We start from the raw sequence: 72,089 nt of genomic DNA on the forward strand, positions 1-72,089 counted from the left end.
CTCGAAGGGCCAAATGATGTCCTCCTGCACCTATTTCCTTTGTTTCTATATATATATATGTGTGTGTGTGTGTGTGTGTTTGTGTGTAGATATATAAACCTACTGCCTGGAGTGTGTTTTAATAGGTACTGGAAAAACTCTTTGATTCATTAGGCAAATTGTCCACCTTTTAGGTAAAGGAAAGGGGAGGGAAATTATTAATGAATTGATTACAAGGTTCGTATTTATCTTGATGAACTTAAAATCATAAACCAATTATAAATGAATATTTATTAGGTGGGCTATGAAACAAAATGTGACAACTTAGTTCACTATGTTTACATATTCTGTTGTGCTGCTGCAAGTAAGAATTTCATTGTTCTATCTGGGACATGTGACAATAAAACACTCTTGACCAGTTATTAGAACATAACTTAGAACTTAGCATGGAAAAGCTTGGCCAAAGAGGTTGTCTTAAAGAGGTGAGTGAAATTGAGTGGTGGAAAGGTTCTGGGAAGGAATTCTATAGAAATAAAGAACTGCAGATGCTTGTTCATACCAAAGATAGACACAAAGTGCTGGAGTAACAGCGGGTGCGGCAGCATCTCTGGAGAAAAGGGATGGGTGATGTTTTGGGTCGGGACCCAAGTAGGGGGTGAGGGAGATGGGGATGAAAGTAGGGGGTGAGGGAGATGGGGACATGAAAAGCTGGAGGCAAGAAAAGTCCAGGACTAATCAGGGCCGGCCACAACTGACCTCAGGCAGGGTGGTGTCTGGTAGGTCCATTGTTGGCTAGGGAAGGTGTGATCTCAAGAGAAACAAAATGGAGAACAGTGGATAAACACAAAATGCTGGAGTAACTCAATGTGGGTCAGGCAGCATTTCTGGAAAAAAGGAATAGGTGACATTTCAGGTCGAGACCCTTCGTCAGACGAAGAGACAAGGAAGAGGGAAACTAGAGGTATGAAAAGGTACAGAACAAATCAGAGTCGGCATCGATGACTCGGGGAAGGTGGAGCCCACAATGGTCCATTGTTGGCTGGTGAAGAGATGATAACAAAGGGATGAGAACTGAAACTAGCAGCAAGACTAGGGTGGTGGAGGAACAGAGAGAGAGAGAATGCAAGAGATACTTGAAATTAGACAAATCAATATTCTACCGCTGGGTAGTAAGCTGCCCAAGCGAAACATGAGGTGCCGTTCCTCCAATTTGCATGTGGCCTCACTCTGACAATGGAGGCGGCCCTGGGCAGAAAGGTCAGTGTGGGAATGGGAGGGGGAGTTAAAATGTTTGGCAACCGGGAGATCAGGTGGGCAAATCCGGACTGAGTGAAGGAGTTCAGGGAATCTGCAGAACTGTGGAACTGGTACAAACCTGTACGTCTTTGGAGTGTGGGAGGAAAATGGAGCTCCTGGCGAAAACCCACGCAGGTCACGGGGAGAACGTACAAACTCCGTACAGACAGCACTCATAGTCAGGATCAAACCCAGGTCTCTGGCGCTGTAACGCAGCAACTCCACCAATGCGCCACTATGCCTACCTAAAGTGATTCTGCTCCACAACCTGCAAATATGAGGAAGGGGGCAACAAGGAGGGGGGAGAGGTTCACATGCAAACCTGTAGAATAGAATGCAAACCTACAATTTGAAGGCAGAGCTGACAAAGATGGAACAATTGAAATCAGGAATCCACAGTGGCCAAAGTTGGAGTGTAGCAGGACATAAACGGGCGAAGATTATGAAGATTGGTAGAATCATGGAAAGTTCTGAAGGCAAGGATGAGAATTTTAAACTGAGGATATCAATCTATCTCTCTGAGCTAGATAGAGCTCTTAAGGATAGCAGAGTCGGGGGGTATGGGGAGAAGGCAGGAACGGGGTACTGATTGAGAATGATCAGCCATGATCACATTGAATGGCGGTGCTGGCTCGAAGGGCCGAATTGCCTCCTCCTGCACCTGTTGTCTATTGTCTATTGTCAATGAGCGCTGGGGCAATTGGTCAATGTGCAATGGTGCAAAAGAGGACCCAGGCAGTGAATCTTTAAATGTCCCCGGGTGGGAGACATTGTCGTGTCGGGGGTTACGGGGAGAAGGCCGGAGAAAGGGGTTAGGAGGGAGAGATAGATCAGCCATGATTGAATGGTGGAGTAAACTCGATGGGCTGAATGGCCTAATTTTAGTTTAGTTCAGTCTCATTTGCTTTCAGTTTAGCTTAGAGGCACAGCGTGGAAACAGGCCCTTTGGCCTTCCGAGTCTGATATGCCGACCAGCAATCCCCGCACACTTACACTATCCTACACACACTTGGGACAATTTACAATTTTACCCAGCCTACAAACCTGTACATAGAAACATAGAAAATAGGTGCAGGAGTAGGCCATTCGGCCCTTCGAGCCTGCACCGCCATTCAATATGATCATGGCTGATCATCCAGCTCAGTATCCCGTACCTGCCTTCTCTCCATACCCCCTGATCCCTTTAGCAAATAGGGCCACATCTAACTCCTTCTTAAATATAGCCAATGAACTGGCCTCAACTACCTTCTGTGGCAGAGAATTCCACAGACTCACCACTCTCTGTGTGAAGAAATGTTTTCTCATCTCGGTCCTAAAAGACTTCCCCCTTATCCTTAAGCTGTGACCCCTGGTTCTGGACTTCCCCAACATCGGGAACAATCTTCCCGCATCTAGCCTCTCCAACCCCTTAAGAATTTTATATGTTTCTATAAGATCCCCCCTCAGTCTTCTAAATTCCAGCGAGTACAAGCCCAGTCTATCCAGTCTTTCCTCATATGAAAGTCCCGCCATCCCAGGGATCAATCTGGTGAACCTTCTCTGTACTCCCTCTAAGGCAAGAACGTCTTTCCTCAGGTTAGGAGACCAAAACTGCACACAATACTCCAGGTGCGGTCTCACCAAGGCCCTGTACAACTGCAGCAGAACCTCCCTGCTCCTATACTCAAATCCTCTTGCTATGAATGCCAACATACCATTCGCTTTCTTCACTGCCTGCTGCACCTGCATGCTTGCTTTCAATGACTGGTGCACCATGACACCCAGGTCACGTTGCATCTCCCCTTCTCCCAATCGGTCATCATTCAGGTAATACTCTGCTTTCCTGTTCTTGCCGCCAAAGTGGATAACCTCCCATCTTTGGAGCGTGGGAGGAAACTGGAGCTCCCGGAGAAAACCCACGCAGGTCACGGGGAGAATGTGTGAACTCCGTACAGACAGCACTCGTAGTCAGGATTAAACCCGGGTCTCTAGCACTGTGAGGCAGCAACTCTACTGCTACGCCACTTTGCCTACCTAAAGTGATTCTGCTCTACAGCCTATAAACGTATGACATAAAGGGTTTAGGTAGCAGATGAACAGATAGACGCAGTTGCAGGGAATATTTTAATAATACAGGAGTAAAAGTAAATGCTTTTTAGAATGAATTTTCTGACAATAGACAATAGACAATAGGTGCAGGATTAGGCCATTCGGCCCTTCAAGCCAGCACCACCATTCAATGTGATCATGGCTGATCATTCTCAATCAGTACCCAATTCCTGCCTTCTCCCCATATCCCCTGACTCCGCTATCCTTAAGAGCTCTATCCAGCTCTCTCTTGAATGCATTCAGAGAATTGGCCTCCACTGCCTTCTGAGGCAGAGAATTCCACAGATTTACACCTCTCTGACTGAAAACATTTTTCCTCATCTCCGTTCTAAATGGCCTACCCCTTTTTCTTAAACTGTGGGCCCTGGTTCTGGACTCCCCCAACATTGGGAACATGTTTCCTGCCTCTAACGTGTCCAACCCCTTAATAATCTTATATGTTTCGATAAGATCCCCTCTCATCCTTCTAAATTCCAGTGTATACAAGCCTAGCCGATCCAGTCTTTCAACATATGACAGTCCCGCCATTCTGGGAATTAACCTAGTAAACCTACGCTGCACGCCCTCAATAGCAAGAATATCCTTCCTCAAATTTGGAGACCTTAAGCTTAGGATGGATTAAATGCAATACCACAAGTTTTGTAAATAGTGTGATTCCACGATAGACAGTTGCCATGGAGAGGAGTGGAGTTTTTCCTTTCCTACATAAATCTGAAGGAAGTATTCAATCATCTATCAAGGGAAATGGGGGGAGGGCAGGAACGGGGTACTGATTGTGGATGATCAGCCATGATCACAGTGAATGGTGGTGCTGGCTCGAAGGGCCGAATGGCCTACTCCTGCACCTATTGTCGAATGTCTATTGTCTATAGTAGCATGGATGTGATCAGTTCTTTCAGAGGGGTGTTGGTGCTATAGTGTCTTATGTGTAACTCGACAAAAAAATAACCTGCAGTAAATGAAAGGCATCTATCCTAAAGTGGAAACAATGTTAATCTGTTGGCAGCCAGAATTCAAGCTTTAGGGTGAATGAAATGTGTCGTTAGATTAGAGAACTATTAATGCCGTAACAGTGTTGGGCAGCATGGTGGCGCAGCGGTAGAGTTGCTGCCTTACAGCGCCAAAGACCCGGGTACAATCCTGACCACGGGTGCTGTCTGTACGCAGTTTGTACATTCTCCCAGTGACCTGCGTGGGTTTTCTCCGGGTGCTCCGGGTTCCTCCCATATTCCAAAGATGTACAGGTTTGTAAGTTAATGGGCCTCATGAAAGATTGTAAATTGTCCCTAGTGTGTCTAGGATAGTATTAGTGTGCGGGGATCGCTGGCCAGCATGGACTCGGTGGGCCGAAGGGCCTGTTTCCGCGCTGCATCTCTAAACTAAACTAAATTTCCCTCTACAGATGATTATGATATTTTACCTCAATTTTAATAAATATAGAAACATAGAAAATAGATGCAGGAGTAGGCCATTCGGCCCTTTGAGCCAGCACTGCCATTCAATATGATCATGGCTGATCATCCAAAATCAGTACCCCGTTCCTGCCTTCTCCCCATATCCCTTGATTCCCTTCGCCCGAAGAGCTAAATCTATAATCTAACTAGACCAAGTGGGCCCAAACCTCTCCTGCAATGGTGCAGCACCCTCTCCTCCCCTCCCCCTCCCTCCTCCTCCTCTCCCCTCCCTCCTCCTCCTCCCCTCCTCCCTCCCCCTCCCCTCCCTCCCCCTCCCTCCTCCCCTCCTCTCCCCTCCCTCCTCCCCTCCCCTCCCCTCCCCCTCCCCTCCTCCTTCCCCTCCCCTTCTCCATCTCCCTCAACCCCCTTTACCCTCCCTCACACCTCTCCCTCCTTCCCTCCCTCCCTCTCCTTCCCTATGAGATAGATTTAAACTTTAAAATGTGAATAACTTAAAAAATATAACACCAATTTCAATGAAACTTCTTCCATTAGCACCAAAGGGACGACGGTGAGTAAGATGGGCCTAAAATTGTCGCGCTATCGTGTACCGTTTTGGCTGTAGTTCAGGAACAAACAAACAAACAAACGAGAGTTTTAGTATACAGGTATAACATTGCATGCTTTCTAACCAGTTTCTCATACTTATGAAATAGAAGAATATATATCATTACAGCGCAAAATACATAGTTTGCATATTATGCTTCCCACACATACCGGGTGTTCACAAGGTTGCAACTTCATTTGGATGTTCTACTTTGTCGTGGATATGCAGAGAATCTGGAGGTAGCGTTACTGAGCTAACAGTCTTTACAGCGAAATTATTGTCAGGTGTAGATTTATTCAAATGTAATCTAGGTTTGTTGCAAACGGATGAAATATCATCAACATTCCCTCCAACTCCTACTGAATCTTCAGAAAACCGCTAACATTTCAGATTCTTCACCGAACACTAATATTACGCGTTTTCTGTTACATATTTTTTAAGTAAAAGTAATAAATGCTGGAATACCTCGACGTATTTATTCACTAGTTATTTATCAGGACAAAGTGTTGTTGACCTAAAACATTAACTCTGCTTCTCGTTCCATAGCTGCAGGTCAGATTAGTCATTCACATCAGAGTGCAATGAAATTCCTAATTCACAGAAAGCTCGCCGATAACACCATTAAAATAATGAGTACTATAAATATAAATAAACATTGACTCCATCTACACGTCACATTGCTTCGGGAAAGCAACCAACATCATGAAGGACAATATTTATTCACAAAGTGCCGGAGTAACTCAGCAGGTTGGGCAGCATCTCGGGAGAGAAGGAATGGGTGACGTTTCGGGTCGAACTTTACGTCGAAGATAGACACGAAATGCTGGAGCAACTCAACGGGTCAGATAGTATCTCTGGGGAAAAGGAATGGGTGACGTTTCGGGTTGAGAGCCTTCTGCAGAATAAGACCCTCTCAGTTTGAAGGGTCTTGACCTGAATCATCACCTTTTCTCCAGAGATGCTGCCTGACCTGCTGAGTTACTCTAGCATTTTGTGTCTATCTTCAACATAATGAAGGACCTGTTTCACTACAGTCATTCATTCTTCTCCCAGCTCTTGTTGAGCAGAAGATACAAACGCTTCTTCCCCTCTGTTATCAGGCTACTGAGTAGTCCACCCATAAGCTAGGGTGTAGTCCCGATCTTCCAACCTACCTTAATGTGGACCTTGCACTTTATCTCTGGAATTCTAATGCTACAATCCTGCTTAACTATATTCTACACTCTAGTATATTTTCTCATTGCACTGCCTGCTGAACTTGTGTATGGCTTGACTATACATGTATGATTTGATTTAAATGGATATCACACGAGCAAAAGACTTTCACTGTATCTTGGTACATGCGACAATATTAAACCCAATACCTAATATAATAAGAAGAGAGACACAAAATGCTGGAGCAACTCAGCGGGACAGGCAGCTTCTCTGGAGAGAAGGAATGGGTGATGTTTCCGGTCGAGACCCTTCTTCAGACTCAAATCTAAGAAACTGATCTGCTAAACTATTTTATTTCATTTTTCCAGTACCTTTAAAGTGCTGATTGATAGGTTCTTGATTAGTAAGAGCGTCAGAGGTTATGTGGAAAAGGCAGGAGAATGGGGTTGAGAGGGAAAAATAGATCAGCCACGATTGAAGGGCAGAGCGGACGCGATGGGCAGAATGGCCTAAATCTGCTCCAATGTCTTATAGTACTGCATCCCTAGTTTGATTTTCATTAAATATTTTTGTTTCAGAAAGATGGACTATTCAGTTTAAATTTGTGGCTGCCTAACGCAATGAAATGCAAGTAAAACTGCAAGCAATCGAATAAATGGAATACAATATAGTGTGTTGTGACGGAACACAACACAACTAGACCAAGTGGACTCGTTGGGCCCAAACCTCTCCTGCATTGATGCAGCACCCTCTCCTCCAACCGTCCCCCCTCCCCTCTCCTCCGTCTCCCTCCCCCCCTCCCATCCCCCTCCCCCCCTCCTTCCCTCCCCCACCCCCTCCCTCCACTCCCCCTTCACCCCTTCCCCTCCCCCCCACTCCATCCCCCTCAACCGTCCTTATCATCCCTCCTCCCCCCCTCCCTAGGAGATAGATTTAAACTTTAAAATGTCAATAACTTTTAAAATATAGCACCGATTTCAATGAAACCTCTTCCATTAGCACCAGAGGGACGACGGTGAGTAAGGTGGGCCTAAAATTGTTGCGCTATCATGTACCGTTTTGGCTGTAGTTCAGGAACGAACAAACAAACAAACAAGAGTTTTAGTATATAGATGAGCGGCACAGGTAAGGTGAATAGGCACATTCTTTATCCTAGAGAAGGGAAGTAAAAAACTTCCTAAAATTATTCAGGGTGTCTCTGAGGATCCTTCATTGCTTCTACTCTGGGGCTGTAGAGAGCATCCTGTCCGGTAACATTACAGTCTGGTTTGGGAACAGCACTGCCCAGGACAGGATGGCCCTGCAGAGAGTAGTGTGTTTGGCAGAACGCACCATGGGAACTACACTCATCCCCCTGCAGGACCTATACATCAGGAGGTGCAGATCCAGAGCAAGCAAGATCATGAGGGACCCCTGCCACCCCAGCAACGGACTGTTCCAGCTGCTACGGTCAGGCAAACGCCTCCGCTGTCACACTGTGAAAACGGAGAGGATGAGATGGAGTTTCTTCCCACAGGCCATCAGGACTGTTAACTTTTATAACTCCAGGGACTAAATTTTGTCTTCTCTGTATTAACTTTAATTTATATGCTGTAACTGTAATTATTAATTTTTTTTTGTGCACAATCCGCAGGCATTGCCACTTTCATTTCACTGCACATCGTGTATGTGCATGTGACAAATAAACTTGACTTGACTTGACTTGAAAGGGAAGGGCAAATTTGAGGGCAGTGTGTTTATGGAACAAAATGCCAGAGGGTGGTACAGGGGGGTACAATTACACTTAAAAGACACTTCACAAGTTCACAAGTTATAGGAGTAGAATTAGGCCATTCGTCCCATCGAGTCCACTCTGCAATTCAATCATGCCTGATCTCTGTCTCCTAATCCCATTCTCCTGCTTTCTCCCCATAACCCTTGACACCCGTTCTAATCAAGAACTTGCCTATCTCTGCCATAAAAATTATCCACTGACTTGGCCTCCACAGCCCTCTGTGGCAATGAGTTCCACAGATTAACTACCCTCTGACTAAAGAAGTCCCTCCTCACCTCCTTTCTAAAAGAGCGCCCTTTAATTCTGAGGCTATGACCTCTGGTCCTAGACTCTCCCACCAGTGGAAACATCCTCTCCACATCCGCTCTAACTACACCTTTCATTATTCTGTAAGTTTCAATGAGGTTCCCCCCTCAACCTTCTAAACTCCAGCGAGTACAGGCCCAGTGCTGTCAAACGCTTGTCATATACAAACCCACTTATTCCTGGATTTATTCTTGTAAACCTTGTAAACCACTTGGGCAGGTGCATGGAGAGGAATGGTTTGGAGAGATATGGGCCAGGCAAGTGGAACTGGCTTGGTTCAGCAACTTGGCTGATGTGGACAAGTTGTGCCAAAGGGCCTGTTTCCCTGCTCCAAAACTCTACGATTCTTTTTTTTAAATATTTATTTTTATTGAAGGAAAGATACAATACGAAAAACGTGATGCATTACATTCCCCTCCATTTTGTTCTTTATATATAACAACAAAAATAACCCTCACCCACCCTCCCTGGACACCACTTTGCAGCTGATGTGTTCACAATAAATCATATCACAAATACAAATGCACAATTTGACAGCAAAACCTCTACATTCTTCCAAGGCGCAGGCCCATACATATCTACAACATGTCAGATGGTTCAGGATTCTCTCATTCATTATGCACCAGCCATCCTGTGAGGTAATCGGCAATTGTGTAAACAAAAATAAGTAAATAAATAAAAGTATAACGATTCTAAAGGTATTACTGGCATATCGCAAAGAACTTTGTTCAGGAATGTTTAACTCGGTTTACATTTTACTTGTGCGACGTGCACCAAAAATTTCAAAGAGGATTACAAATTCCGTGAAGACGCCGTGAAGAATGGGTGGTTTACTGCCGCCTTTCATCCCTATCCGTCTCTACTCCCGGCACTTTCATCCGCAATGTGGGAATTCCAGCTTTGGACCTGACCTGTGCTGAGCACCTGACCCTGTGGGTGAAGAGTGTAGTCCACAGCTAGCTGCAAAAAAATCCCACTTTCATTCACAACTGCACTTAACATGGTGGCCCACATGTGTCTCATTCTTCTCATTTCACCATCAAATTGTGAAAGTAATATGGGATGAAAGGAATGTTACATCGCACTGTGTTTGAGAATCTACCTCTTTGGTGACCCTCACACTATCCTTGATCGGATTTTTCTGGCTTTACTTTGCTCTGAACGTTATTCCCTTATCATGTACCCATACACACTTGGGAGTCTCTTGCTCTGGACCGTCCAACCTGGCGTAGCAAGCTCACCACAGGAGCCCGTGCAGCAGAGAACAGACGCACTGCAGAGGCCCAGAGGAAACGCACCGCGCGCAAGGCCCGGGCTACCTCCACTTCCACTGCAGCACCCATCCACTTGTGTCCTACGTGTGGGCGTGCCTTCCGGGCCCGGATTGGCCTCACCAGTCACTTCCGGACCCACTGAAAGTGAAGTCATGGTCATCTTCGAACCCGACTTCACGGACAACAACATCTATACACTGTAAATAGAAACATAGAAAGTAGGTGCAGGAGGAGGCCATTCGGCCCTTCGAGCCGCACCGCTATTCAATATGATCATGGCTGATCATCCAACTCAGTATCCCGTACCTGCCTTCTCTCCACACCCCCTGATCCCTTTAGCCACAAGGGCCACATCTAACTCCCTCTTAAATATAGTCAATGAACTGGCCTCAACTACCTTCTGTGGCAGAGAATTCCACAGATTCACCACTCTCTGTGTGAAAAAAAACTTTCTAATCTCGGTCCTAAAAGACTTCCCCCTTATCCTTAAACTGTGACCCCTTGTTCTGGACTTCCCCAACATCGGGAACAATCTTCCTGCATCTAGCCTGTCCAACCCCTTAAGAATTTTGTAAGTTTCCATAAGATCCCCCCTCAATCTTCTAAATTCCAGCGAGTACAAGCCGAGTCTATCCAGTCTTTCTTCATATGAAAGTCCTGCCATCCCAGGAATCAATCTGGTGAACCTTCTCTGTACTCCCTCTATGGCAAGAACGTCTTTCCTCAGGTTAGGAGACCAAAACTGTACGCAATACTCCAGGTGTGGTCTAACCAATGCCCTGTACAACTGCAGCAGAACCTCCCTGCTCCTATACCCAAATCCCTTCGCTATGAATGCCAACATACCATTCGCTTTCTTCACTGCCTGCTGCATCTGCATGCCAACTTTCAATGACTGGTGCACCACGACACCCAGGTCTCGTTGCTTCTCCCCTTCTCCTAATCGGCCACCATTCAGATAATAGTCTGCTTTCCTGTTCTTGCCACCAAAGTGGATAACCTCACATTTATCCACATTATACTGCATCTGCCATGCATTTGCCCACTCACCTAACCTATCCAAGTCGCGTTGCAGCCTCCTAGCATCCTCCTCACAGCTAACACTGCCCCCCAGCTTCGAGTCATCCGCAAACTTGGAGATGTTGCATTCAATTCCCTCGTCCAAATCATTAATATATATTGTAAATAGCTGGGGTCCCAGCACTGAGCCTTGCTGTACCCCACTAGTCACTGCCTGCCATTCTGAAAAGGACCCGTTTATTCCTACTCTTTGCAAGAATGGCTCGATTGTAATCATGTATTGTCTTTCCGCTGACTGGAAAGCACCTAACAAAAGCTTTTCACTGTACCTCGGTACATGTGACAATAAACTCAACTGTAAGGATTTTCATTTTCACTCCTTCTCCAGATAATCTGCCATTACAGTGATATTCTACATGTGAATGTTAATTCTACTTAGTTATTAACTAACATGCTGAACTCATTCGGTGACACTTAGTTCTCGGTCCTCCAAAATATCCCAAATGGAATTTAAACTGGAGGTGGCGGAGTTTAGAGTTACAGCGCAGAAACAGGCCCTTCGGCCCACCAAGTCCGCACTAACGAGCGATCGCCCCGTACTCTAACACTATCCTACACACACACTCGGGACAATTTACAAATTTACCAAAGCCAATTAACCTACAAACCTGTACGTCTTTGGAGTGTGGGAGGAAATCGGAGAACACGGAGAAAGCCCACGCAAGTCACGGGGAGAACGTACAAACTCAGTACAGACAGCACCCGTGGTCAGAATCGAACACGGAGCTCTGGCGCGGTGAGGCAGCAACTCTACCGCTGTGCCACTGTGCAACCACTGTGGTGTTGTGGTTTCCTGTGGTTGGAGAGCGGTTGTTTTCAGTGGTTGGCATGGACTGGGTGGGCTGAAGGGCCTATTTCCACGCTGAAACTCAGCACTAAAAATTGTTAGGGAGATAAATACAGAGGTGTGCTTCTGTTAACCAAGCTAACGAAACTTAACGTGCCATTACCAGGAAGAAAATGGGAGAATCTCACGAAATGTGTAGGAAGGAACTGCAGATGCTGGTTTAAACCAAAGATAGACACAAAATGCTGGAGTAACTCAGCGGGACAGGCAGCATCTCTGGAGAGAAGGAATGGGTGACGCGTCTGGTCGAGACCCTTCTTCAGACTGATGCTGGATTCTAAAGTCTGAAGAAGGGTCTCGACCTGAAACGTCACCCGTCCCTTCTCTCCAGAGATGCTGCCTGGCCCGCTGAGTTACTCCAGCATTTTGTGTCTATCTTGGGAGAGTTACATACAGTTTACATTTTCTCTATTTTCAGACGCTTAAATGCTTGTGGGTTTTCAAAGGCAACAGATGAAAACAACGATGGGCATTTACTGCAAGGTCAGCTAGTATTTGAAGAGTGGATGATATAAGCAGATGGTCTAAGGACACACAAGAGTGACACGGAATGGTGAGCAATTGAAATCCCGCTGACATTCTTTACTCCGACTTTACTGGACTGGATGCCAGGGGTTATGGGGAGAAGGTAGGAGAATGGGGTTTGGAGGGAGAGATAGATCAGCCATGGTTGAATGGTGGAGTAGACTTGATGGCCTAATTCAGCTCCTATCACTTCTGACTTGACTCTACCTTGCACTAAACGTCATTCCCTAGATCCTGTATCTGTACACTGTGGACGGCTTGATTGAAATCTGATGCTCCCCGACTTACGATGCCGCGACTTGCGATATTTCGACTTTGCGATGGTGCAAACGGCAGCTTCCGGCCATGTGGTCAGGTGTATTAAATGCATTTCGCCTTACGATATTTTCGGTTTCCGATGGGTTTCTCAGAACGTAACCCCATTGTAAGTTGAGGAGCGCCTGGTATTGTCTTTCCACTGACTGGTTAGCACGCAACAAAAGCTTTTAACTGTACCTCGGTACACGTGACAATAAACTAAACTAAACTAAATAATACTGAATGTTTTCTCCCCTTTAAATGTCAATAGACAGTAGACAATTGGTGCAGGAGTAGGCCATTCGGCCCTTCGAGCCAGCACCGCCATTCAATGTGATCATGGCTGATCATTCTCAATCAGTACCCCGTTCCTGCCTTCCCCCCATACCCCCTGACTCCGCTATCCTTAACAGCTCTATCTAGCTCTCTCTTGAATGCATTCAGATAATTGGCCTCCACTGCCTTCTGAGGCAGAGAATTCCACAGATTCACAACTCTCTGACTGAAAAAGTTTTTCCTCATCTCAGTTCTAAATGGCCTACCCCTTATTCTTAAACTGTGGCCCCTTGTTCTGGACTCCCCCAACATTGGGAACATGTTTCCTGCCTCTAACGTGTCCAACCCCTTAATAGTCGTATATGTTTCGATAAGATCCCCTCTCATCCTTCTAAATTCCAGTGTATACAAGCCTAGTCGCTCCAGTCTTTCCACATACGACAGTCCTGCCATTCCGGGAATTAACCTAGTAAACCTACGCTGCACGCCCTCAATAGCAAGAATATCCTTCCTCAAATTCCGGGAAATAAAATACTTGCGCAGTAATCCCTCATTCCCGGCAGGAGTCCTTCTCCCATGGTCACCTGCCTTGCACCTTTAGATTTTAGAGACACAGCGCAGAAACAGGCCCTTCGGCCCACTGAGTCTGCACCGACCAGCGATCACCCCGTACACTAGTTCTATCCTACACACTAGGTGGACAATTTACAACGCACCAAAGCCAATTAACCTACAAACCTGTACGTCTTTGGAGTGTGGGAGGAAACCGGTGTAATGATAATTATTCCAAAAATCATATTTGGATTAATGAGGTACAAAGGGCAACGACGAGTACTCTTACAGTGTAAAGCTTGGGAGAAGGTGGGATCAGGAAGGTCTGAACCAACCAGCTATTTCTATTGCAAGAAATATTTTATGATCTTAAACTTACATCTCATAAAATGTCAGTCCTGGTACTGACCCAGATTGGAAACCTGAGTTAGTGAGTGAAGATTACTGCCTGCTTGCACTGATTTGGAAAGATCAGTAAAACATGTTTTCTCACATTGCCCAGAGAACCTGCCAAGAGCATAAGGTTTTACGAGGAGAATCAAATGGGGATTGCAAAGTAGTTTGGTTTAGTTTTGAGATTCAGCGTGGAAACAGGTCCTTTGTTCGGCTCACTGAGTGCATGCCGACCAATGGTCACCTCTACACTAGTGTGTAGGAAAGAACTGCAGATGCTGGTTTAAATCGAAGATAGACGCAAAATGCTGGAGTAACTCAGCGGGACAGGCAGCATCTCTGGAGAGAGGGAATGGGTGACGTTTCGGGTCGAGACCTTTCTTCAGACTGATCTTTTGATTCTTCAGACCCGTACACTAGTTCTATGTTATCCCACATTCGCATCCTGCACACTGGGGGCAATTTACAGAGGCCAATTAACCTACAAACCTGCACGTCTTTGAGATGTCTTGGCACACTGGCCACTCCCTCAAGTCAACTCAAGTCAAGTTTATTTGTCACATACACATACACGATGTGCAGTGAAATGAAAGTGGCAATGCCTGCACAAAAAAGAATTACAGTTACAGCATATAAGTAAAGTTAATAAGTTACTAATAGTGTAGACAAAAATTTCGTCTCTGGAGTATTTAGTCTCCCCGCTCCCATCAGGAAAAAGGCACAGAAGTGTGAAAACGCTCCAGATTCAGGGACTGTTTCTTCCCAGCCGTTATCGGACAACTGAATCATCTTACCACAACCAGACAGCAGTACTGAACTACTATCTACCTCATTCATGACCCTCGGACTATCTTTGATCGAATTTTACTCACTTTACCTTGCACTAAACGTTATTCCCTTATCATGTATCTGTACACTGCAAATGGCTCGATTGTAATCATGTATTGTCTTTCCGCTGACTGGTTAGCACGCAACAGAAGCTTTTCACTGTACCTCGGTACACGTGACAATAAACTAAACTGAGATGTGGGAGAAAACTGGAGCACCCGGAGGAAACCCACGCGGTCACAGGGAGAACATGCAAACTCCACAAAGACAGCAGCCGAGGTCAGGATCGAACCCGGGTCTCTGGTGCTGTGAGGCAGTAGCTCTAACTGCTACGCCACTGCCCTGTCTACTTGGTGATTCAAAATTCAGATGAGTTAATTGTCAGGTAAACCAGGGTGCAATGAAATTCTTAGGTCGCATGAAGCTCATAGCGTAAACAATGCATGCAAAGAGCACCAGAATAAATGCAGCATGAATGCAAAACATAGAAACATAGAAAATAGGTGCAGGAGTAGGCCATTCGGCCCTTCGAGCCATTCAATATGATCATGGCTGATCATCCAGCTCAGTAACCTATACCTGCCTTCTCTCCATACCCCCTGATCCCTTTAGCCACAAGGGCCACATCTAACTCCCTCTTAAATATAGCCAATGAACTGGCCTCAACTACCTTCTGTGGCAGAGAATTCCACAGACTCACCACTCTCTGTGTGAAGAAATGTTTTCTCATCTCGGTCCTAAAAGACTTCCCCCTTATCCTTAAGCTGTGACCCCTGGTTCTGGACTTCCCCAACATCGGGAACAATCTTCCCGCATCTAGCCTGTCCAACCCCATAAGAATTTTATATGTTTCTATAAGATCCCCCCTCAGTCTTCTAAATTCCAGCGAATATAAGCCTAGTCTATCCAGTCTTTCTTCATATGAAAGTCCTGCCATCCCAGGGATCAATCTGGTGAACCTTCTCTGTACCCCCTCTAAGGCTAGAATGTCTTTCCTCAGATTAGGAGACCAAAACTGTACACAATACTCCAGGTACGGTCTCACCAAGGCCCTGTACAACTGCAGCAGAACCTCCCTGCTCCTATACTCAAATCCTCTTGCTATGAATGCTAACATACCATTCGCTTTCTTCACTGCCTGCTGCACCTGCACGCTTGCTTTCAATGACTGGTGCACCATGACACCCAGGTCACGTAGCATCTCCCCTTTTCCTAATTGGCCACCATTCAGGTAATAAGCAGCAGAATGACACAAAGATTGTAGTGCAAACCGAACCCGAGAGGTGCTGACTGAATGAAGTATGAAGCAAAAACATCTTTATCTCAAGTAAAGAAAATATTCAAACGTTACTTTTGCTATTTGACAAAATTGAGCATGCAAGGTAAGTTCAGGAGTCAAAGAGTCTTTAATTGTTATATGTAACGAAAACGGAATGATTAAATTCTTACCTGCAGCAGCATATCAGGCCTGTAAACACAGTACACAGAGATAGCATCAGAAACAAGATAAATGTTCAATAAATTTGAAAAAAAAACCCCCACTATTAGTGAGAAAAAGCTCAAAGTCCCCAATGCAACTAACAGGTAAGTAATGCGGAGGCTCTATAAGGCGCTGGTCAGGCCACATTTGGAATATTGTGATCCATTTTGAGCACCATATTTGAGGAAGGATGTGCTGGCTCTGGAGAGGGTTCAGAGGAGGTTTACGAGAATGATCCCAGGAATGAGTGGGTTAAACCTATGATGAGCGTTAGTCGGCACTGGGCCTGTACTCGCTGGAGTTTAGAAGAATGAGGGGGGACCTCATTGAAACGTACCGAATAGTTAAAGGTTTGGATAGAGTGGATGGGGAAAGGATGTTTCCACTAGTGGGAGAGCCTAGGACTAGAGGTCATAACCTTAGATTTTAAGGATGTTCCTTTAGGAAGGAAATGAGCTGGAATTTCTTTAGATGAGGGTGGTGAATCTGTGGAATTGTTTGCCACAAAAAGCTGTGGAGGCAAAGTCAATGGATATTTTTAATCCTTGATTAGTACGGGATCAGCCATGATCTATCTCGGGTGCTGCCTGTGTGTGTGCAATTGTGTTGAGTTTAGTTTATTGGTACCTGTACCGAGGTACAGTGAAAAGCTTTTTGTTGCATGCTCACCAGTCAGCAGAGATACATTTAAAGGGCGCTCATTTAAAGAGGTGGTGAGGAGGAACTTCTTTAGTCAGAGGGTAGTTAATCTGTGGAACTCATTGCCACAGAGGGGCTGTGGAGGCCAAGTCAGTGGATATTTTAAAGGCAGAGACAGACAAGTTCTTGATTAGGACGGGTGTCAAAGGTTATGGGGAGAAGGCAGGAAAATGGGGTTAGGAGGCAGAGATTAGCCATGATTGAATGGCCGAGTAGACTCAATGGGCCGAATGGCCTAATTCTACTCCTATAACTTGTTATTTATTCACAAAATGCTGGAGTAACTCAGCAGGTCAGGCAGCATCTCAGGAGAGAAGGAATAGGTGACGTTTCGGGTCGAGACCCATCGTCAGTCTGAAGAAGGGTCTCGACCCGAAACGTCACCCATTCCTTCTCTCCTGAGATGCTGCCTGACCTGCTGAGTTACTCCAGCGTTTTGTGAATAAATACCTTCGATTTGTACCAGCATCTGCAGTTATTTTCTTATACTACCTATAACTTGTTATGATTGAATGGCGGAGTAAACTTGATGGGCCGAATGGGTTATTTCTTCTATCATTTATGACATTATGAAACTTGGTAGTTGAGTTTGTGTTTGTAGTTGCCATAACCATTCTTTATTTGATATCTAAAATTGAGACCTAATCTCTTTGGGCAGTGGTAGAGTTACTGCCTCAAAGCGCCAGAGAACCGGGTTCGATCCCGACTACGGGTGCTGTCTGTACGGAGTTTGTACGTTCTCCCTGTGATCGCGTGGTTTTTCTCCGGGTGCTCCCACATTCCAAAGACGTGCAGGTTTGTAGGTTAATTGGCTTTGGTAAAGATTGTAAATTGTCAATAGTGTGAAGGATAGCATTATTGTATGTGGATGGCTGCTCGGCGTGGACCTGGTGGGCTGAAAGGCCTGTTTCTGGCACTCTCTATACTAAACTAAACTCTGTTTATATGGATTTAAGAAAGTTCCATTTCCTTGGGTACATTTATGGAACGAGTTGTCAGAAAGAGAGGTTGGGGCAGGTACAAATGACATTTAAAAGACATTTGACACAATAGGCTAAATGCGGACACACCACGTCTTATATAACTGCAACATGACCTCCCAACTTCTATACTCAATACTCTGACTGATGAAGGCCAAAGTGCCAAAGCCTTTATGACCACCCTATCTACCTGTGATCGAAACAAGCCTCTTGCCCATCAAGTCCATGCTGATCATCGATCACTAGGCAGCTGATACACACAAACAAACAAACAAGCAGTAATAGTGCAAAAGGACAAAACAAATGCTCCCGTCTATGTAGTTCACAGCTTATTTGGATGTGATTATTCAGTGTGGGGTGGGGGGGGGGGGGGGGGAGAGAGAGAGAAACAGAAAGAGAAAGAAAGGGAGTCAGAAGACTTGGAGAGAGAGGGGAGGGAGGGGAAGGGAGAGAGAGCGGGGGAAAGGCATTGCAAGACCTGCAGAGGGGAGAGGGAGAGAGAGGGAGGGGGAAAGAGAGAGGGAGGGAGTGAGTGAGAGAAAGAGGGAGGAAGAGAGAGGGAGGGAGAAAGAGGAGAGGGGGAGAGGGAGGGAGAGAGAAAGAGGAGAGGGGGAGGGAGGGAGAGGAAGAGAGAGAGGGGGAAAGAGGGAGGGAGAAAGAGGGGGAGGGAGAAAGAGGGGGGAGGGAGAAAGAGGGGAGAGGGAGAAAGAGGAGGGAGGGAGAAAGAGGAGAGGGGGAGAGGAAGAGAGAGAGGGGGAAAGAGGGGGGAGGGAGAAAGAGGGGGAGGGAGAAAGAGGGAGGAAGAGGGAATGAGGGAGGGAGAGAGGAAAGGAGAAAGGGAGGGAGGGAGAAAGAAGGATGGAGAATGAGAGGGAGAAAGAAGGATGGAGAAAGAGGGAAGGATGAAGAGGGAGAGAGGGAGAGAGAAAGAGGAGAGGGGGGGGAAGAGAGAGGGAGGGAGAGAGAGAGAGAGAAGGAGAGAGAGAGAGAAGGAGAGAGAGAGAGAAGGAGAGAGAGAGAGAGAGAGGAGGAGAGGGAGAGAGGAGGAAGGAAGAGGGAGGAAGTGGGAAGGAGGGAGGGAGAGAGAGGGAGGGAGAGGGAGAGGGAGGGAGAGAGAGGGAGGGAGAGAGAGAGAGGGAGGGAGGGAGGGAGGGAGAGGGAGGGAGAGAGAGGGAGAGAGAGGGAGGGAGGGAGGGAGAGAGAGGGAGGGAGGGAGGGAGGGAGGGAGAGAGAGGGAGGGAGGGAGAGGGAGGGAGGGAGGGAGAGGGAGGGAGGGAGGGAGAGGGAGGGAGGGAGGGAGAGAGAGAGGGAGAGAGAGAGAGGAGAGAGAGAGGAGGAAGGAAGAGGGAGGAAGTGGGAAGGAGGGAGGGAGAGAGAGGGAGGGAGAGAGAGGGAGGGAGAGAGGGAGGGAGAGAGAGGGAGGGAGAGAGAGGGAGGGAGAGAGAGGGAGGGAGAGAGAGGGAGGGAGAGAGAGGGAGGGAGAGAGAGGGAGGGAGAGAGAGGGAGGGAGAGAGAGGGAGGGAGAGAGAGGGAGGGAGAGAGAGGGAGGGAGAGAGAGGGAGGGAGAGAGAGGGAGGGAGAGAGAGGGAGGGAGAGAGAGGGAGGGAGAGAGAGGGAGGGAGAGAGAGGGAGGGAGAGAGAGGGAGGGAGAGAGAGGGAGGGAGAGAGAGGGAGGGAGAGAGAGGGAGGGAGAGAGAGGGAGGGAGCTGCATTGCGCCTGCAGTGTTGTGTTGGGGTCAGGCTGCGTGTGTGAGCAGCTGGTGGCAGACTGCGAGTGGTTCCGGCTCAGACAGACAGACAGAGGGAAGGCATGTCGGCGTCTGCCATGGAGCTGCTGTGCTGGGCAGGAGACTGGGGGCTGCCCTCTGTCCACACCGACTCGCTCATCGTGCTGGTAAACAAACACAAGTCCCCGCGCACATTTGGCTTTCGTGCATTGACCTCCTTGCAAAGCGTCCATGGAGTTGCATGTTGCATTGCACCTCCCATTCCCTTCTTTAATAATATTCCTATTGACCCCGACAGTGTGAGCATTTTCTTCATGCGTTGCATGTTGCATTGCACCCCCATGTGTTGCATGCTGCATTGCACCCCCCCCCGTGTGTGTTACATGTTGCATTGCACCCCCCATGTGTTGCATGTTGCCATTGCACCCCCCATGTGTTGCATGTTGCATTGCACCCCCTCCAGATGTTGCATTGCACCCCCCCATGCCATGTGTTGCATTGTGTGTTGCATTGCACCCCCTGGTGTGTTGCATTATACCCCCCCCCCCCCCGTGTGTTGCATTATACCCCGTGTGTTGCATGTTGCATTGCACATGTATGTTGCATTGCACCCCCTGGTGTGTTGCATTGCACCTCCATGTGTTGCATTGCACATGTGTGTGTTGCATTGCACCCCTGGTGTGTTGCATTGCACCCCCGTGTGTTGCATTGCACATGTGTATGTTGCATTGCACATGTGTATGTTGCATTGCACCCCCTGGTGTATTGCATTGCACCCCCGTGTGTTGCATTGCACATGTGTATGTTGCATTGCACATGTGTATGTTGCATTGCACCCCTGGTGTGTTGCATTGCACCCCCGTGTGTTGCATTGCACATGTGTATGTTGCATTGCACCCCCTGGTGTATTGCATTGCACCCCCTAGTGTGTTGCTGCCGCTTAGAGAGGGGAGAGGAAATAAAATGCAGACATTAACAAAGCGGTGAAATAATAAAGGGCGGCACGGTGGCGCAGCGGTAGAGTTGCTGCTTTACAGCGAATACAGCGCCGGGAACTCAGGTTCGATCCTGACTACGGGCGCCGTCTGTACGGAGTTTGTACGTTCTCCCCGTGACCTGCGTGGGCTTTCTCCGAGATCTTCGGTTTCCTCCCACACTCCAAAGACGTACAGGTTTGTAGGTTAATTGGCTGGGTAAATGTAAAAATTGTCCCTAGTGGGTGTAGGATAGTGTTAATGTGCGGGGATCGCTGGGCGGCACGGACTTGGTGGGCCGAAAAGGCCTGTTTCCGGCTGTATATATATGATATGATATGATACGATAAAGCGTGGCTTTATTGATCAGGCTCCTGCCTTAGTGAACGGCGTGTGTTATTTTACAGCCCAGAGGCGCCTGACCCGCCGCTCAAGGTCAGGCCGGGCCGGCCCGGGCAGGGAGGGGGGGGCGGGCAGGGGGGCGGGGCACAGGGGGGCGGGGCAGGGGGGGACACAGACAGGGGGGCGGGCAGGGGGGCGGGGCACAGGGGGGCGGGGCAGGGGGGGGGGGACAGACAGGGGGGCGGGGCACAGGGGGGCGGGGCAGGGGGGGACACAGACAGGGGGGCGGGGCAGGGGGGGGACAGACAGGGGGGCGACAGACAGGGGGGCGAGGCAGGGGGGCGGGGCAGGGAGGGAGGGGGACAGGCAGGGGGGCGGGGCAGGGGGGAGGGGGAGTGCATGAAGGGAACGCTCACACTGTCGGGGGCAATAGGAATATTATTAAAGAAGGGAATGGGAGCTAGGAAATAATTTCTGCGCTGCACTGGAAACTCCTTTGCAAGTCGGGCTTGAACTCTTTCTACCAATAGTAAATAAAATGTATGTGTATATCTGTGTGTGCATGGTGTATGTGTATATCTGTGTGTGTATGGTGTATGTGTATATCTGTGTGTGTATGGTGTATGTGTATATCTGTGTGTGTATGGTGTATGTGTATATCTGTGTGTGTATGGTATATATAACTATGTGTATATAAATATATATCTGTGCATACTATATCTGCGTGTGTGTGTATTGTGTGTGGATAGGTATGTTTGTGTGTGTATATGTATATCTGTGTGTATATGCATATTTGTGTGTGTGTACCCCTGTACAATGACAATAAAGATGTATTGTGTGTGTGTATATGTATATCTATGTGTGTGTATATGTGTAAGTGTGTGTATATGTATATCTGTGTGTGTAAGTGTGTATATGTATATCTGTGTGTGTATGTGTGTGTATATGTATATCTGAGTATGTGTGTATATGTATATCTGTGTATATGTATATCTGTGTGTATATATATATATCTGTGTGTATATATCTGTGTGTGTATATCTGTGTGTATATGTGTATATATCTGTGTATGTGTGTGTGTGTATATGTATATCTGTGTGTATGTGTGTGTATATGTATATATATCTGTGTGTGTGTGTATATACATATATAGGATGTGTAGGAAAGAACTGCAGATGCTGTTTTAAATCGAAAACAGACACAAAAAGCTGGAGTAACTCAACGGGACAGGCAGCATCTCAGGAGAGAAGGAATGGGTGACGTTTCTGGTTGAGACCCTTCTTCAGACTGAGAGTCAGGAATGGGAGGTACATAGATAAGGAAGTGCAAGAAAACTGCAGATGCTGGTACAAATCGAAGATATTTATTCACAAAATGCTGGAGTAACTCAGCAGGTCAGGCAGCATCTCGGGAGAGAAGGAATGGGTGACGTTTTGGGTCGAGACCCTTCTTCAGACTAAAACATCACCCATTCCTTCTCTCCTGAGATGCTGCCTGACCTGCTGAGTTACTCCAGCATTTTGTGAATAAATACAGATAAGGAAGTGTAAGGTTTGAAAACAGGACAAAGGGAATGAAGATCAAGGAAAATATAGAATAGATCATTGTTAGTTGGGAGAACAGCAGATTCATACTGCTGGGGTGTAAGCTGCCCAGGCGAAATATGAGGCGCTGTTCCTCCAATTTGCGCTGGGCCTCACTCTGACAATGGAGGAGGCCCAGGACAGAAAGGTTAATGGGAGGAATGGGAGGGGTAGTTAGTGTTGAGCATGTCATGTAACTTGAGTAATAGCAACCAAGCAATGTTTGGCTTGGGCAGCAGCTTACACCCCAGCATTATGAATGGCGGGACTGTCGTATGTTGAAAGGCTGGAGCAATTAGGCTTGTATACACTGGAATTTAGAAGGATGAGGGGGGATCTTATTGAAACATATAAGATAATTAGGGGATTGGACACATTAGAGGCAGGAAACATGTTCCCAATGTTGGGGGAGTCCAGAACAAGGGGCCACAGTTTAAGAATAAGGGGTAGGCCATTTAGAACGGAGATGAGGAAGAACTTTTTCAGTCAGAGAGTGGTGGAGGTGTGGAATTCTCTGCCTCAGAAGGCAGTGGAGGCCAGTTCGTTGGATGCTTTCAAGAGAGAGCTGGATAGAGCTCTTAAGGATAGCGGAGTGAGGGGGTATGGGGAGAAGGCAGGAACGGGGTACTGATTGAGAGTGATCAGCCATGATCGCATTGAATGGCTCGAAGGGCTGAATGGCCTACTCCTGCACCTATTGTCTATTGCTGTTCCAGGTGTGGACTCCTGTCTATCAGCGAGACCAAGCGTAGGCTCGGCAATCGTCTCGCTTAACACCTCCACTCAGGCCGTCTAAACCTATCTGATCTCCCGGTTGCTCAACACTTTAGCTCCCACACTGACCTTTCTGTCCTGGGCCCTCTCCATTCTACATTTTCCTTGATCTTGACCCTGAACGCCACCCATTCCTTCTCTCCAGTGATGCTGCCTGTCCCGCTGAGTTACTCCAGCATTTTTGTGCCTATCTTAAGGTCATCAGGAAGGCTGGCTCCGTCTTGGGGGTGGAGTTGGATTCACGGGAGGGGGTCTCGGAGGGGAGGATGCTCCTCAAAACTGCGGAGCATCCCGGATAATACAGCTCACGCCCTCCACGACACACTGGTCAACCTGAGGAGCACCTTCAGCAACAGACTGGTTCCACTAAGATGCAGCACAGAACGCCACAGGAGATCCTTCTTCCCTGTGGCTATCAAACTGCACAACTCCTCCCCCTTCTGTCATGGGATAGACTGACTCCCCTGACCCCCCCAATCTTGGACTTTCCACTCGTCACTTTAATTTAATGTTTCATGTATCTTGTTATGTTTTATGACTGTTGGCAGACCAATTTCCCACCTGGGATAAATAAAGTTCTATCATATTGTATTGTGTTTATATGTTATACATATCTAGCCTGCGTTTGGTCCATGTCCCTTTAAACCTGTCCTATCCATGTACCTGCCTAAGTGTTTCTTAAACATTGTGACAGTCCCTGCCACAACTACCTCCTCTGGCAGCTCGTTCCATGCACCCACCACCCTCTGTGCGAAAAGTTGCCCCTCAGGATCCTATTAAATCTTTCCCCTCTCACCTTACTTCTCCTTTAAACTTTGCCCTTCTCACCTTAAAGCTCTGCCGTATTTGTACCATACAATTGTGAACTGGGAAGTTTGTAAAATGCAGGAGGTTCTTTACAGCAGCTTTCCTCTATGAATGTCAATCTCGCTGGTTTGCTTTGGCTGAGATGGAGGGGGGCTGTTTTAGACAATAGACAATAGGTGCAGGAGTAGGCCCTTCGTGCCAGCATCGCCATTCAATGTGATCATGGCTGATCATTCTCAATCAGTACCCCGTTCCTGCCTTCTCCCCATACCCCCTGACTCCGCTATCCTTAAGAGCTCTATCTAGCTCTCTCTTGAGAGCATCCAGAGAATTGGCCTCCACTGCCATCTGAGGCAGAGAATTCCACAGATTTACAACTCTGTCTGAAAAAGTTTTTCCTCATCTCCGTTCTAAATGGCCTACCCTTTATTCTTAAACTGTGGCCCCTGGTTCTGGACTCCCCCAACATTGGGAACATGTTTCCTGCCTCTAGCGTGTCCAATCCCTTAATAATCTTATATGTTTCAATAAGAATCCCTCTCATCCTTCTAAATTCCAGCGTATACAAGCCTGAGCTAATGTTGGGGACAGGATAGAAATCACTTTATTCTGTGTTTAAAAAGTTACAGCCAGTAAGGGCTTGTAAAGGGCAGGGGATGCGAAGGAAAAAAATAGAAATGTTACTCGTTTTGTTGCAAAGTAAAACCTTTTGACCATGAGCTGTTTCTATTTAAAGACTTTGAATTGACTGTACATAATATGTATCTATCTCTCTTCACTGCAGGCATACGCCAAATTTTCACGGGCTCCACTGAATGTGCACTTCATTAATAATCCATGGAAAACACCCACAGGTAGCATTTTAAATGTATTTACATATTGCAGTAAGTCTTCAAGCTATTAGTATTACAGGTCTACCACTGATTTTCGAGCACTTTTGGTTCCAGAATCCGAAGAAGCGTCTCAACGGCGGCACGGTAGCGCAGCGGTAGAGTTGCTGCTTTACAGCGAATGCAGCGCCGGAGACTCAGGTTCGATCCTGACTACGGGTGCTGCACTGTAAGGAGTTTGTACGTTCTCCCCGTGACCTGCGTGGGTTTTCTCCGAGATCTTCGGTTTCCTCCCACACTCCAAAGACGTACAGGTATGTAGGTTAATTGGCTGGGTAAATGTGAAAATTGTCCCTAGTGGGTGTAGGATAGTGTTAATGTGCGGGGATCACTGGGCGGCACGGACTTGGAGGGCCGAAAAGGCCTGTTTCCGGCTGTATATATATGATATGATATGATATGATAACCCGAAACGTCTTGAGTCTGAAACGAAGAAGGGTCCCAACCTGAAACATCGCCTATTCCTTTTCTCGAGATGCTTCCTGACCCGTTGAGTTACTCCAGTATTTTCTGAATCTGAATTACCTTTATTGTCATTCAAAATGAATTGAACGAAAATCATTTGCCAGGCAGCCACAACAGCACAGAGTAAAAGACACAAGACACACAATTTTAACAAACATCCATCACAGTGACTCCTCCAAACACCCCTTCACTGTGATGGAAGGCAAAACAAATTCTTCTCTCTTCCCCCACTTCTCCCACGGACAGATAGTTCGACTTCTGCCGAGGCTCCCGACTCGCGCAGCCCCCGCAAGGAGATGGAAGGTCCCGCGGCCGAGCCGCTCCGGGCGATGAAAAGTCCCGCGGCCGCGCCGCGCCGGGCGATGGAAGCTCCCGCTGCCGAGCCGCGCCTCGAGGAAGAGATTTTTTTTTAAAGAAAGGTTACCCCCACCCCCACACCACCCCCCACATATACACAGCTAAAAATAAACTACTACACACATCTAACACTAACACATAGACAAAAAAAGACAAACGGACTGCCGGCGAGCCGCACCCCGCATGGTGGCGCAGCCATCTTGGAACTATGCTTATTAAATTCGATCCTTAAGGTCTATCCTTATTAGATTATCTGTTTTGCCGGACTAACAGAGGTCACGGCCTCGGGGAAGCATCCAATGGTACCGGAACGTTCCGCCGAGAGGCCGAGATACCGGCTTGCAAAGTCGGCCTTGGAAGTCGGTTATGGGAACGGATCTGCCGGCTCCGGCTGTGTCGGAATTCCAAGGCCCCGGCCGCACGGGGGCAAATTCGCCCCGCCGATCGGCCGCGGAAGTCCCGATGAGGCTGAGATCGGCCGCCTCACCCCGGCCCAGGCACCACATCTTCGGGGGGGGGGGGAAGGGGGGATTAAAGGAGGTGCCTGACCACCAAAGCTACTGGAAAATCAGTGGTGGACCTGTAAATGGAGATCCTGGGTAGGCACAAACTGCTGGAGTAACTCAGCGGGTCAGGCAGCATCCCGGGGAAAGAAGGAATGGGTGACGTTTTGGGTCGAGGCGTCACCCGTTCCTTCTCTCCCGAGATGCTGCCTGGCCCGCTGAGTTACTCCAGCATTTTGTGTCTACCTTCGATTTGAACCAGCATCTGCAGTTTTTTTTCCTACACAATGGAGATACTGAGTTGCCTTTGGAATTACATCAGTCCATAAAGGCATTTGTTTATGGATTGAAGTCTATTGTCCCATCCATTTGGACTTCCAAATACTGCCAGCAGTAAAATAATAAATGTTATCGTCTAACCTTTATTTCAAACTCTTGCGTTGGGCTGATGTAATTGTGGAAGCGAGCTGAGATGTATTTGAATGTACTTCAACTATATTGTCTGAATTGGGCAGTCACGGTGGCTCAACGGTGGAGTTGCCGCCTTACAGCGAATACAGCGCCGGACACCCGGGTTCGATCCCGACTACGGGCGCTATCTGCACGGAGTTTGTACGTTCTCCCCGTGACCTGCGTGGGTTTCCTCCGAGATCTTCGGTTTCCTCCCACACTCCAAAGTCGTGCAGGTTTGTAGGTTAATTGGCTGTTCAAATGGGTAATTGTAAAAAAAAATGTCCCCAGTGGGTGTAGGATAGTGTTTATGTGCGGGGATCGCGGGTCGGCGTGGACCCGGTGGGCCGAAGGGCCTGTTTCCGCGCTGTATCTCTAAACTAAACTACAGTTTCTCCCCATTCCCTATCCCGACATCCATATGAACAATGGAGACAAGGCTGTGAAAGTCCTTTCAAATTTTGCATCAATTTCATTTGGAGGTCTGAATACCTACATAAATTAGAACATTTTCAATTTTGTGACCTAACTTACATGCACCCTGAATATTAGGGTTACAGAAGTCATATATGATAAAGTATCCAATGGAAAATTGCATTTAAAATTGTAATTATTCGGCCTTTTGAATTGTTCATGAGTCATAGGGGCAGAATTAGGTTATTCAGTCCATCGAGTCCACTCCACCATTCAATTGTGGCTGATCTATCTTTCCCTCTCAACCCCATCCTTCTGCCGTCTCCCCATAAGCGTTGATCTTTGGCAGGAGGATGGGGTTGAGAGGGAGAGGTAGATCATCCCCGATTGAATGGCGGAGTAGTCTTGATGGGCCGAATGGCCTAATTCTGCTCATCGAACTTATGACTAGGTTAATTCCCGGAATCAATAGGTTAATTCCCGGAATCACTAGGTTAATTCCCGGAATCACTAGGTTAATTCCCGGAATCACTAGGTTAATTCCCGGAATCACTAGGTTAATTCCCGGAATGGCGGGACTGTCGTATGTTGAAAGACTGGAGCGACTTGGGCTTGTATACACTGGAATTTAGAAGGATGAGAGGAGATCTTATCGAAACGTATAAGATAATTAAGGGGTTGGACACGTTAGAGGCAGGAAACATGTTCCCAATGCTGGGGGAGTCCAGAACAAGGGGCCACAGTTTAAGAATAAGGGGTAGGCCATTTAGAACGGATAGCGGAGTCAGGGGGTATACGGAGAGGGCAGGAATGGGGTACTGATTGAGAATGATCAGCCATGATCACATTGAATGGCGGTGTTGGCTCGAAGGGCCGAATGGCCTACTCCTGCACCTATTGTCTATTGCCTATTGTCTATGACACCCGTACTAATCAGGAATCTGTCAATCTCTGCTTTAAAAATACCCAATGATTTGGCCTCCATGGCCGTCTGTGACAAATTTCCACAGATTCACTACCCTCTGACTAAAGTAATTCCTCCTCGTCTTTTTAAAGGTATGTCCTTTTATTCTGAAGCCGTGCCTTCTGGTTCAAAACTCTCCCATGGTGAAGCATAGAAACATAGAAACATAGAAAATAGGTGCAGGGGTAGGCCATTCGGCCCTTCAAACCAGCACCGCCATTCAATATGATCATGGCTGATCATCCTAAATCAATGCCCCATTCCTGCTTTCTCCCCATACCCCTTGATTCCATTAGCCCTCAGAGCGAAATCTAACTCTCTCTGAGTTAGATATGAATCTATCTCTCTGAGCTAGATAGAGCTCTTAAGGATAGCGGAGTGAGGGGGTATGGGGACAAGGCAGGAGCGGGGTAGTGATTGAGAATGATCAGCCATGATCACATTGAATGGCGGTGCTGGCTCGAAGGGCCGAATGGCCTACTCCTGCACCTATTGTCTATTGAACTGTGGACTTGAGTGAGGAATCGTGCTTCAGTTTTTGGCAAAAAAAATGGATGGTATGTAGAATAGACAAAGACTTTCCATACATTGATTTTCTGTTATGTACAATTCCATGATGACATAGGTTAAAATAACACCATTCCGATAATCCAGGCTTGCAACAAAAAGGCAACAGTGGGGAAAAATGCACATTTGGTTCTGCTTATGCTTTACTCAATCCTCAAAGAGGAATCAAGACCAGTTTCAACATGCACAAGGTTACGGGTCAGGTCCCAAGGGAGTCCCTTAAACTGTGCGTTACTGAAGCCCGTTAACTGAACGATTTATTTGCTGCTGTCCTCATAACCAAGGTTGCGAATTTGCTGAGGAGGAAGGTGGAAAGCTACGAATAAGAAAGGTTTAGTTTAGAGATACAGCCTGGAAACAGGCTCTTTTAAGCCCACCGAGTCCATGCCGACCATCTAGCTCCATGTTGTCCCACTTTTTCAACCACTCCCTACACTCTAGGGGCAGTTTACAGAGGCCAATCAACCTACAAAACCGCACATCTTCGAGATGTGGGAGGGAAAATGGAGCCCCGGCAGGCAGCACAGTGGCGCAGCGGGTAAAGCTGCTCCCCCACAGTGCCTGAGGCCCGGGTTGGATCCTGACCTCGGTTGCTGTCTGTGTGGAGTTTGCTCGTTCTCCCTGTGACCACGTGGGTTTCCTCCCACATCCCAAAGACCTGTGGGTTCACATAGAAAACAGGTGCAGGAGGAGGCCATTCGGACCTTCGAGCCAGCACTGCCATTCAATGTGATCGTGGCTGATCATCCAAAATCAGTACCCCGTTCCTGCTTTCTCCCCACATCCCTTGATTCCCTTAGCCCTAAGAGCTAAATATAACTCTTTCTTGAAATGTAAGGCAATTGCCCTGTTTCCATATGCGGATGTTGTTTAACTGGTGTAACTAAGGGTGAGTATCCTGCGGTCTCAGTAATACTGCCACAGTACGTGGATGAAGGAACTGCAGATGCTGGTTTATACTGAAGATAGACACAAAGTGCTGGAGTAACCCAGCGGGACAGGCAGCATCTCTGGAGAAATAGGACTGGTGACAAACGGTTCTAAAGAATTGTTCCGACCCGAAACATCACCCATCCTTTTTCTCCAGAGATGCTTCCTGAGCTGCTGAGTTACTCCAGCACTTTTTTGTCTCTCTGGCTTAGTATGTTATAAATAGTGAAGAATGGTTTATAATGCTGTTAATTTCCCTTCTTTAGGTGACATTCCAGTATTGATATCAGATAATATGAACTTTGTGCAACCCGATAATATTCTGAATTTCCTACGAAAACAGGTAGGTTTGTTGTGAGAGTTTCATTAAATGTGAGTGGAGACGTATAATAATCATAGCGCTGCAAATTGGACTTTACTTGAACGTTTATTGCTGATTGCAGCTTTATTCAAGTTTACTTGCAGCGATGTGCAGCTAAAGTTTACATTTGTATAGTATTTTTCATAATTGAATGCTGTGTAGATTACGTTTCCTTTCCCAATTTCGTCAAAGTTCAAGATTCGAACAGCAAATTATTTGCACAGAAAGGTGAGGCAATATTTGCCACCAAGCGTACAAGTGTAAAAGGAAAGTGATTTAGACTTTAGAAATACAGCACGGAAACAGGCCCTTCGTCCCACCGAGTCCACGCTGGCCAGCGATCACCCCGTGTACTACCACTACCCTACACACTAGGGACAATTAGAGTATCACGGTGGCGCAGCGGTAGAGTTGCTGCCTCACAGCGCCAGAGACCCGTTGTTCGATTCTGACCACGGGTGCTTGTCTGTACGGAGTTTGTACGTTCTCCCCGTGACCGCGTGGGTTTTCTCCGGGTGTTTCGGCTTCCTCCCACTCTCCAAAGACGTCCGTGTTTGTAGGTTAATTGGCTTGGTATAAATTGTGAATTGTCCCTAGTGTGTGTGTAGGGTAGTGTTAATGTGCAGGGATCTCTGGTCGGTGCTGACTCGGTGGGCCGAAGAGCCTGTTTCCTCGGTGTATCTCTAAAAATAAACTAAGATGTACTTCTGAAATGAGGCCCTTGTTGAAACCATGATGCTGACATTCTGTGAACTATTTCCCGGGGCGGAAATGTCAACGGTTAGAAGGCACCGCATTAACATCAGGGGAGGCAACATGTAAAAAGGTGTGCAGGGCAGGTTTTTTTACACAGAGGGTGTTGGATGCCTGGAACAGGTGGTGGTGGTGAAGGCAGATATGCGGTCGCATTTTAAGAGGCTTTTGGGTCGACGCAAAGATACGCAGGGAATGTATGCACTGGAGTTTAGAAGGATGAGAGGGGATCTTATAAAATTATGAAAGGACTGGACAAGCTAGATGCAGGAAAAATGTTCCCATTGTTGGGGTAGTCCAGAACCAGGGGACACAGTCGAAGAATAAAGGGGAGGCCATTTAAAACTGAGGTGAGAAGAAACCTTTTCACCCAGAGAGTTGAGAATTTGTGGAATTCTCTGCCACAGAGGGCAGTGGAGGCCAATTCACCGAATGAATTTAAAAGAGAGTTAGATAGAGCTCGAGGGGCTAGTGGAATCAAGGGATATGGGGAGAAGGCAGGCACGGGTTAGTGATTGTGGATGATCAGCCATGATCACAATGAATGGGGGTGCTGGCTCAAAGGGCCAAATGGCCTCCTCCTGCACCTATTTTCTATGTTTCTATGAATGGAGGGATGTGGATCATGTGCAAGCAGATGAGATTAGTTTATCTTGGCATCATGTTCGGTGCAGACATCGTGAGTGGGCGGGCCTGTTGATGTGCTGTACTGTTTTATGTTCTATATACAATGTGATAGTGATCCATTAATGTATTAATTGAGTTATAGTGTCATACAGCGTGGTAACAGGCACTTCGGGTCAACTTGCCCACACCGACCAACATGTCCCATCTACACTGGTTCCACCTGCCTGCGTTTGGCCTACTCACTTAACCTAAATTCTTTCATAAACGTTGGAATAGTCTCTACCTCATCTAACTCGCCTGGGAGCTTGTTCCATACACCCACCACCCTTTGTAAAGGTTACCCCACAGATTCAGTGTGCAGTTTTGGTCTCCTAATTTGAGGAAGGACATTATTGCTATTGATATAGTGTAGGTTCACCAGGTTAATTCTCAGGATGGCGGGACTGACATATGATGAAAGAATGGATCGACTGGGCTTATATTCACTGGAATTTAGAAGAATAAGAGGGGATCTTATAGAAACATATAACATTCTCAAGGGATTGGCCAGGCTAGATGCAGAAAAAAATGTTTCTGATGTCGGGCAAGTCCAGAACCAGGGGTCACAGTTTAAGAATAAGGGATAGGCCATTTTTGGACCGAGATGAGGGAAAACCTTTTCAGCCAGAGAGTTGGAATCTGTGGAATTCTCTACCACAGAAGGCAGAGGAGGCCAATTCACTGGATGTTTTCAAGAGAGAGTTAGATATAGGTCTTAGGGCTGACGGAATCAAGGGATATGGGGAGAAAGCAGGAACGGGGTACTGATTTTGCATAATCAGCCATGATCATATTGAATGGTGGTACTGGCTCGGAAGTGGTAAATGGTGGTACTACTCCTGCACCTATTTTCTATGTTTCTATTCCTATTACATTTTTCCCCCTTCCCCTTTACCTTAAACCTATGTCCTCTGGAGGTAGTTGAGGCAGGCTCTATTGCAATGTTTAAGAGACATTTGGACAGGTTCATGGCTCAGACAGGTTTGGAGGGATATGGGCCAAACGCAGGCAGGTGGGACTGGTGGGGTGTGGGCGAGTTGGGCCAAAGGGCCTGTTTCCACACTGTATGACTCTATGACTAATTGAAAGTGTGTTGTTTTTGTTTCATTTGACAGAAGTACAATGCTGACTACGAACTGACAGCCACCCAGGGAGCGGATACGCTGGCATTTATTGCACTGATTGAGGAGAAACTTCGCCCAGCTTTGGTAAAAAGTCCAGATAGCTCATTCTCGCAACAAAGCAGGCAACAAAAGCTTTTCACTGTACCTCGGTGCATGTGACATTAAACTAAACTCAACTGAACTCTGCTCTGACTGTCAAATAAATGTTTCCATTCACATCTCATTTAAACTTGTGCACCTGAGTTCAATAATCCCTGTCCCGTGATCTTTATATCACCCTTCTAAAGGACTAGTGAATAAACTTTGTTTCTGGTTATAAGACCGTAAAACATCGGAGTTTTATTAGGCCATTCAGGTCACCGTCTGTTCTGCCATTCAATCATGGCTGATCTCTTTCTCCCTCTCAACTCCGTCTTTCTGCCTCCTCCCTGTAACATTTGATGCCGTTCCTAATCAAGAACCTATAAATCTCTGCCTTAAAAATACCCAATGGCGTGGCCTCCACAGTTGTCCACCCTCTGGCTAAAGAGGTTCTTCCTCATCTACACTTTGAAGGCACATCCGTTTATTCTGAGGCTGTGCCCTCTGGTCCGAAGACTCTCCCATTACTGGCTAATCGTCTAAAATCAGTACCCCGTTCTTGCGTTTTCCCCATATCCGTTGATTCCTTTAGCTCTAGAGCTAAATCTAACTCACTCTTGAAGACACCTAGTGAATTGGCGTCCACTGCCTTCTGTGGCAGAGAATTCCACAGATACACAACTCTGGGTGAAAAGCGTGACAATCAACTGAACTAAAACCAAGCTTCATCATGTCTCCACTATCGATGGCACAATTGTAATCATGTACGGTCTTTCTGCTGAATGATCAGCCATGATCACATTGAATGGCGGTGCTGGCTCGAAGGGCCGAATGGCCTCCTCCTGCACCTATTGTCTATTGACTGGTTAGCACGCAAAAAAAAGGTGCTATCGCAACGTTTAAGAAACATTTAGACAGGTACATGGATCGGACAGGTTTAGAAACATAGAAAATAGGTGCAGGAGTAGGCCATTCGGCCCTTCGAGCCTGCACCGCCATTCAATATGATCATGGCTGATCATCCAGCTCAGTAACCTGTACCTGCCTTCTCTCCATACCCCCTGATCCCTTTAGCAACAAGGGCCACATCTAACTCCCTCTTAAATATAGCCAATGAACTGGCCTCAACTACCTTCTGTGGCAGATAATTCCACAGACTCACCGCTCTCTGTGTGAAGAAATGTTTTCTCATCTCGGTCCTAAAAGACTTCCCCCTTATCCTTAAGCTGTGACCCCTGGTTCTGGACTTCCCCAACATCGGGAACAATCTTCCCGCATCTAGCCTCTCCAACCCCTTAAGAATTTTATATGTTTCTATAAGATCCCCCCTCAGTCTTCTAAATTCCAGCGAGTATAAGTCTAGTCTATCCAATCTTTCTTCATATGAAAGTCCCGCCATCCCAGGGATCAATTTGGTGAACCTTCTCTGTACTCCCTCTAAGGCTAGAATGTCTTTCCTCAGATTAGGAGACCAAAACTGTACACAATACTCCAGGTGCAGTCTCACCAAGGCCCTGTACAACTGCAGCAGAACCTCCCTGCTCCTATACTCAAATCCTCTTGCTATGAATGCCAACATACCATTCGCTTTCTTCACTGCCTGCTGCAACTGCGCGCTTGCTTTCAATGACTGGTGCACCATGACACCCAGGTCACGTTGCATCTCCCCTTTTCCTAATTGGCCACCATTCAGGTAATAAATTGAGGGATATTGGCCAAATGCAGGCAGGTGGGACTAGTGTGGATGGGACGTGTTGGTCGGCGTGGTTAAGTTGGGCCGAAGGGCTTGTTTCCACGCTGTTTCACTCTCTGACTCTGACAAAAGCTTTTCACTGCACATGTACTTGTGACAATAAAGTAAGCTAGCTATCAAGCTAACTAATTAAATGCTGTTTAATCGCAATTCTGTGCAGCTGCATGCTTTCTGGGTGGACATCGAGAATTACTGCAATCTGACGAGGCCGTGGTTTGCTTCGAGAATCCCCTTTCCGTTGAATTTCTACATACCGGGGCAGATGTCGAGATGTGCCATGAATCAGATTGTTCTGTCAAGAGGGGAACCTCCTTTCTTCAACATCAAGGAGGTGGAAGCACAGGTAAGGGGGGGGCCATCACGGACCCTTGATCGTTCAACATCTAACTGTCTGAAGAAGGGTCTCGACCCGAAACGTCGCCCATTCCTTCTCTCCTGAGACGCTGCCTGACCCGCTGAGTTACTCCAGCATTTTGTGAAATAAATACCTTCGATTTGTACCAGCATCTGCAGTTATTTTATTACACTACTAATTCCTGGGATCATTCTTATAAATCCTTGTAAAAAAACTCTGCCTCTGCGCCACCGTGCGGCCCCAATGGCTCTATAACTTCTGAAAATAACTCAGAAATGCGTCTGAGGTAGTTGCTTTTGTTTTGGAATCGGGCCTTAGCTCCAGCTGGGGAATATTGTCTGCACTCTGAGGCACTCTGTATACATGTAGTGGTCTATGGCTCCACAACCACCTCCTGCGCTACCGTAGGGAAATAACTGCAGATGCTGGTACAAATCGAAGGTCTCACAAGAAGGGTCTCGACCCGAAACGTCGCCCATTCCTTCTCTCCTGAGATGCTGCCTGACCCGCTGAGTTACTCCAGCATTTTGTGATACCTTCCTGCACGACCGTGCTTAGTTTAGTTTAGTTGGGAGATACAGCTCAGAAACAGGCCCTTCGGACCACTGAGACCGCGCCGACCAGCGACCTCCGCACACTGACACTATCATACACACAGATAGGCGCAATGTGCAATTATACCAAGCCGATTAACCTACAAACCTGTACGTCTTTGGAGCGTGGGAGGAAACTGAAGAAAACCCACACAAGTCACGGGGAGAACATAGAAACATAGAAAATAGGTGCAGGAGTAGGCCATTCGGCCCTTCGAGCCTGCACTGCCATTCAATATGATCATTGCGGATCATCCAGCTCAGTAACCTGTACCTGCCTTCTCTCCATACCCCCTGACCCCTTTAGCCACAAGGGCCTCTTAAATATAGCCAATGAACTGGCCTCAACTACCTTCTGTGGCAGAGAATTCCACAGATTCACCACTCTGTGTGAAAAAAAACGTTCTCATCTCGGTCCTAAAAGACTTCCCCCTTATCCTTAAACTGTGACCCCCCTTGTTCTGGACTTCCCCAACATCGGGAACAATCTTCCTGCATCTAGCCTGTCCAACCCCTTAAGAATTTTGTAAGTTTCCATAAGATCCCCCCTCGATCTTCTAAATTCCAGCGAGTACAAGCCGAGTCTATCCAGTCTTTCTTCATATGGAAGTCCTGCCGAAAGTACAAACTCTGTGTGGACAGCACCTGAGGTCAGGATTGAACCCGAGTCTCTGGCGCTACAAGGCAGCAACTCTACCGCTGTGCTACCATGCCCCCCCCCCCTGTTTCTTATCTTCTAATTGTGTTTTGCACTAATGTTTTATTTTTCTTGCACAGTCCTTTTAAAAAAAATCTTTTGCTGTTTTGCAGAGTTGTAATTTATGTATAGTTTATACTTTGTGCATAAAAAGGAATTGCCGATGCTGTTTTAGACTGAAGATGGACACAAAATGCTCAGCGGGTCAGGCAGCATCTCTGGAGAAAAACGAATGGGTGACGTTTCGGGCTGGGACTTTTTCACACACTTCTTCTGAAGAAGGGTTCCGACCTGAAAAGTCACCCGTCCTTTTTCTCCAGAGATGCTGCCTGACCCGCTGAGTTGCATAGAAATGTAGAAAATAGTTTCAATCCTCTAACATGGTGCCCAAAACGGAATATATTAGTGATGCGTGTTTAAAAATTGCAGTTTGATTCACTGCACAGATGACTTCATTGTCGCTCATTTCCATCTGCTTTGTACAGATATACCGGGATGCAAAGGAATGTCTGAACCTTCTGTCTTATAGATTGGGAACATCTAATTTCTTCTTTGGGAAAACGTGAGTAACCAGAGGATGAAATGGTTCCATCATGTTGTTTTGATGAGTTGTGCAGTCTTTGGGGAAGGACATAAACCACGTACTGAGAACTTTAAATTCTGTTTAGTTAATCATAGAATTGATCTCGAAGTCAGAGACAAAGTGCTGGATTAACTCAGCGGGTCAGGTAGCATCTCTGGAGAAAAGGAATAGGTGACGTCTCAAGTCGAGATCTTTCATAGAAACATAGAAACATAGAAAATAGGTGCAGGAGTAGGCCATTCGGCCCTTCGAGCCTGCACCGCCATTCAATATGATCATGGCTGATCATCCAGCTCAGTAACCTGTACCTGCCTTCTCTCCATACCCCCTGATCCCTTTAGCCACAAGGGCCACATCTAACTCCCTCTTAAATATAGCCAATGAACTGGCCTCAACTACCTTCAGACTACCTTTCATCAGAGGAAGGACTGAGGAAGGGTCTGGACCCGAGACGTCACCTATTCCTTCTCTCCGGAGACGCTGCCTGACCCGCTGAGTTACTCTCGAGTTTTGTGCCTATCTTCAGTGTAAACCAGCATCTGCAGTTACTTCCTACACCTAAGTTCATGTTCATAAGTGATAGGAGCAAAAATGAGACCATTCGGCCCATCAGGTCTACTCCACCATTCAATCATGACCGATCTATCTCCCCCTCCTAGCCCCATTTGCCTGCCTTCCTTGACACCTACAATTAACCTACAAACCTGTACGTCTTTGGAGTGTGGGAGGAAGCCGGAGCATCTAGAGAAATCCCACGCGGGTCACGGTGGAGAATGTACAAACTCCGTACAGACAAGTACCCTTAGCCAGGATTGAGCAACTCTACCGCTGGGCCACACAAAGTAATCTTGGGTGGTACCCGCCAACCCAATATTTGACTCTGTCCTCCACAACCCTTCCTGCTCCCCACTCCTCTTCAATGGGGAAAAGTGCTGAAGAAGTGCTGAAGCCTCACTTGTGTGTGACTGAAAACAAAAAAAATCAAAAGTGTTGGAATATATAGAAATAAAGAACTGCAGATGTTGGTTAATACCCAAGAGGACACAAGGTGCTGGAGTCACTCAGCGGATTTGGCAGCAGCCCTGAAGAACATGGGTGGGTGACGTTTTGGGTCGGGACCCTTCTTTAGAATCAGAATAACCCAGCAGGTCAGGCAGCATCTGTGGAGGGAATGGGACAGATGACATATCAGGTGAAGCGGTAGAGTTGCTGCCTTACAGCGAATGCAGCGCCAGAGACCCGGGTTCGACCCCGACTGCGGGCGCTGTCTGTACGGAGTTTGTACGTTCTCCCCCGTGACCTGCGTGGGTTTTCTACGAGATCTTCGGTTTCCTCAACACACTCCAAGGACGCACAGGTTTGTAGGTTAATTGGCTTGGTATAAATGTAAAATGTAAAAATTGTCCTGAGTGGGTGTAGGATAGTGTTAATGTGCGGGGATCGCTGGTCGGCGCGGACCCGGTGGGCCGAAGGGCCTGTTTCCGCGCTGTATCTCTAAACTAAACTAAACTTATAAATGTCTTATCTTACCCCTTCCCATGCTCCTCTCTCTCCCAGCTTTCTTCCCTCCATTCCATCAGTTTGAAGCAGGGTCCCCGACACGAAAAGTTTTCCGTCCTTTTCTTTCCGCAGATGCTGCCTGACCTCCTGAGTTTCTCCAGCTCTTTTTTTCGTTTGCCCAGGATTCCAGCATTTGCAGACCCTTGAGTCTCCGTTGCTCTTTCACTGTTTTGTCTTGGAAGCTAGTCAGATAGTGTGGTCAAGAAGCCTTTTGGCGCATTGGCCTTCATCAGTCAGAGTATTGGAAATAGAAGTTGGGAGGTCACGTTACACATATATGACGTTGGTGAGGCCACATTTAGAATATTGTGTTTCGTTTTGGTCACCATGTTATATTGAAAGATGTTGTCAAGCTGGAAAGTATTCGGAGAAGATTTGCGAGGATGTTGCCAGAACTTGACCCGATCTGTAGGGAGAGGTTGAGCAGGCTGGGACTCTCTTCCTTGGAGAGCAGGAGGATAAGGGGTGATCTTATAGAGGTGTATAAAATCATGAGAGGAATAGGTCAGTAAACTCTAATCTGGCACACTTGGGACTTCAGTCGTGCCAGGCAGGCAGTTATATGGACTACTGGTTGTTACAATAGCCAACGCATTTAGACAGGGCGGCGCAGCGATAGAGTTGCTGTCTTACAGCGCTAGAAACCCAAGTTCGATCCTGGCTACGGGTGCTGTCTGTGCGGAGTTTGTACATTCCCTCTCTAACCACGTGGGTTTTCTCCGGGTGCTCCGGTTTCCTCCCACACTCCAAAGACGTGCACGCTTGTCGGTTAATTGAATCGGTAAAAATTGTAAATAGTCTGTAGTGTGTAGGATAGTGTTTGGAGTGTGTGGGGATCGCTGGTCGGCACGGACTCGGTGGGCCGAATGGCCTGTTTCTGCGCTGTATGTCTAAACTATACTGAAACTTTACTTTAGAGCTACAGCATGGAAACAGGCCCTTCGGCCCACCGAGTCCACGCTGACCATCGATCACCCGTTCACACTAGATCTCTGTTATCCCAGTTTCGCATCCACTCCCTAAACACAGGGGGCAATTTGTAGAAGCCAATTAATCTGAAAACCTGTACGTCTTTGTGACATGGGAGGAAACCGGAGCACCCAAAGAAAACCCACGTGGTCACAGGGAGAATGTAGAAACTCTGCACAGACAGCACCCGTAGTCAGGATCAAACCCAGGTCTCTGGCGCTGTGAGGCAGCAAGTCTAGTGTTGTGCCAATGTGCTGTCAGTAAGGCTGTCAAAGGTTACGCAGAGAAAGCAGGAGAATGTGTTTGAGAGGGATAAATAGATCAGCCACGATCGACTGCACTCGATGGGCCAAGTGGCATAATTCTGCTAGTGTGTCTTACAGTCTAAAGTATTGATAATGTGCTTTTACAATAACATCTCTGATACTGTGTTGTGGAGTCCTTAAGTGTGGAAACAGGCCCTTCAGCCCAACTTGCCCACACCGGCCAACATGTCCCATCTCCACTAGTCCCACTTGCCTGCGTTTGGCCCATATCCCTCTAAACCTGTAAAAATGTTTCTTAAACGCTGTGATAGTTAGTGCCTGCCTCAACTGCCTCATACGCCTACAATCCTTTGTGTGAAAAAGTTACCCCATAGGTTCCTATTACATTTTTTTCCCTTCACCTTAAACCCATGTCCTCTGGTTCTCGATGCTCCCAACTCTAGGCTAGAGACTCTGTGCATCTACCCGATCTATTCCTCTCATGATTTATACACCTCTATAAGATCATCCCTCGTCCTCCTGCGCTCCAGGGAATAGAGTCCCAGCCTGCTCAACCTCTCCCTACAGCTCAGGCTGTCAAGAGAGAGCTAGATAGAGCTCTTAAGGATAGCGGAGTCAGGGGGTATGGGGAGAAGGCAGGAACGGGGTACTGATTGAGAATGATCAGCCATGATCACATTGAATGGCGGTGCTGGCTCGAAGGGCCGAATGGCCTCCTCCTGCACCTATTGTCTATTGTCCTGGCCACATCCTCGTATATCCTCTCTGCACCCTTTCCAGCTTGACAACGTCTCTCCTATAACGCAGTGCCCAAAACTGAACACCGTACTCTAAATGCGGTCTCGTCAACGACGTCTTATACGAGTGCTTTTATTTCTGCATTGCAATTTGTTTTAATCGCTTCTTGTTTCAGACCGACGAGTTTTGATGCCTTTGCATTTGGATTCCTGGCACCGCTATATAAAGCCGAGCTGCCTAACGCTCATCTGCAGAAGCATTTGCATCAGCTCCCCAACCTGTGCCACTTCTGTGACCACATCTTGACTCAGTACTTCGCACAAAGCTCTGCAGGTGAGTCACCGGGCATGCTGGGCGGGAAAGATGTACGTACTTGACCCAACTTAATCGTTCTCTCAGAGAAAATACAGCGGCCTCCTGCCACCGGTTATTTACGGGTCATTGTGTGTATGGAGAATAGTCAGTGAGGGGGAAAGGAGGGGATGTGAGTCACTTGGTGCTTTAGTCAACATGTCCGTGTGAAAGTGGTTTCATCACGCAAGTGATGCAAGGGTTGTGTTAAGACTGTGGCAAATGGATTGCTGTGTGACAAAGTCATATCCTTCTTTACCTATGTGTAGGAAGTCAAGTCAAGTTTATTTGTCACATGCACATACACGATGTGCAGTGAAATGAAAGTGGCAATGCCTGCGGATTGTGCAAAAAAAAGAATTACAGTTACAGCATACAAGTTAAAGTTAATACAGAGAAGACAAAATTTAGTCCCTGGAGTTATAATAGTTAACAGTCCTGATGGCCTGTGGGAAGAAACTCCGTCTCATCCTCTCTGTTTTCACAGCATGACAGCGGAGGCGTTTGCCTGACCGTAGCAGCTGGAACAGCCCGTTGCTGGGGTGGTAGGGGTCCTTCATAATCTTGCTTGCTCTTGATCTACACCTACTGATGTATAGGTCCTGCAGGGGGACGAGTGTAGTTCCCATGGTGCGTTCTGCCGAACGCACTACTCTCTGCAGGGCCTTCCTGTCCTGGGCAGAGCTGTTCCCAAACCAGACTGTGATATTATAAGAAAATAACTGCAGATGCTGGTACAAATCGATTTATTCACAAAATGCTGGAGTAACTCAGCAGGTCAGGCAGCATCTCGGGAGAGAAGGAATGGGTGACGTTTCGGGTCGAGACCCTTCTTCAGACTGCGAATGGACTTCAGTCTTCAGACTTCAGTCTGAAGAAGGGTCTCGACCCGAAACGTCACCCATTCCTTCTCTCCCGAGATGCTGCCTGACCTGCTGATTTACTCCAGCATTTTGTGAATAAATCAAGACTGTGATATTGCTGGTTTACATTGAAGATAGACACAAAATGCTGAAGTAATTCAGTAACTCAGTGGGTCAGACACCATCTCAGGAGAAAAGGAATAGGTGACGTTTCGGGTCGAGACTCTTCTTCAGGCTGAGAGTCGGGGGGAGGGGGGGGGAGGGGAACGAGAGATTATAGATGGTATTTAGGAGGAATGAATGGAAGATATACATAAAGCACTGATAACCAAGGAAACGTGGGGCTCACAACAGGCCATTGTTGGTTGTGGGCTAGGTGATCTGACGTAAACAGAGAGAGGAACTTAGCAGAAGGACAGTCAAACTGGTACGACCACTAGGGTGGGGGAGAGACCCAGAGAGAGGGAGAAGCAAGGATCAGCATCTCTGGAGAAAAATAATAGGTCGCGTTTCAGATTGGAACCCTTCTTCAGAATGAAAGACCTTCGAAGCCAATCCTATCCATGTACCTGTCCAAATGTTTTTTTTAAATGTTGCAATAGTCCCTGTTTCAACTACCTCCTCCAGCAGCTCATTCCATACACCCACCACACTTTGTGCAAAAGAAGTTGCCCCTCAGGTCCCTATTAAATCTTCCTCCCCTTTACCTTAAGCTCGTGTCCTCTGGTTCTTGATTTCCCAACTCTGGGCAAGAGACTCTGTGCATCTGCCCAATCTATTCCTCTCATGATCTCTATACATCTCTATAAGACCACCCCCTCATCCTCCTGCGCTCCAAGCTATGTTTTGGAGCTCAGTTTGATTTTGTGGGTGATGTTGGAAAGATATTTAGGCTCGGGAATTTTAGTTTAGTTTAGAGATACGGTGCAGAAACAGGTCCTTTGGCCTCCTGAGTCCGCGCCGACCAGCGATCCCCGCACGCTAGCACTATCCTACACACGCGAGGGACAACTTACAATTTTACAGAAGCCAATTAACCTACAAACCGGTACGTCTTTGGAGTGTGGGAGCACCCGGAGAAAACCCACGCACGTCACGGGGAGAACGTTCAACCTCCGTACAGACGGCAGCGTAGTCGGGATCGAACCCGGGTCTCTGGCGCTGTAATAGACAATAGACAATAGGTGCAGGAGGAGGCCATTCGGCCCTTCGAGCCAGCACCGCCATTCAATGTGATCATGGCTGATCATTCTCAATCAGTACCCCGTTCCTGCCTTCTCCCCATACCCCCTTACTCCGCTATCCTTAAGAGCTCTATCCAGCTCTCTCCTGAATGCAATCAGAGAATTGGCCTCCACTGCCTTCTGAGGCAGAGAATTCCACAGATTCACAACTCTCTGACTGAAAAAGTTTTTCCTCATCTCAGTTCTAAATGGCCTACCCCTTATTCTTAAACTGTGGCCCCTTGTTCTGGACTCCCCCAACATTGGGAACATGTTTCCTGCCTCTAACGTGTCCAACCCCTTAATAATCTTATACGTTTCGATAAGATCTCCTCTCATCCTTCTAAATTCCAGTGTATACAAGTCTAGTCGCTCCAGTCTTTCACCATATGATAGTCCCGCCATTCCGGGAATTAACCTAGTAAACCTACGCTGCACGCCCTCAATAGCAACTCTACCGTTGCGCCACCATGCCGCGCTTACAGAGTTGCAGAACAAATGTGCTGGAATGAAACTGGGTTTAAGTGCGAAATGAAGAAGGCAGCTTGCAAAGATTATATTTTTACACCGCTGTGTGTATAAGATTAAGGAGAGTATCTAACGGCATGAGAAAAATTCAGAAGTATAGAAAAGGGAGATATTATGATTTAAATTAGACCCCGGTTGATGTCAGAAGGCACCTCTTAACGCAGTGGTGGAGGTGTGGAATTCCAATTATCACCGCACTTGCCAAAATAAAAATGTAAATGCCAAGTAATAATGTCAAAGCAAGGATTGATGGTGTTCGGGGCAATCAAGCCATGAAGGGCTTGAGATATGAAGAACATCCCAACACGCCTGCTTGGCACAAGTGTTCAGGGTGCCTAATGACCCGTCCCGATCCCCGAGGTCCAGATGTGTTAATAAATCTCAGTACAGACCCGTCTACGGGCTGGATATCGGGTTTCATGCACATCTGGGACAGTGGGAAGGGTTTCGATGCAAGCAGACCAAACATTTCTCATCGTGCCCGAGAGAGTGAATAAGGTAAAGGAAAATGTTTTGTCAGCGTATTGAAAGCTGACTTCAGAGTGAACCCCATCTGATGTGAAGATAGACGCAAATTGCCGGAGCAACCTGGCGGGTCAGGTTCTTAAGTTCGAGGAGCAGAATTATAAGTTCTAGGAGTAGAATTTAGGCCATTCGACCCATCAAGTCCACTCCGCCATTCAATCGTGGCTGATCTATCTTTCCCTCTCGACCCCATTCTCCTGCCTTCTCCCCATTACCCCTGACACCAGTACTAATCAAGAACCTGTCAATCTCTGCCTTACAAAATATCCTTTGACTTGGCCTCCACAGCCCTCTGCGGCAATGAAATCTTCCACAGATTCACCGCACTCTGATTAAAGAAATTCTTCCACATCTCCTTCCTAAAGGAACCTCCTTCAAGTCTGAGTTTATGACCGCTGGCCCTAGACTCTCCCACTAGTGGAAACATCCTCTCCATATCCACTCCATCCAAGCCTTTCACTATTCGGTACGTTTCAATTAGGTCAACTACTCATTCTTTTAAACTCCAGCGAGTACAGGCCCAGTGCTGTCAAACGCTAACAGACAATAGGTGCAGGAGTAGGCCATTCGGCCCTTCGAGCCAGCACCGCCATTCAATGTGATCATGGCTGATCATTCTCAATCAGCACCCCGTTCCTGCCTTCTCCCCATACCTCCTGACTCCGCTATCCTTAAGAGCTCTATCTAGTTCTCTCTTGAATGCATTCAGAGACTTGGCCTCCACTGCCTTCTGAGCCAGAGAATTCCACAGATTCACAACTCTGACTGAAAAAGTTTTTCCTCATCTCCGTCCTAAATGGCCTACCCCTTATTCTTAAACTGTGGCCCCTGGTTCTGGACTCCCCCAACATTGGGAACATGTTTCCTGCCTCTAACGTGTCCAGCCCCTTAATAATCCTATGTGTTTCGATAAGATTTCCTTCTGTCGGTTCTAACCAGACGGGATAGCCTTCGTTGCCCTCGCTCATCGATGAGCCTTGGGCGCCCAACACCCTGTCTGTCGCCAGTTTGTGGTTTGTCCCTCCTCGGACCACTGTCGGTCGGTACTCACTACTTCTGACCGGGAGCACCCCACAAGCCTTGCCGTTTCAGAGATGCTCTGACCCAGTCGTCTGGCCACAACAATTTGGCCCTTGTCAAAGTCGCTCAGGTCTTTACTCCTGCCCATTTCTCCTGCATCCAACACGTCAACTTCAAGAACTGATTGTTCACTTGCTGACTAATATATCCCACCCCATGACAGGTGCCATTGTAACAAGATATTCAATGTTATTCACTTTGCCTGTCAGTGGTCGTAATGTTTTGGCTCATCGGTCCTGAGAGTATTTCAGGTCTCATATAGATAGTCCTTTTGTCTCACTCTTGTTTAAAATACATTTCTCTCTGATTGTCTTTCCATATTAGTCACCTCTGAGGAAATGGTGGATGAAAACCTGCAGAAACTAACCCAGCTTGTAAACAAGGAATGCAACTTAATTGAAAAGGTTGATCATTTTAATCATTTTCTATTGAGCCGATTTGTTTCATGAAGTGTCGAGATCTTGACTGATGGTTTTGTTCTTAACAGTGTACATGAGTTTAGTTTTCGAGATGCAGTGCGGAAACAGGCTCCTCGGCCCACCGAGTCCGTGCCGACCAGCGATCCCAGTACACTCGCACTATCCTACACACTGGGGACAATTTTTTCAGAAGCCCAATTAACCTGCAACCCTGTACGTCTTTGGAGTTCGGGAGGAAAGTGGAGCACCCGGAGAAACTCACACGGTCACGGTCACGGGGGCAATGTACAAACTCCGTACAGACAGCACCCACAGTCCGTGTCCAACCGGGGATTCTGGCGCTGTGAGGCAGCAACTCTACCGTTGAAAATGATCAGCCATGATTATTGACCCATTCCCAACTGACACAAAGGTTTTTCACACAGACAGTGGTTGGTATATGGAACGAACTGCCAGATCAAGTAGATGAGACAGATACATAGAACAGTGCAGTACAGCACAGCACAGGAACAGGCCCTTCGGCCCACATTGTTTGTGCCAGACATGATGCCAACTGATCTCATCTGCCTGTACATGATCCATATCCCTCTATTCCCTGCACTTCCATCTGCCTATCTAAAAGCCTCTAAAGTGCCACTATCGCATGTACCTCCACCACCACACCTTGCAATGCATTTCCAGCTCCATACCACTCTTAACAACATGGCCTGGGTAGAGTGAATGTGAAGAGGATGTTTCCACTAGTGGGAGAGTCTAGTACCAGAAGCCATCGCCTCTGAATAAAAGGATGTACCTTTAGAAAGGAGATGAGGAGCACTTTCTTTAGTCAGGGGGTGGTGAATCTGTGGAATTCACTGCCAGAGTTGGCTGTGGAGGCCGCCAATGGATATTTCTAAGGTGAAGATTGACATATTTACTGCGGCACGGTGGCGCAGCGGTAGAGTTGCTGTCTTACAGCGAATGCAGCGCCAGAGACTCAGGTTCGATCCTGACTACAGGCGCCGTCTGTACGGAGTTTGTACGTTCCCCCCGTGACCTGCGTGGGTTTTCTCCGTGATCTTCGGTTTCCTCCCACACTCCAAAGACGTACAGGTATGTAGGTTAATTGGCTGGGCAAATGTTTAAAAAAATTGTCCCTAGTGTGTGTAGGATAGTGTTAATGTGCGGGGATCGCTGGGCGGCGCGGACCCGGTGGGCCGAAGGGCCTGTTTCCGCGCTGTATCACTAAATCTAAATCTAAAAATCTAAAATATTCTTGATTAGTACAGGTGTCAGGGGTTACGGGGAGACAGCAGGTGAATGGTGTTGAGAGGGAAAGATAGATCAGCCATGATAGAATGACAATAGACAATAGGTGCAGGAGGAGGCCATTCGGCCCTTCGAGCCAGCACCGCCATTCAATGTGATCATGGCTGATCATTCTCAATCAGTACCCCGTTCCTGCCTTCTCCCCATACCCACTGACTCCGCTATCCTTAAGAGCTCTATCCAGCTCCCTCTTGAATGCATTCAGAGAATTGGCCTCCACTGCCTTCTGAGGCAGAGAATTCCACAGATTCACAACTCTCTGACTGAAAAAGTTTTTCCTCATCCCAGTTCTAAATGGCCTACCCCTTATTCTTAAACTGTGGCCCCTTGTTCTGGACTCCCCCAACATTGGGAACATGTTTCCTGCCTCTAACGTGTCCAACCCCTTAATAATCTTATAAGTTTCGATAAGATCTCCTCTCATCCTTCTAAATTCCAGTGTATACAAGCCGAGTCGCTCCAGTCTTTCAACATGTGATAGTCCCGCCATTCCGGGAATTAACCTAGTAAACCTACGCTGCGGAGTAGACTTGATGGGCCGAATGGCCTAAGTCTGCTCCTATTAATTATGAACTGCTATGTTTTGCACTCAACCCGGTAAAATCAGACCACAGACATCATCAAGGCAGCACGATTTGGTGCTGAGAAAGTTTCAAAAGTTCACTGATGATCTTTAGAACTTGTGAACATTTAAAAGACATGTGGACATGTACATGGTTAGGCACGGTGGCGCAACGGTAGAGTTGCTGCTTTACAGCGAATGCAGCGCCGGAGACTCAGGTTCGATCCTGACTACGGGTGCTGCACTGTAAGGAGTTTGTACGTTCTCCCCGTGACCTGCGTGGGTTTTCTCCGAGATCTTCGGTTTCCTCCCACACTCCAAAGACGTACAGGTATGTAGGTTAATTGACTGGGCAAATGTAAAAATTGTCCCTAGTGTGTGTAGGATAGTGTTAATGTGCGGGGATCGCTGGGCGGCGCAGACTTGGTGGGCCGTAAAGGCCTGTTTCCGCGCTGTATCTGAAATATGAAATATGAAAGATTTGGAGGGATATGACTATGGCAAAAGGGACTAACTTGGTGGAGCATCTGGGTCAGCACGGCCGAGATGGGCCGAAGGGCCTGTTTCTGTGCCGTATGTCTCAACGACTCTCTTAACATGTGACTGTTTTTTAAAAGCAAAACCCATTGAAGCGTACGAAGCCATTAATGTTAACTTGCAAACAATTTTTTTTTAAGGGGGGATTTTTAAACCCTTCAAGATCTTTGCGTTTGCTTTTCTTTCAGATGGACGACAATCTTCGCAGCAACCCCCAACATAAACCCCAGGGACCCCCCGCCCCTTTAAAACTGACAACCGTGACCGGTGACGTGAACGCCTCTCAGCACTGACCAGCCTTGACTGGTCTTGTTGCAGCAAGTCTGGGGTCGGCAGATCTTTCACATTTGCCACAGACCCACGAGGAGGGAGGTGGAGATGGGAGGTAAACAAAGTGCCCTTCTGAAGGGGGTGTCTGCACTGAACATCGGCAGAGGAAGTCTTCCGAGAACCACACACAATTCACTGGAGCTCGACGCCTCGGCTGATTCTAATTCTAATCCAGCGGCCGGGACTGACGAAGCAGCAGCATCTGTTCCGATACAACACTACGTCAGGCCGGCTTCTGAATTTTGCTTTTAAACGCTAATTTAAGGTCATAGGAGTAGAATTAGGCCATTCGGCCCATCAAGTCTACTCCGCCATTCAATCATGGCCGATCTATCTCTCCCTCCTAGAGACAGATCAGCCACAACAGATTGAACTTGTTCACTGACAATAGACTTACATGGTGCATTTTAGGTTCCAATGAATGAATGGTATATGTGGAACCAGTTTAGTGAATGTAATGGCCACTGACATGCCGGTTTTGACCAACCGCCTGCCAATTTTGGAGACAACGTCAGTGTTTCCTAGAATACTCCTCTGTTTCACCTTTCCTGTTTGCAGTAGACTGTAGGCTGGCCAACACTGGTCTGAATGTGCCCTCGACACACAGCCTTCTTGCAGCACTCATGACTGGTAGCTTGTTTGAACTGCAAAAGGTATTAACCTTGGGCAATCTATCTAAAATGCCCCAGTTACTACCCCACAATCAATGCAATGCTGACTTCCTAGCTTTAGTGTAGAATTGTAAATAATGTAGTTTATTATTTTCCTAATATTTCCATACATTGGTTATCAAAGTATGGACAACACCTGAATGTATTTTAAAACAATATGGATGTCAGAGGTCCATTGATGGCGGCACGGTGGCGCAGCGGTAGAGTTGCTGCCTCACAGCGCCAGAAACCCGTGTTCCATCCTGACTATGGGTGCTGTCTGTAGGGAGTTTGGACGTTCTCCCCGTGACCGCGTGGGTTTTCACCGGGCGCTCTGGTTTCCTACCACACTCCAACGACGTGCAGGTTAATCGGCTTTGGTAAAAATTATAAGTTGTCCCTAGTATGTGTAGGATAGTGCTGGTGTACGGGGTGATCGCTGGTCGGCGTGGACCAATGGACCAGTTTCCGCGCTGTATCTCTAAACAACTAAACTAAACCTAATAAGCAACATAAGCTTTTAGAGCAAAATGTGTCTTGAACTCTACTCTGCACAAGTGAATGTAATGGCTTGTGATCGATGAATGCATGAGAAAACCATTTGATTCTTCTTAGATCAATGCGCCCTATCGAATTTAGTTCCCATGCTGCAGGGAACTGAGAAGTCACTGAGTTGATGTAACATGCTTTAATCTCATCTTTAATCTCGTGCTTTAATGGAGCATTTTTTTTAAAGTGGAATATTAACAAATTGATTTTAACGGAATCATGTGAAGCCCAGTCATTCAAGGATAGCAGTGAATTGGTTAAAGCATCCATGTTTTGAACTGGAAATTTGCTTTAGGTTTAGGTTAAATCGATAAGTGAATACAAAGAAAATCAATTAAAAAAAATCTACGACAAAATCGAATGTACCCGGTGTGGGCTCTTAGATATCGGCGGGACCGAGGGCAGACTGGGCGATCGTTTCACTGGACACCTCCGCTCAGTCCGCCTAGGCCTACCTGATCTCCCGGTTGCCAAACACTTTAACTCCCCCTCCCATTCCCACACTGACCATTCTGTCCTGGGCCTCCTCCACTGTCAGAGTGAGGCCACACGCAAATTGGAGGAACAGCACCTCGTATTTCGCTTGGGCGGCTTACATCCCAGCGGAATGAACGTTGATTTCTCTAATTTCAAGTAACCCCTACATTCCCTTTCTTCCCCGCTTCCCCACCCTAGTCTTCCCACTAGTTCCACTGTTCACATCCTTGTATCCCTCCGTAATCACCTCTTCCCCAGCCAACAATGGACCATTGTGGGCTCCACCCCTCCTTGATCATTTGTTGCCGGCCCTGATTTCCTCTGGTCTTTTCGTACCTCCAGTTCTCTGCCCCCCCCCCTCTACTGTGGGGGAAAACCCTTCTGAAAAATGGTTCTGACTCAAAATATCACTCACCTTTGTCCGCCAGAGATGCTGCCTGATCCGCTGAATTACTCCAGCACTTTGTATCTACCTTCGGTGAAAACCTCGAGATGCTGTTAAATATGAAGTGAAAACAGAAAGGCTGCAAAATGCTCACCTGATCAGTCAGCGTCTGGGAAAAGAAATGGGAACATTTGGATCAAAAAACGTTTGTTAAGAAAATTAATTTGACATGGTGTAATATTCTACTGTGATAAACCAACTCATTTGTAGCGGGCTCATTAATTATTATGCCACTGATGACAGATTTTATAGAATTACATTCTGCCTTGATAGGTTTATTGTAGTAAAAAGTGGAATTGATTTTCATGAAAAAAATGGGAAGAGTCTAAATATATAATACATTTATAATAATATCTAACACATTTATAATAATAATACAATCCATCCATATATTTATAATAGTCTTTAAACTAATTCTATGACGATTTAGCATGTTGTGTTATACACAGTACCATATTTAAAAGTTTCTCTATTTAATTAAAACAATTCTGCAGTCTCAAGTATTATGTGAAACGTATTTAATAACAATTTCAGTGTATGAAACGTTTTAGGGAAAAATCCTATTGGAAACGATCCCCTTCACAGATAGCTGACCACAAAAGTTTCTTGGTCGCCTGAGGAGTTTGTTTGAGGATGTGATTTATGATTTTTTTGATTTATATGTAGAGAGTGAATAAGCTTTTGTTAACGGTATTTCTTTCTACAGCATCCAGCTTAAATTCAAGTAACTGGTTGCCTTTTACTTTGTAGGAAAAAAACTGCAGATACTGGTTTAAATCGAAGGTAGACACAAAATGCCGGAGTAACTCAGCGGGTCAGGCAGCATCTCGGGAGAGAAGGAATGGGTGACGTTTCGGGTCGAGACTGAAGGGTCCGAAGGAGGGTCTCGACCCGAAATGTCACCCATTCCTTCTCTCCCGAGATGCTGCCTGACCCGCTGAGTTACTCCAGCATTTTGTGTCTACCTGCCTTTGCTTTGTTTTGTGTTCTCAGCATAACTTAAGTCGGTATAAACACAGTTTGTTTCTCGAGCATTATGAACATGGTTAATGTTCAGTTGCCCTTGAAGATGGTAAACTGAATTGAGACTGTCGCTAATTTAACGTTTACGCTGTCCGTACTTAATTTAGAGTTAAGATCGTGTGACTGCTGCTGCATATTGCACTTTATCAATATCTATAAAAATTTGTTGCACGATGGCATAAAGTGAGACTGGTTGCCTCGAAATGTAGAAACGAGGAACTGCAGATGCTGGTTTACAAAAAAAAGACACAATGTGCTGGAGTAACTCCAGCACTTTGTGTCCATCTTTGGTTGCCTCTAAATATTTGCTGTGGTAATACTTCCACCTTTTACTTTTGTAGAGGATTTTTCAGTCCTTTTAATGGTTCCTGATCATGTCCAATTCAACAGCCATTTAAAAAATCTAAGCCTCGAGATGGATGTGGATACAGTTCCTTCCTACACATTTTGTCTGCTCCACAGTGAAATCTCCTCAAGGTATGGCTACTTTGAGGAAGTCCTCCTCCTCTCTCCAACGAGAGTTCTGCAACACTCTCTTTCACTGTCTATTGTACTGATTGAGAATGATCAGCCATGATCACATTGAATGGCGGTGCTGGCTCGAAGGGCCGAATGGCCTCCTCCTGCACCTATTGTCTATTGTCACTGCTCCCGCTCCCTGATTCATATCTTTCATTCATTTGTTCCATATCTCTCTCTATTATCACCGTCTAAATCTCACGTTTCCCTTTCTCTCAGTCTGAAGAAGGGTCTCGACCCGAAACGTCACCCATTCCTTCTCTCCAGAGATGCTGCCTGTCCTGCTGGGTAACTCCATCATTTTGTGTCTACATGTTTGCCAAGGTGTGGACTTAGTTGTTTTTCAAAAATTTGTCTTTTAATTTGTTTCCTTCAGATTTGGTGGGTTGCGTATGAACTCTCTAATACTCCTCGTCTGAGCAGCACTGGGGCACGAGAAATATTACAACTCAATGGGCCCAAGAGCTGCTTGGAGAAGAGTGTGTGCCATCCAGGGTGACACATGTAGATGTAAGGATTATAGTGAATGGAAGCGCTCAAAGGTGACCATGGATAAGTAGGTTTGCTCAATCTCTCTGCATTTTTCAGTTAACCCAACAGCAAGGTATAATTGATTGCAATTTGTGATGCGTTGTTTCAGAAAGTCAATGAAAACTTTAATTTCAATAGGAATCCAATTAATCAGTGACCAATGACACAATAGGCACTTTAAAGAATTAATTAAACCTGCCATTGATGTTAGCAACAGCATTTTGAAGTAACCGTATTCACATTACATAAGCATTTAACCAGAAAAAAAAAAGACATTTCATTGGTTATTCTCTAAATTTATTCTCCAGCGTGAAGTGTAGACTCCATTTACACCTCGCGCTGGCTCGGCAAGGCCAGCAGCATAACCAAGGACCAGTCTCACTTCCTCTTCTCCCCTCTCCCATCAGGCAAGAGGTACAGCAGTGTGCAAACGCACACCTCCAGATTCAGGGACAGTTTCTTCCCAGCTGTTATAGAACATAGAAAATAGGTGCAGGAGGAGGCCTTTCGGCCCTTCGAGCCAGCACCGCGGGCAACTGAGCCATCCTTTCACATCCTTTGGGCGGCACGGTAGCACAGCGGTAGAGTTGCTGCTTTACAGCGAATGCAGCGCCGGAGACTCAGGTTCGATCCTGACTACGGGTGCTGCACTGTAAGGAGTTTGTACGTTCTCCCCGTGACCTGCGTGGGTTTTCTCCGAGATCTTCGGTTTCCTCCCACACTCCAAAGACGTACAGGTATGTAGGTTAATTGGCTGGGTAAATGTAAAAATTGTCCCTAGTGGGTGTAGGATAGTGTTAATGTGCGGGGATCGCTGGGCGGCACGGACTTGGAGGGCCGAAAAGGCCTGTTTCCGGCTGTATATATATGATATGATATGATATGAACTAGAGAGCGGTCCTGACCTACCATCTACCTCATTGGAGACCCTCGGACTATCCTAACCCTAACCCTAACTTGCTTTATCTTGCACTAAACATTGTTCCCTTTATCCTGTATCTGTGGACGGCTTGATTGTAATCACATGTCGTCTTTTCACTGACTGGATAGCAGGCAGCAATAATTTGTTTTCACTGTACCTCGGTAAACGTGACAACAATAAACTAAACAAAACTATAAGATCAGTCATGATAACAGACGGGCATTTTGAAAGCATCAAAGTCTCCTGCAGTTTTGAGAGGGTTCCACTTCTTGCAGAAGAAGGGTTCGGACACGAAACGCCAACTTATTCCTTTTCTCCAGAGATGCTGCCTGACCCGTTGAGTTACTCCAGCATTTTGTGTCTGTGTTGCAGCTTTACCTTCATACTGTGATGTTGGTGAAGAACATGTCAGGCTTTGCAAGTTAAAGATATTTATTTAATTCATTCCCAGAAGTGTCTCATGAGGAGGGGGTGGAGAGAGAACAGGCATTATCTTTCACTTCAGTTGTGGGGTCCTTGGCTTATGGTTGTGAGCTGCCTTCTTGAAAGACTGCTGCAGGTGTAGTTATTCTTTTTAGTTGAGTTTAGAGATACAGTGTGGAAACAGGCCCTTTGGTCGGCCTAGTCCGCGCCGACCAGCGATCCCCGCACACTAACACTATCCTACACACGCTAGGGACAATTTGCGATCTTACCAAAGCCAATTGGCCTTCAAACCTGTGCATCATTTGAGTGTGAATTTAGAAGGATGAGAGGAGATCTTATCGAAACGTATACGATTATTAAGGGGTTGGACACGTTAGAGGCAGGAAACATGTTCCCAATGTTGGGGGAGTCCAGAACAAGGGGCCACAGTTTAAGAATAAGGGGTAGGCCATTTAGAACGGAGATGAGGAAAAACGTTTTCAGTCAGAGAGTTGTAAATCTGTGGAATTCTCTGCCTCAGAAGGCAGTGGAGGCCAATTCTCTGAATGCATTCAAGAGAGAGCTAGATAGAGCTCTTAAGGATAGCGGAGTCAGGGGGTATGGGGAGAAGGCAGGAACGGGGTACTGATTGAGAATGATCAGCCATGATCACATTGAATGGCGGTGCTGGCTTGAAGGGCCGAATGGCCTCCAGCACGGAGAAAACCCACACGGTCACAGGGAGAACGTACAAACTCTGTACAGATAAGCAAGCACCCATTGTCAGGATCGAACCTGGGTCTCTGGCAGCTATCATTGTAGAGTTTGGTGCAATTCTGCAGCCCGTTTAAAACATTTCCGAGCAGAATTAGAAACCCACGATGTCCCTGGGGCATAGTTCGTTCCAGGGTGGAAATGTCAAAGACTAGAGGGCATAGCTTCAAGGTGAGAGGGCAAAGTTTGAAAGGGCCATGTTTCTTTATACTCAGAGCGTAGTGGGTGCCTGGTAGGCACAGCCAGGGGTGGTGGGGGCAGACACAACTGGCATTCAAGAGGCTTTTAGACAGGTACATGGATTTGCTGGGAATGGAGAGATATGATCATGAGCAGGCAGAGGAGATCAGTTTATCTTGGCATCATGTTTGGTACAAATAATTTTAGTTTAGTTTAGAGTTACTGCGCGAAAACAGGCCCTTTGGCCCACCGGGTCCAATAGACAATAGGTGCAGGAGGAGGCCATTCGGCCCTTCGAGCCAGCACCGCCATTCAATGTGATCATGGCTGATCATTCTCAATCAGTACCCCGTTGCTGCCTTCTCCCCATACCCCCTGACTCCGCTATCCTTAAGAGCTCTATCCAGCTCTCTCTTGAATGCATTCAGAGAATTGGCCTCCACTGCCTTCTGAGGCAGAGTATTCCACAGATTCACAGCTCTCTGACTGAAAAAGTTTTTCCTCATCTCCGTTCTAAATGGCCTGCCCCTTATTCTTAAACTGTGGCCCCTTGTTCTGGACTCCCCCAACATTGGGAACATGTTCCCTGCCTCTAATGTGTCCAACCCCTTAATAATCGTAGACGTTTCGATAAGATCCCCTCTCCATGACACTTGTATGAATATCAAGAGCCAAAGTACATGCAAACCTTGGGATGTGGAGTTTGCAATAAAGTCGTCACAATGTGCAAAAGGCAGAGGTTGGGTGGAGAAAAAAGAACTGAATGAATGAATGAATAAGTTTATTGGCCAAGTATGTGCATACACAAGGAATGTGCCTTGGTGCTCTAACCATTTCAATAATATAATGAAAGGGCAATAGTAAAATGTTGATAGCTTTAACATTTAAGAAACATATTTAAACTATTATAAGTTGATATGTTCAAGAGTGATAGGAGCAGAATTAGGCCATTCGGCCCATCAAGTCTACTCATGGCTGACCTATCTCTCCCTCCTAACTCCATTCACCTGCCTTCTCCCCATAACCCCTGACACCAGTACTAATCACCAATCTGTCATCTCCGCCTTAAAAATACTCATTGATTTGGCCTCCAGAGCCGTCGGTGGCAATGAATTCCACAGATTCACCACCCTATTTACCAGATTTACTACGCTATCGGTCTGTTATTGAATTTAATCTCCGAGTAAGGTGTTTTGAATGAAGACACGGCAGGTATAGTAACGTGCCAATGGAGCCTGTCTGAACAGAGAGAAGGGAATCCCTTTTGTGCTTCTTGCTATAGTTTAGCAAGTAGGTTTACAGTGAAGATAGACACCAAATGCTGGAGTAACTCAGCGGGACAGGCAGCATCCCTGGAGAGAAGGAATGGGCGATGTTTCTGGCCCAGACCCTTCTTCAGACAGTTGCCTACACCTGAAGGGGAAAGTAGACAGTAGGCAATAGGTGCAGGAGGAGGCCATTCGGCCCTTCGAGCCAGCACCGCCATTCAATGTGATCATGGCTGATCATTCTCAATCAGTACCCCGTTCCTGCCTTCTCCCCATACCCCCTGACTCCGCTATCCTTAAGAGCTCTATCTAGCTCTCTCTTGAATGCATTCAGAGAATTGGCCTCCACTGCCTTCTGAAGCAGAGAATTCCACAGATTCACAACTCTGACTGAAAAAGTTTTTCCTCATCTCAGTTCTAAATGACCTACCCCTTATTCTTAAACTGTGCCCCCTTGTTCTGGAGGAGGCCCAGGACAGAAAGGTCAGTGTGGGAATGGGAGGGGGAATTAAAGTGTTTGACAACTGGGAGATTGTATGGGCCCAGGTGGACTGAGCGCTTTTGAATTGATGGCAGGTTTGGTCATTGTCATGTACCCTGAGTGGAGGTAGATGGTAAGGATATCAGTGTGGTGTTTGTGTGAATGTGGGAGAGAATAGGTTGTTGGTGAAATAAAAGTGAGGGTGTTAGCATAGGCTCAATGGGCTGAATGGCTGCCTCCTTTATTAGGAAGCCGGAGAAATATAAGAATGCAGACAGTGTGTTGAAAGTCGTTGAATGGATGAGGGCGGCACGGTGGCGCAGCGGTAGAGTTGCTGCCTTACAGCGCCAGAGACCCGGGTTTGATCATGACTACAGGTGCTGTCTGTACGGAGTTTGCACGTTCACCCCGTGACCGCGTGGGTTTTCTCCGGGTGCTCTGGTTTCCCCCTACGCTCTAAAGACGTACAGGTTTGTAGGCTATTTGGCTTCGGTAAAATCGTGTAGGATAGAACTAGTGTACGGGTAATCATTGGTACGGCACTGACTCAGTGGGCTGAAGGGTGTGTTTCCTTATCATATCATCATATATATATATACAGCCGGAAACAGGCCTTTTCGGCCCTCCAAGTCCGTGCCGCCCAGCGATCCCCGTACATTAACACTATCCTACACCCACTAGGGACAATTTTTATATTTACCCAGCCAATTAACCTACATACCTGTACGTCTTTGGAGTGTGGGAGGAAACCGAAGATCTCGGAGAAAGCCCACGCAGGTCACGGGGAGAACGTACAAACTCCTTACAGTGCAGCACCCGTAGTCAGGATCGAACCTGAGTCTCCGGCGCTGCATTCGCTGTAAAGCAGCAACTCTACCGCTGCGCTACCGTACCTTGCTGTGTCTCTAAAGTTCCTAAAGGTTTGTCGGTTAATTGGCTTCTGTAAATTGTCCCCAGTGGTGTAGGACAGAAATAGTATACGGGTGATCGTTGGTGGGCACAGTCCTGCTGTTTCCTGCTGTATCTTTAGTTACGTTACTTTAATGACTTCAGACTCTAACCTAAATTAAAGTATCAGGAAGGGAACTGGGTACTTATGAAATTTGGTGGGTGGGGGGGGTCAGAGGAGAAATGGCAAAGTCTTTTCAAAGCAGTAGCACAGGTATGATTCAGGTGTGATTGTACAATGAATACATTGGGTTTGTGAGAACTGGGAGCCAAAATGAAAATGCTACATTTTTAGAGTGCAACTTTAGAATGTAAAATCTTGTACTGTAATGGGGGGTTTTTTATGCCTCTGCAGTGACTGCAGTGAATGTATGGAAAGTCAACCAAATAAAGATTTTTTTTAAAGTATTTTTGTGAATAATATGATGCCATAAATTGACATTACTTTTATAGCTACAACCATCTGTAAGATTTTAAACTACAATACGTTAATGAGAGGTTAAAACCCCACAGAAAATGCACCAGCCATGAAACCCAGGCCCCCTAAAAATTCCAGGAATGAGGATTTATGGAAGATATGTGGGGATTTGATGAAAGATTCCAGGTAGATCACAGGTCAAAAAGGCTTTTGGCACATTGGCCTTCACCAATCAGAGTATTGAGTATAGAAGTTGAGAGGTCATGTTGCAGTTGTACAAGACGTTGGCGAGCCGCATTTAGAGTACTGTGTTCAGTTTTGGGCGCTACCTGAGAGGAAAGATGTTGTCAAGTTAGAAAGGGTGCAGAGAAGATTTACGAGGATGTTGCCAGGACTAGAGGGCCTGAGTTTCGGGGAGAGGTTGAGTAGGCTGGGACTCTATTCCTTGGAGCGCATGAGGATGAGGGGCGATCTTATAGAGGTGTATAAATCACGAGAGGGATAGATCGGGTACTCTTGCCCAGAGTAGGGGAATCGAGAACCAGAGGACATAGATTTAAGGTGAGGGGTTAAAGATTTAATAGGAATCTGAGGGGTAACATTTTCACACAAAGGGTGGTGGGTGTGAGGAACAAGCTGCCGGAGGAGGTAGTTGAGGCAGGGATTATCGCAACGTGTAAGGAACATTTACACGGGTACATGGATAGGACAGGTTTAGAGGGATATGGGCTAATCTCAGGCATGTGGGACTACTGTAGATGGGACATGTTGGTTGATGTGGACACAAGTTGGGCCTCAGGGCCTGTTTCCAGACTGTTTGACTATGATTCAGACTATCGTTATTCTCTATCTGCGCATGGCTTGATTGATTCATGTGTAGTCTTCTCTGACTGGATAGCTAGCACGGGCGGTGGAGCAGCGGTAGAGTTGCTGCCTTACAGCGAATGCAGCTTCGGAGACCCTGGTTCGATCCCGACTACGGGTGCTGTCTGTACGGAGTTTGTACGTTTTCTCCGAGATCTTCAGTTTCCTCCCACACTCCAAAGACGTACAGGTTTGTAGGCTAATTGGCTTGGTAAATGTAAAAATTGTCCCTAGTGGGTGTAGGATAGTGTTAATGTGCGGGGATCGCTGGTCGGCGCGGACCCGGTGTGCCGAAGGGGATGTTTCCACGCTGTATCTCTAAACTAAACTAAACAAACAAAAGCATTTCACTGTACCTCAGTAGGTGCCAATAATAAACGAAACAACTAAACTACAATTTTCTGTGCGATTCAACTTCAACCTAGGGGCACCTTTAAACCAGTGCAGGCTGGTTTTAAGTTACCTTTACATCTGGGGACTTTATTAAGTTTTATTCTCCTCAATACACTGACCTGCTTAAATAAACCTTTTATGCTGCCTGTGCATTAAAATAATATTTTTCTTGGCGTGAAGCCGAGGGACTGAATATAAGGAACAGCCAATGAAGATATCTTTAGTTTAGTTAGAGAAATAGCACGGCAACAGGCCCTTCGGCCCACCGAGCCCGCACCGACCAGCGATCCCCGCGCACTAACACTACCTTACACACACTTGGGACAATGTTACATTTACACCCAGCCAATTAACCTACAAACCTGTACGTCTTTGGAGTGTGGGAGGAAACCGAAGATCTCGGAGAAAACCCACGCAGGTCACGGGGAGAACGTACAAACTCCGTACAGACGGCACCCGTAGTCGGGATCGAACCCGGGTCTCTGACGCTGTAGTGCAACAACTCGACCACAGCACCACCTTTACATCTCTTATGTTCAGCACTGTGGCACGGGGCAGCACGGTGGCACAGCGGTAGAGTTGCTGCCTCGCGTCGCCAGAGACCCGGGTTCGATCCTGACAATGTTTCTTGTCTGTATGGAGTTTGTACATTCTCCCTGGAACCACCGGATGGGCTTTCCCCTGGCGCTCCGGTTCCCTCCCACATTTCAAAGACCTGCGGGCTTCTGGAAAATTGTCCCTGGTGTGTAGAATAGAACTAGTGAACGGGGTGATCACTGGTCGGCGCGGGCTCGGTGGACCGAAGACCCAGTTTGCACGCTGTACCTCTAAAAACGAAAACGTACGTACCTCTCACTATTGAGGGCGTGCAGCGTAGGTTTACTAGGTTAATTCCTGGAATGGCGGGACTATCATATGTTGAAAGACTGGAGCGACTAGGCTTGTATACACTGGAAGTTAGAAGGATGAGAGGAGATCTTATCGAAACGTATAAGATTATTAAGGGGTTGGACACGTTAGAGGCAGGAAACACGTTCCCAATGTTGGGGGAGTCCAGAACCAGGGGCCACAGTTTAAGAATAAGGGGTAGGCCATTTAGAACTGAGATGAGGAAAAACTTTTTCAGTCAGAGAGTTGTGAATCTGTGGAATTCTCTGCCTCAGAAGGCAGTGGAGGCCAATTCTCTGAATGCATTCAAGAGAGAGCTGGATAGAGCTCTTAAAGATAGCGGAGTCAGGGGGTATGGGGAGAAGGCAGGAACGGGTTACTGATTGAGAATGATCAGCCATGCTCGCATTGAATGGCGGTGCTGGCTCGAAGGGCCGAATGGCCTCCTCCTGCACCTATTGTCTATTGTCAATTGTTTATTGAAGCACAAGCAGATACCTCGTGGAGCTTGGGGTCAGGTGCCTGGCATTTTAACAGCCATGTGTTCATTACATAAACTTGGCGGTTACTCATTGTGATAGAATCAATAGTTGCAACAAAAAACAACAAATTATCTCACCACTACCTCCTCCCCACCAAATACAATAACCAAGTAGGGCTAGATATAATGCAAATTGAACAAAATAACTAACGTATTACATTCTGTATTTTCCCTGTGAGTGGGATAAAAAGTGAGAATTACCATGGTTACCTGTGGTGCTATTGATATTATAAGCATTTATTTTTAGAAAAGGGGATGTGAGCACTGAGGAAAATTATCAAGGTATGTGGGGTGATCTTATAGAGGTGTATAAAATCATGAGAGGAATAGATCGGGTAGACGCACAGAGTCTCTTGCCCAGAGTAGGAGAATGGAGACCCAGAGGACATCGGATAGACAATAGACAATAGGTGCAGGAGGAGGCCATTCGGCCCTTCGAGCCAGCACCGCCATTCAATGTGATCATGGCTGATCATTCTCAATCAGTACCCCGTTCCTGCCTTCTCCCCATACCCCCTGACTCCGCTATCCTTAAGAGCTCTATCCAGCTCTCTCTTGAATGCATTCAGAGAATTGGCCTCCACTGCCTTCTGAGGCAGAGAATTCCACAGATTCACAACTCTCTGACTGAAAACGTTTTTCCTCATCTCAGTTCTAAATGGCCTACCCCTTATTCTTAAACTGTGGCCCCTTGTTCTGGACTCCCCCAACATTGGGAACATGTTTCCTGCCTCTAACGTGTCCAACCCCTTAATAATCTTATACGTTTCGATAAGATCTCCTCTCATCCTTCTAAATTCCAGTGTATACAAGCCTAGTCGCTCCAGTCTTTCAACATATGATAGTCCCGCCATTCCGGGAATTAACCTAGTAAACCTACACTGCACGCCCTCAATAGCAAGAATATCCTTCCTCAAATTTGGAGACCAAAACTGCACACAGTACTCCAGGTGCGATCTCACTAGGGCCCTGTACAACTACAGAAGGACCTCTTTGCCCCTATACTCAACTCCTCTTGTTATGAAGGCCAACATTCCATTGGCTTTCTTCACTTTGTGAGAAGGAAAAGATTTAATAGGAACCTGAGGGGTAACTTTTTCACACAGAGTGTGGCGGGTGTATGGAACGAGCTGCTAGAGGAGGTAGTTGAGGCAGATACTGTAGCAATGTTTAAGAATCATTTAGACAGGCACATGGATAGGCCAGGTTTAGAGGGATATGGGGCAAATGCAGGCAGGTGGGGCTAGTGTAGATAGGACATGTTGGCTGGTGTGGGCAGGTTGGGCCGAAGGGCCTGTTTCCACCCTCTGACTTTGCCAGTTCGTGTAGGAAAATAACTGCAGATACAAATCGAAGGTATCACAAAATGCTGGAGTAACTCAGCAGGTCAAGCAGCATCTAGGAGAGAGGGAATGGGTGACGTTTCGGGTCGAGACCCTTCTTCAGATTGATGTCAGGGGTGCAGGACAAAGAAAGTTTATAGGTGGAGACAGGAAGACAGTGGAACAACTGGGAAGGGGGAAGGGGGGGGGGGAGGGAAGAGAGGGACAGAGGAACTATCTAAAGTTGGAGAAATCAATGTTCATACCGCTGTGCTGCAAGCTGCCCAAGTGAAATATGAGGTGCTGTTCCTCCAATTTCCGGTGGGCCTCACTATGGCATTGGAGGAGGCCCATGACAGAAAGGTCAGATTGGGAGTGGGAGGGGGGAGTTGAAGTGCTGAGCCACCAGGAGATCAGGTTGGTTAAGGTGGACTGAGCGAAGGTGTTGAGCGAAACGATCGCCGAGCCTGTGTTTGGTCTCGCCGATGTAGAGAAGTTGACATCTGGAGCAGCGGATACAACAGATGAGGTTGGAGGAGGTGCAGGTGAACCTCTGTCTCACCTGGAAAGACTGTTTGGGTCCTTGGATGGAGTTGAGGGGGGAGGTAAAGGGACAGGTGTTGCATCTCCTGCAGTTTCTGGGGAAAGTGCCCGGGCAGGGGGTGGTTTGGGTAGGAAGGGACGAGTGGACCAGGGAGTTACGGAGTCAGGGTGGGAAGAGGTGTAGTCCAGATAGCTGTGGGAGTCAGTGGGTTTGTAGTAGATGTCAGTCACTAGTCTGTCTCCTGTGATGGAGATGGTGAGGTCCAGAAACGGTAGGGAGATGTCGGAGATATGAATGCCAGTTCCATAGGTGGTGATTAGCTGTAGTGCGGGATGGGCAATTATCTGAAGGGAAAAGCAGGTGCTCCAGTTACAACGTGGGTGGCGAGTCCCACACTTAACATGGTCAGCATGATTCCACGCCTGCATCCTTCAGAGTGGCAGAAGGGAACTTTCCACATCAACCATTTCTGAACCTGCCCCAGTCAAACAGTTCTCTAAAGATTGCGTACAAAATCACGAGAGGAATAGAGTGTACAAAATCGTGAGGGGAATGGGTCGGGTGGACGCACAGAGTCTCTTGCCAAGAGTACAGGAATGGAGAACCAGAGGACAGGTTTAAGGTGAGGGGGGGGAAAGATTTAATAGGAATCCGAGGGGTAACTTTTTCACACAGAGGGTGGTGGGTGTATGGAATGAGCTGCCGGAGGAGGTAGTTAAGGCAGGTTGGACTCGATGGGCCGAAGGGCCCGTTTCCATGCTGAATCTCGAAACCAAACTAAGTTTGGATGCAACATGAAGGGGTGAACAAAATGTAGGACTGATGAACACACGTGATTCTCTCCGGTCTGCCTCCCGTCCTCCATTAATGTTATTCTCCCTAATCCTTGCCACACTGATATCGTTTATCTTCTGATGCTCAGTTGAACAGACTTTCAATCACGATCGTTTGGCCAGGAGCGACTAATGGGGCAGTAAAAATGAAATGTGTAGGAAGGAACTGCTGATTTTTATTTTGTTTTAGATTTAGATTTTTTTTAGATTTAGAGATACAGCGCGGAAACAGGCCCTTCGGCCCACCGGGTCCGCGCCGCCCAGCGATCCCCGCACATTAACACACACTAGGGACAATTTAAAAAAAACATTTACCCAGTCAATTAACCTACATACCTGTACGTCTTTGGAGTGTGGGAGGAAACCGAAGATCTCGGAGAAAACCCACGCAGGTCACGGGGAGAACGTACAAACTCCGTACAGACGGCGCCCGTAGTCAGGATCGAACCTGAGTCTCCGGCGCTGCATTCGCTGTAAGGCAGCAACTCTACCGCTGCGCCACCGTGCCGCCCAAGATAGACGCAATATGCTGGAGTAACTCAGCGGGACAGGCAGTATCTCTGGAGAGAAGGAATGGGTGACGTTTCGGGTCGAGACCCTTCTTCAGAATTACCTTCAAACAAATCAATGACTTTTTTTGCTAGATAAGCTGTGCTTTGTTTCGTTAATTAAAGCACATAATATTATTTGCTTCACTTGGCTAACTTAACTCAAGCCGCTTGGAGGTTGGAAGACGTACATGGGAAGAAATGAGTTAATGTGCAAAAAATGTTAATGTCCCCCTTCTCTGTGGTTGTTGAGATTTATTTGACATGAATATTATGTAATGGACTGGAAATGTATAAAATATAAAGCATATGGTGACTGATCTTGAGATTCAAGATTTCCAAACACTGACACCAGTCAAAGATCACACTGTGAAAGATCAGACCATGAGATAATGAAACATGAGGCCTGGACACATTTCAGAGCTGCATTTTTGAGGGGTACTTAGATTATTCAGCAGCAGTTGAGCTGCACGGTGGCGCAGCGGTAGATTCGCTGCCTCACAGCGCCAGAGGCCCGGGTTCGATCCTGACCACGGGTGCTGTCTGTACGGAGTTTGTACGTTCTCCCCGTGACCACGTGGGTTTTCTCCGGGCGCTCCAGTTTCCTCCCACACTCTAAAGACCTGCAGATTTGTAGGTTAATTGGCTTCTGTAAATTGTAAATTGTCCCTAGTGGGTAGGATAGTGTTAATGTACGGGCTGAACGCAGGTCGGTGCGGTCTCAGTGGGCCGAAGGGCATGTTTCCGTGCTGTTTCTCTAAAGTCTAAAGTAAGAAGATAGGCACAAAGTGCTGGAGTAATTCACGGTGGCGCAGCGGTAGAGTTGCTGCCTTACAGTGAATGCAGCGCCGGAGACTCAGGTTCGATCCTGACTACGGGCGCCGTCTGTACGGAGTTTGTACGTTCTCCCCGTGACCTGCGTGGGTTTTCTCCGAGATCTTTGGTTTCCTCCCACGCTCCAAAGACGTACAGGTATGTAGGTTAATTGACTGGGTAAATGTAAAAATCGCCCCTAGTGTGTGTAGGATAGTGTTAATGTGCGGGGATCGCTGGGCGGCGCGGACTCAGTGGGCCGAAGGGCCTGTTTCCGCGCTGTATTTAAATCTAAAAAATAATAATCCAAATCTAAAAATCTAAATCTAATTCAGCAGACTGGAGAGAAGGAATGGGTGACGTTTCGGGTCAGGACCCTTCTTCAGATCAAAAGTAAGTCTAAAGTCATAAAACGTCTACCAGCTCCTGATCTGAAAGGACCTCTGTCCATTTTCTCCGCAGGTGTTGCCCGACCCACTGAGTTCCTCCAGCGATTAGTTTGTTGTTAAAACAATTTGAAGCACGTCCACGTTAGGTGCAAGCGTTCCATCACTTTATCTCTGGTTGGCATTTTATGGGAATCTGCTCAGATGGAAAGCAGATGTTCGTGTTTCTTCAGGACTCTGGCAGGGAGTACTTTGGAAACACAAGGAACTGCAGATGCTGGAACCTTAAGAAAAACACCATGTGCTGGAGGAACTCGGCGGGTCTGGCAGCAACTATGGAGGGAATGGACAGGCAGCATTTCGGATCACTTCTGGTCTTTGTCACTTATTCCACCATCTTCTAACTTGGCATGGTGGCGCAGCGGTAGAGTTGGTGCCTTACAGCGCCAGAGTCCCGGGTTCGATCCTGACTGCGGCTGCCGTCTGTACGGAGTTTGTACTATTTCCCCCGTGGCCTGCGTGGGTTTTCTCCGGGTGCTCCGGTTTCCTCCCACACTCCAAAGACGAACAGTTTGTAGGCTAATTGGCTTATGTGAAATTGTAAATTTCCCAGGGTATGGGAAAGTATAACATGAGTGTGTGAGAATCACTGGTTGGCAGGCTGAAGGGCCTGTTTCCGCACTGTATCCCTGACCTAAACTAAACTAAATTAAAATACTCGATCCCCCTTATCTGTATCCAACTATCACCAACTAGGCTTCGTCTTGGCCCCACCTATATTGTCCAGCTTTCTCCCCCCTCCTCCTATTAGACAATAGACAATAGACAATAGGTGCAGGAGGAAGCCATTCGGCCCTTCGAGCCAGCACCGCCATTCAATGTGATCATGGCTGATCATTCTCAATCAGTACCCCGTTCCTGCCTTCTCCCCATACCCCCTGACTCCACTATCCTTAAGAGCTCTATCCAGCTCTCTCTTGAATGCATTCAGAGAATTGGCCTCCACTGCCTTCTGAGGCAGAGAATTCCACAGATTCACAACTCTCTGACTGAAAAAGTTTTTCCTCATCTCAGTTCTAAATGGCCTACCCCTTATTCTTAAACTGTGGCCCCTTGTTCTGGACTCCCCTAACATTGGGAACATGTTTCCTGCCTCTAACGTGTCCAACCCCTTAATAATCTTATACGTTTTGATAAGATCTCCTCTCATCCTAAATTCCAGTGTATACAAGCCTAGTCGCTCCAGTCTTTCAACATATGATAGTCCCACCATTCCGGGAATTAACCTAGTAAACCTACGCTGCACGCCCTCAATAGCAAGAATATCCTTCCTCAAATTTGGAGACCAAAACTGCACACAGTCCTCCAGGTGCGGTCTCACTAGGGCCCTATTCAGTCTGAAGAAGAGTCCAGACCCGAATAAACCTAAATCTGAACCCTCACAGATGCTGCTCGACCCACTGAGATCCTCCAGCATTGAGAATGATCAGGCATGATCACATTGAATGGTGGTGCTGGCTCGAAGGGCCGAATGGCCTCCTCCTGCACCTATTGTCTATTGTCTCTTGTTTCTTGTTTCAGCTTCCAGCATCTGCAGTCCGTCACGGACACAATCTTATACTTTGGTCCAGTCAGGAAATTGTCTTCTCCACATCCTCCCTTCATAAACTTAAACACTTCTCTCAAATGTCTTGCTCCAACAAAAGCAAACCTTTTATTTCAATTACCGTCTGATTAACAGATCCAGATTCTTTAAAATCCAATAAAACTCCCTCGTATTCGTTATCCAGACATCTAGTTTAAGAGGTCAATAAATTTTATTAAATGATTGTGGGACATGCTCTCCCACATTTGCGAGCAGTTCCTAGAACAGACCCCGATGAAAGCCTATAGTCCCAGCTGTCCAGCTAAAGAACCTCCAACTTCTAGCTTGCTCCTGTTTTAAGTTGCCAAACCTGCTCCGGTCCAAATATATTACCGATTATGATGGAAATTCAAGGTGTGTTTGGAAAACATAGTCTGTTTAGGTTACAGGATACACTGGAGAAGAGATACCTTCAGAGGAACAGCCAAGAACCAGAAGATTTTTAGACTCTTTTGGAAACACTCGTCTGAAAAGGGCACTGCTTTCCTTAAAATAAAAGTTTAGAATTACTTTTATTTTCAAGAAACCAAAGTCCTTTTTGGATTTCAGTGAAAACCACAACTTAATTACCGAATGGAAACATCTCTTCATCAAATCTATGTTTTAACGGTGACTGCACTTCCAATTCACCTTTATAGTTTCATTGGTTTAAGGACTAAGGACTGGCTCAAAGTGTCCCACAAAGACTTGGACATCAACCTCAGCACTTGGGAATCTCTTGCTCTGGACCGTCCAACCTGGCGTAGCAAGCTCACCACAGGAGCCCGTGCAGCAGAGAACAGACGCACTGCAGAGGCCCAGAGGAAACGCACCGCGCGCAAGGCCCGGGCTACCTCCACTTCCACTTCAGCAACCATCCACTTGTGTCCTACGTGTGGGCGTGCCTTCCGGGCCCGGATTGGCCTCACCAGTCACTTCCGGACCCACAGTCACCAATCCTCCAACTGAAAGTGAAGTCATGGTCATCTTCGAACCAGAAGGACGAACAACAACAGTTTAATTTAGTTTCGAGATACAGAGCGGAAACAGGACTTTCGGTCCACCGAGTCCTCGATGACCAGCTATCATGGCTGATCTATCTCTCCCTCCTGAACCCATTGTCCTGCCTTCTCCCCATAACCCTCTGACACCCGCACTAATCAAGAATCTATCTATCTCTACCTTAAATATATCCACTGACTTGGCCACAGTCTTCTGCGGCAATCTCCTCTTTCATGTCCATCATCTATGTTTCAAATGTCCCCTTATTTCCGGCGACAATCATTGGCAGCCATCACTTGTTACAATAGATACACATTAGACAATAGGTGCAGGAGTAGGCCATTTGGCCCTTCTGAGGCAGAGAGTTCCACAGATTCACTCCTCATCTCCGTTTTAAATGGCCTACTCCTTATTCTTAAACTATGGCCCCTGGTTTAGGACTCCCCCAACATCGGGAACATGTTTCCTGCCTCTAGCATGTCCAATCCCTTAATAATCTTATATGTTTCGATAAGATCCCCTCTCATCATTCTAAATTCCAGTGTATACAAGCCCAGTCGCTCCAGTCTTTCAACATACGACAGTCCCGCCATTCCGGGAACTAACCTAGTGAACCTACGCTGCACGCCCTCAATAGGAAGAATATCCTTCCTCAAATTTGGGGACCAAAACTGCACACAGTACTCCAGGTGCGGTCTCACTAGGGCCCTGCACAACTGCAGAAGGACCTCTTTGCTCCTCTACTCAATGATGGTGGTAGCAGAATTAGCTCAGGACACTTCCAGTTTCCAGCCCTGCAACGTGGACGCTTCTGTTATGGGACCACTGTGGCAATGAATTCCACAGATTCATCACCCCCTGACTATGGCCTCTGGTCCTAGACACTCCCACTAGTGGAAACATCCTCTCCACATCCACTCTATCCAGGCCTTTCACTATTCTTGCACTAAACGTTATTCACGACATTCCCTTTATCATGTATCTGTACACTGAGAAATGGTCCAGTTGTAATCATGTATTGTCTTTCCGCTGACTGGACAGCACGCAACAAAAGCTTTTCACTGTACCTCGGTACACGTGACAATAAACTAAACTCCAACTCAGATACAGACATGATGTCAAATACTCAGCAGAGATGTACAGTGAAACCTACTGTCTCTGGAGCTTCCTGGTCCCACAGTAAATGACCCATCAATGTGCCAAAACATCGGCGAAACCAAACGCAGGCTCGCGATCGTTTCGCTCAACACCTTCGCTCAGTCCGCCTCAACCAACTTGATCTCCCGGTGGCTGAGCACTTCAACTCCCCCTCCCACTCCCAGTCTGACCTTTATGTCATGGGCCTCCTCCAGTGCCATAGTGAGGCCCACTGGAAATTGGAGGAACAGCACCTCATATTTCGCTTGGGCAGCTTGCAGCCCAGCGGTATGAACATTGACTCCAACTTTAGATAGTTCCTCTGTCCCTCTCTTCCCCTCCCCCTTCCCAGTTCTCCCTCTATCTTCCTGTCTCCACCTATATCCTTCCTTTGTCCCGCCCCCTGACATCAGTCTGAAGAAGGGTCTCGACACGAAACGTCACCCATTCCTTCTCTCCTGAGATGCTGCCTGACCCGCTGAGTTACTCCAGCATTTTGTGAAATAAATACCTTCGATTTGTACCAGCATCTGCAGTTATTTTCTTACACATCAGTGTGCAGAATTCATCCAAGTTCAGCAGTAGTAGCCAGGCCGCCCATGTAGGGTCCAGCCCAGAGACCACGTTGCAACATTGTTGAGACAAGCTCACATTTTGAATTAAATTGAATTGAATTGAATTGATTTGAATGAAATACTTTATTGTCACATGTGACAAGTGACAGTGAAATTCTTTGCCTGCATACTACCCAAGGTATGCAAATAGTGGCCACTTAAAGGGCGCTTACGACGTTACAAAGTAAACCCATGCCAGTTCCCCCTTTGATCTCCCCCCCCTCCCGGCAGTCCCCCCACGCTGGGTCCCTATTGCTCCTCCCCCCTCCTCACTGCGCTGACAACGGACGAGGACGGACACGTGGGAGTGAGGACGCCGCTGCCCGGGGGAAGGAACACTGTGGAATTCTCTGCCTCAGAAGGCAGTGGAGGCCAATTCTCTGAACGCATTCAAGAGAGAGCTAGATAGAGCTCTTAAGGACAGCGGAGTCAGGGGGTATGGGGAGAAGGCAGGAACGGGGTACTGATTGAGAATGATCAGCCATGATCCCATTGAATGGCGGTGCTGGCTCAAAGGGCTGAATGACCTCCTCCTGCACCTATTGTCTATTGTTTATTGTCTATTGCGCTCCCCCCACGCCGCGTCCCCATTGTTCCCCCTCCCTCCTCAATGCACTCCCCCCACGCCGGGTCCTCCTTTGTTCCTTCCCCCCCTCCTCACTGCACTCCCCCCACGCCGCGTCCCCGTTGCTCCTCCCCCCCCACTGCGTTCCCCCCACGCCGGGTCCTCCTTTGTTGCTCCCCCCCTCCTCAATGCACTCCCCCCACGCCGGATCCTCCTTTGTTGCTCCCCCCCCCCCTCACTGCGTCCCCCCACGCCTGGTCCTCCTTTGTTCCTTCGCCCGGGCAGCGGCGTCCTCACTCCCACGTGTCCGTCCTCGTCCGTCGGTCGGCGCCATCATCGGTCACCGCGCCGACCTCTCCACTAACACTGCCGGGTCCTCTTGGGACACGTCTGCGGCGCCAGCCCTGGCCCCAGCCGCGGGCTCCGCCGACCCTGGCCCCGGCCGCGGGCTCCACCGACCCCTAACTCCTCACACTGAGTGAATTAAATACACAAAGACATCAACAGTAAAAATGTGCATTGAGCAATATGAAATCCTTCAACTACTGTAATATAAATGTTTTAAAGATCACCTCTCAAGCCTCTAGCAGCTGATACCTTTCGCATGAACTCATCGAATCAGAGACCAGAGGATGGTGCAGGGTGTTGGTAGTTTGTCACGGTAGAACTAAACCTTCCAGAATTTCAGATATTTACACTTCTGATGATCAGCGATACCAAACACATGGCAAAACCATTGTCATCTCTCTGGAGGTTGGATCTTGGAAAGGGAACACTGTAGGGGCAGGAAGGGTAGCCTTCTGTTAGACTCATTTGGTGAAAATAGGTTTTCCATCAATGATATTTTGTGAGATTTACAGAGTTTTCGTTCAAGTTAACTTTCGATTCTCAAGTAAAATCTTTCACTTGCACAAAAGCTCTTTAGATTTGGAATGGCTGAGGTCTGTGACTGCAAGTGAAATTCCACATTGTGCTGATTCTGGTCTTCTGCATGAGGGTTCCCAACCTGAAATCTGAAGAAGGGTCCTGACCAACTTTAATTTTCACTAACTTGTGCCATCTGCCACAGAGAAACCCAACCAAAAATGAGTAGATTCCAGAAGCACAAGGAACTGCAGGTGCTGGGATCTTGCGTAAAAGACAGAGTGCTGGAGTATCTCAATGGGCCAGGCGGCATCTCTGGAGGACGCTGTCAGACAACGCCCTTCTTCAGACTTTCGAGTCGGGACACTTCTTTAAGCCTGAAGATGGATCCTGACCCAAAACGTCTCCGATCCACGTTCCCCAGAGATGCTGCCTGACCTACTGAGTTACTCCAGCACTTTGTATCTTTTCTCATCCATATAAAAACTGGGTGCACTGCAACCCTAGGATATATTTAGTTTAGTTTAGTTTAGTTTAGAGATACAGCCCTTCAGCCCACTGGGTCTGCGCCAACCAGCAATCCCCGCATATTAACACTATCCTACACACACTAGGGACAAATCTTTTTAACATTTACCAAGCCAATTAACCTACAAACCTGTACGTCTTTGGAGTGCGGGAGGAAACCGGAGATCTCGGAGTAAACCCCCGCAGGTCACGGGGAGAACGTACAAACTCCGTACAGACGGCACCCGTAGTCGGGATGGAACCTGGGTTTCTGGCGCTGTAAGGCAGCAAATCTACCGCTGCACGCCCATAGAACACAAAGTGCTGGAGTAACTCAGCGGGTCAGGCAGCATTTCTGGAGAACATGGATAGGTGATGTTTTGGGTCAGGACCCTTCTTCAGGCTTAAAGAAGTGTCCCGACTCGAAACTCTGAAGAAGGGTGCCGACCTGAAACGTTGTCTGTCCGCATCCTCCAGAGATGCCGCCTGACCCATTAAGATACTCCAGTACTTTGTCTTTTACGCAGGATCCCAGCATCTGCAGTTCCTTGTGTTTCTAGAATCTATTCATCTGGGTTAGGTTTCCCTATGGCAGATGGCACAAGTTAGTGAAAATCAAAGTTGATTTTGGACAGGGGATCCTCCGATTTGGCTTTTATTACTCCTTCACCTAAACATTTCTACTGTCGGGTGGCACAGTGGCGTAGCGGTAGAGTTGCTGCCTTACAGTGTCAGAGACGCGGGTTCCATCCTGACCATGGGTGCTGTCTGGACGGAGTTTGTACGTTCTCTCTGTGGGTTTTCTCCGGGTGCTCTGGTTTCCTCCCATATTCCAAAGACGGGCAGGTTTGTAGGTTAATTGGCTGCTGTAAATGACCCTTTGTGTGAAGGATAGAACTGGTGTAAGAGTAGGGTTGCCAACTTTCTAACTCCTAAATAAGGGACAAAAGGTGACATTACCGCCTGCGCCCCACGTGACCTCACCCTCCACCAATGGCGGCCGCCCGGGCCGGGAGGCGGATTGCTATGCAACCTCCGTCAGGCGAACACACTCAGCCCCGCTCCCCGAACACACTCCGTTAGCCTACACTGACTGGGCCTACAGTGGCACCCGGGCCTACAGTGTCCGGGCCTACAGTGTCCGAGCCTACAGTGTCCGGGCCTACAGTGTCCGGGCCTACAGTGTCCGGGCCTACAGTGTCCGGGCCTACAGTGTCCGAGCCTACAGTATCCGGGCCTACAGTGTCACTGT

General features: G+C 47.2%; 1 protein-coding gene across 2 annotated transcripts; it reads left to right on the forward strand.

Moving 5' to 3' along the window:
* The first annotated feature begins 19,564 nt into the window (after positions 1-19,564).
* mtx3 (metaxin 3) lies at positions 19,565-50,757 on the forward strand. Of its 2 annotated transcripts, XM_078396737.1 has the most exons (9): positions 19,565-19,724; positions 24,822-24,891; positions 29,844-29,920; positions 32,473-32,565; positions 34,476-34,658; positions 36,446-36,522; positions 40,252-40,409; positions 44,971-45,050; positions 47,661-50,757. In XM_078396737.1, the coding sequence occupies exons 1-9, from the start codon at positions 19,641-19,643 to the stop codon at positions 47,763-47,765; spliced, it is 927 nt and encodes a 308-aa protein (XP_078252863.1). In that variant the 5' UTR covers positions 19,565-19,640; the 3' UTR covers positions 47,766-50,757. The 2 variants fall into 2 exon arrangements, with proteins under 2 accessions (XP_078252863.1, XP_078252864.1); XM_078396738.1 differs by lacking the exon at positions 44,971-45,050.
* The last annotated feature ends 21,332 nt before the right edge of the window (positions 50,758-72,089 follow it).

The sequence above is a fragment of the Rhinoraja longicauda genome, chromosome 3 (assembly GCF_053455715.1).
Source record: "Rhinoraja longicauda isolate Sanriku21f chromosome 3, sRhiLon1.1, whole genome shotgun sequence".
In the NCBI taxonomy this organism is placed as follows: Eukaryota; Metazoa; Chordata; class Chondrichthyes; order Rajiformes; family Arhynchobatidae; genus Rhinoraja; species Rhinoraja longicauda.

Excerpts from the sequence above, each read along its gene's own strand:
- mtx3 (XM_078396737.1), top strand. The coding sequence starts at position 19,641 with ATGTCGGCGTCTGCCATGGAGCTGCTGTGCTGGGCAGGAGACTGGGGG. Across the intron at positions 29,921-32,472 it reads TGAATTTCCTACGAAAACAG|AAGTACAATGCTGACTACGA; the intron begins GTAGGTTTGTTG and ends TTCATTTGACAG. Across the intron at positions 34,659-36,445 it reads TCAAGGAGGTGGAAGCACAG|ATATACCGGGATGCAAAGGA; the intron begins GTAAGGGGGGGG and ends TGCTTTGTACAG.